This window comes from Leguminivora glycinivorella, chromosome 14 (genome assembly GCF_023078275.1).
Source record: "Leguminivora glycinivorella isolate SPB_JAAS2020 chromosome 14, LegGlyc_1.1, whole genome shotgun sequence".
Lineage (NCBI taxonomy): Eukaryota > Metazoa > Arthropoda > Insecta > Lepidoptera > Tortricidae > Leguminivora > Leguminivora glycinivorella.
The window spans coordinates 11897085-11967438 of record NC_062984.1 but is presented as its reverse complement, the minus strand read 5'-3'; the positions used below and the strand labels follow the sequence as shown (position 1 = coordinate 11967438).

General features: G+C 36.8%; 5 protein-coding genes across 5 annotated transcripts; 2 read left to right on the top strand and 3 right to left on the bottom strand.

Annotated features, from left to right (window-relative positions):
* Positions 1–18833: 18833 nt before the first annotated feature.
* LOC125233552 lies at positions 18834–19508 on the bottom strand. Its single transcript, XM_048139607.1, has one exon. The coding sequence runs from the start codon at positions 19506–19508 to the stop codon at positions 18834–18836; it is 675 nt and encodes a 224-aa protein (XP_047995564.1).
* An 11518-nt stretch (positions 19509–31026) lies between these two features.
* LOC125233492 (uncharacterized protein K02A2.6-like) lies at positions 31027–32062 on the bottom strand. The gene has a single exon (XM_048139530.1). It carries the CDS (start codon positions 31780–31782, stop codon positions 31027–31029), a length of 756 nt encoding a protein of 251 aa, XP_047995487.1. The 5' UTR covers positions 31783–32062.
* Positions 31949–32636, bottom strand: LOC125233551. The gene is made up of 2 exons (XM_048139606.1): positions 32039–32636; positions 31949–31953 (listed from the first exon to the last, which is right to left on the bottom strand). Exons 1-2 carry the CDS (start codon positions 32634–32636, stop codon positions 31949–31951), a joined length of 603 nt encoding a protein of 200 aa, XP_047995563.1.
* A 5744-nt stretch (positions 32637–38380) lies between these two features.
* Positions 38381–48538, top strand: LOC125233628 (ecdysone oxidase-like). The gene is made up of 4 exons (XM_048139689.1): positions 38381–38397; positions 42632–42747; positions 43068–43201; positions 46675–48538. Exons 2-4 carry the CDS (start codon positions 42639–42641, stop codon positions 48253–48255), a joined length of 1824 nt encoding a protein of 607 aa, XP_047995646.1. The 5' UTR covers positions 38381–38397; positions 42632–42638; the 3' UTR covers positions 48256–48538.
* A 10952-nt stretch (positions 48539–59490) lies between these two features.
* On the top strand, positions 59491–62184 carry LOC125233550 (ecdysone oxidase-like). Its single transcript, XM_048139605.1, has 3 exons — positions 59491–59515; positions 60222–60355; positions 60595–62184. Exons 1-3 carry the CDS (start codon positions 59491–59493, stop codon positions 62182–62184), a joined length of 1749 nt encoding a protein of 582 aa, XP_047995562.1.
* The last annotated feature ends 8170 nt before the right edge of the window (positions 62185–70354 follow it).

Genomic DNA, 70354 nt, shown 5'->3' with positions numbered 1-70354 from the left:
TATATGTATTTGTGAGAAGGGACAAATAATAGCAGGGCTAGCACATGATTGGCATGAGTATCTTGCCTAGAAATATTTCCATTTTTTTTTTCTTTTATTTTATAATGGGATAGGAGGCAAACGAGCAGAGAGGTTATTTAGGTATAATGTGCACAAGCAGTCTGCAAGTCGTTTTAATTTAACAAAACTCCTAATTTATATAAAAAAATAACACTAGTAACCTGTCACTGCGATATCACAATTTCTCTCAACCTTTTAATTGCCAAGAGTGACTCTGAAACTTGATCGGGTGCACGAGCTCTGCCTACCCTGTTTGGGAATACAGACACAGTATGTTTAGTCTTTTTCTTATTATTGAAATTTTGCTAATATATTTGTATGTTATCTTTGCAGAATGGACTAAAATACTTCATGACCAGCGTGAGCAGCTGTGCGAATGAAAATAGACACAGTTCTTGCTCCTTTTGGAAGAACTTGGACGCGACGTTATTTACTTGTTTTATTTATACTTGGAAATAGACTTAAAGCTTGTTGCTTTGGTAATATAGGCAATGTTTATAAGTATATGTACACAGTACAGTTGAACTAAAGAAACGATAATTATTTCAATATAATCCATTAAACCCATCATCATCATATCATCATACTGTCCTGGCCGATTTCGACCACGGCGACTGTTTAATTTTAATGAGGTAGTTCTAATTTGTTTAGCAGGCAAGGTCACTAACCACTACTAGGCTAGAGTGGGTATCAAAAAATTAACAAACGTCAAAAAAAGTGCTAAACTTTTATGGTTTTTAGGGTTCCGTAGTCAACTAGGAACCCTTATAGTTTCGCCATGTCTGTCTGTCCGTCCGTCCGTCCGTCCGTCCGTCCGTCCGTCCGTCCGTCCGTCCGTCCGTCCGTCCGTCCGTCCGTCCGTCCGTCCGCGGATAATCTCAGTAACTGTAAGCACTAGAAAGCTGAAATTTGGTACCAATATGTATATCAATCACGCCAACAAAGTACAATAATAAAAAATGGAAAAAAAATGTTTTATTAGGGTACCCCCCCTACATGTAAAGTGGGGGCGGATATTTTTTTTCATTCCAACCCCAACGTGTGATATATTGTTGGATAGGTATTTAAAAATGAAGAAGGGTTTACTAAGATCGTTTTTTGATAATATCAATATTTTCGGAAATAATCGCTTCTAAAGGAAAAAAAAGTGCGTCCCCCCCCTCTAACTTTTGAACCCTATGTTCAAAAAATATGAAAAAAATCACAATAGTAGATCTTTATAAAAAAATTCTAGGAAAATTGTTTCGAACTTGATAGGTTCAGTAGTTTTTGAGAAAAATAAGGAAAACTACGGAACCCTACACTGAGCGTGGCCCGACACGCTCTTGGCCGGTTTTTTTATGAGTTATAATAATGAACTCCATGGGCTTTCGAGGTGGAAAACAAACGTGGCAACATTAATAGTTATTTGTTTTACAAGGGGGCAAAGTTGTTGTTTAACCGCACGTGCCAGTATTGAAGCCCGAGCAAGCGAAACATTCCAATATTGAAAAAGATCCAAAAAGTGGAATCTTGACCGTTTCGAGGGTTTCAAGGCACGAAGGTTAAACAAACTTTGCCGTCGAGTGAAACACAAAATTTTTCACCACGCCAACATGAACAAAATACTGAATATAAAACATCTAACTAAATCAAATCTATCAATTTGTTCTTATTTATATTTCAAAAACATCATTTATAGGTAATTTCTACCAGCCAGCTCAAGATATCAAGTTACAATTTGTATGAAATTACTTTGCACTCTTGTGGATAAAATGCAATGTTGCTATCTGTTTTCAAATAGCAAAGTAAGCCTTTATCAGTTGGTGTGGTGAAAATGTATTTACTTGAACATATTTACATCATTATATAGAAACTAAAACTAAACTTAAAAGCTAGCTTATATCTAAAATAGGCCCTTAAGGCATTACTATTTAATACCCGACAATATGTAATACATGAGGTAGTTTTACAATTAAAGCTACCTTATCTGATGCAAGGCTGAATGTACGATTTTAATAAGTGCCTACAACTATTTTTTACACCGCACTGTGTTTCATCTATGACAACTGTTCGTTGATTGGACTAAACATTATGCAATGGACTAAACATTACATGGAAAGTACTTATAATAAAATTAATGTTTTTAATACAGTTGGGCGGTCGAAATTCAAATATAAACAGAGTGGTTTTCATGTTTTGCACAACGTTACCAAAAATATTTGATTACTAAGTGCTAATAATGGGGAATTGTTGTATTCCCTAAATATCACTACATTATTTAAAACAAAATACCAGCAGTTTCAAATGTGCCTTTGAATAATTATAACGAAATTTGTGCTAGTATAAATTTAACAGGCGCTTTTTGTTTTCTGTGTATAGTATAGGATTTGAATGAGCAGATTCAATTTCATGTACATTTATATGAAATTATTTATTTCATTTATATGACAATTTTTTTAAGACTTTTTTGCAACTTTTATTTGACCCACTTCGCATATGTCATTTGTATGACAATGCACTGTTAATCATATTATCATGACATGGAGCAGAGCTGATCTGATGATGAAGACTCGCTGCTGGCCTTATGAACTCTGTCTACGGAAAGCAAGTACCTACAGTCAAAAACTTGCACAAATATAAATACAGGACATTCTTACGTGCATTGGATGATGACATTGATGACGAGATTGAGGAGGATGATTTAAAAAAGTTAGTTAAAGTCGTACCATGTTTCCCATATGTGATTAATAAATTAATAATGCATGCGTTCCGAAACGTATCACAATAAAACTTCTACCGTGAGTATATTTGACGACATTGTGTTGTGTCCCTTTGTATAACTTAGGCAAATAATCTAAATCGTCCCGAAACCCTTCCTGTAACAAATACGGCAGTAAACGGCCCTTCGTCCTTCTGTGTAATTCACGAGACATTTGTGTCGTCATCATATACACAAAATATATAGACAGAAGGTTTTAACCTTATGTCATCCTGTACGCTCTCAGGAAGCATAGTATATACTGAAAGAGACAGATGTAGCTACTGTATTTTCAATCAGTACCGTGTTACCGCTTTTACATTACAGTGAGGTCAATATGGATAAGTGTGTCATAAGGAGAAGTGTGTCTGGTCTTCACATTTGGCCTATTTAAACCAATTATCAGTGTTTATTGAGAGTTCGTACGTCTATCCTCAATTATGAGTAGCAAGTGGCAAAAGTATGAACTCACAAAAACTGAACACCTGTGACAATGAGTAAAAAGGTCAAAACGTGAAAGTCAGACAACACACACAGTCAACACACAGTCAGTGAAGTTTGTTAAAATTGCATCATGTTCCGCTTCATTATCAGCACATATTAGTAAATCATCACAATAAATTATTACTCCAGGAATGTCTCCAAATGCCCTTTCATTGTATTTCTGAAAGATTTCAGGCGCTACAGAGAGTCCAAAGGGTAGCCGATTGAATTTGTAGCAGCCAAAGGGGCTATTAAAAGTACACAGGTCACTGGATTTTTCATCTAGTTTTATGTTATAAAATCCTTCAGATAGATCAAGCACTGAGAAGTATTTTTTATTTGACAATCTGGGAACAATTTCCTCAAGAGTAGGTATTAAGTAATAATCCCTGACTAGCACATTGTTAAGATCCTTAGGATCTAGACATATTCTTAGTGATTTGTCTTTCTTTTCAATTATTACAAGATTACTCACAAAATTCTTAGGATGTTCGACCTTGGTGATGATCTGTCGCTCTTCCAACGATTTTAGTTTCTCCGCAAGCCGGGGTTTGATTGCGTTAGGCACCCGACGTGGCGGACGCACCACAGGCTCTGCATCCGGTTGAGTGTGTAGCGTCAGAGGTTCTTTAAACTCCCCGACACCCTGAAACAGTTCACCATATTTTTTAAAAATTGAGCTTTTATCCCATTGAGTCTTATCAATTGTGTTTATATTTTTATTGGGAATGAAGTTTAATTTGAACAAGGAACACAGACCTAGAATGGCTTTTACATTTTGTTTTACTATTATAAACTGTGTATTGTACTGAACATCATTAAGTGTCAGTGTTAATGTTATTTTTCCTTCAGGAACAATGCGTGCTCCTCCAAAAGCCACTAAAATACTTCTTGTCTCAGATAATTTTATATTATTTTCATCATCGACAACTTTTTTAAGATCATCTAATGACAAAATGTTTGCCTGGGCCCCTGTGTCACATTTGAAGTTTATTACAGACTTATTATTTACGTTTAAAGACTCTGTCCACTCACAGTTGCATTCACTGCTTGAGTGACAAACCCGTACTAGTCAAATCATCTCCTCATTTTCCTGCTCAATACATTCAATTTGATTAATAAATTTACACCCAACCTTAAAATGGTTGTACCTTTTACAATTTTCACATCTTTGGCCATAGGCCGGACACGCCCGTGGGCCATGTTCAGTGTTACATTTTTTACATTTGTATTTTTTATTACTCAGTGAATTTTGGTTATACTTAGCTTGATTTTTTGAAGGCGGCTGAGATGACCTGGTGTTCTGCGCTGGTGTGTGGCTCCGCACTGCATCTACCTCCGCCAGGGTCTGCTTGGCTAGGACTCGCGCGTGCTCCCGAGACAGCTCCGCTGATCTGCAGACATCCACTGCCTTTTCAAGTGTTAAATCCTTTATTTCTAACAGCTTTTGTTGAACTCGCTGTTCCCTGATTCCCACTACAATTCTGTTCCTAAGCATCCGGTCTAATTGCTTGTCGAAATTGCAGTTTTTTGCTATTCGTCGGAGCTCTGTGTAGTAGGAATCAAAGCTTTCTCCTTCTTCTTGTGTCCTCTTGTTAAACTGCCACGTGTTGATGACTTCGCTCGTTTTCGGCTTAAAGTACTCGTCAAAGAGTGTTATCACTTCTTGTAATTTGGGAGTATCTTCATTATTTTCACTCCTTAACGTATTGAAATATAGCTCTTGTGCCGGTTGACCGATGCAATTAAGTAAAACCGATGCTTTTCTGGCCTCCGTCATATTCTCCAAACCCGCCGCTGACACAAAAATTCTGAATGCTTGTTTAAATCTTAGCCATTGAGGGTATAAATCTTCGATTACCTCGAGATTCAGCGGCGTCGGCATGCGGTATTCAATGCCCGACATCTTGATTGTCTATCTTCTTTTCTTATTATGTTCTTACAGCAAAATGGAGCTTAGCTCTTCCACGACTGCGCCATGTAGTATTAAATAAAAGGTCTCTTGAATGGAGGAACACAGTATTTATTCTTCAAGTCTTATAATTATTATTACAAGTAAAATGCGTGCTGATCCATGCTTAGCTTGGCAGCGAAGAGGGTGTGGTCACCCGGTGACATTTACATCAAACTTTTTTAAAACGGGTGCGTTCAGAAACTAACAACTAAATAATTATATTTAGGCACAGATAATACAACTTATAACACACTTGCCCATAATGACCATAAATAATTCAATATTCTTATGGACATTAAATATAATGACTGTTTGTTAGATGGCTTCAGAATCTTCAGATCAGTCATATTATATACTGACGGAGCGGAATGTCACATACCCGTCATCTTGAAGTTTATACTGTCGTCATAGCTAAAAGGGACTTAAAGCGAACTAATTGTGTTTGTATTTGAACAGTAGTAAAAATAAGTGCGTAATGTATTTTTCAGTACAGATGGTCGTTTTCTTACGCACTAGTTCGAGAAGTGGTTCATTATATGCCAGGTCGAAACTTCGGAGGCTCATCTGTACTGAAAAACGTCGTACGATACACGCGCGAAAAGGAAACTTTTTTACGCACTTGTATCGTAATGTACTATAAAATACCTGTTTTGGTACATCGATATATTCCGTCACAACCTTAGTATGTGTTTGTGTACTTAAACCAAAGCGTGATATTTCAATCGAGTATTATAATATGTATAATGTTTTCTTTTGACATTTTTTAAATTTGAAATCCTCCGTTACCTTTAAATATAACAAATAAAAGAAGAGAAGGCCCAGTCTGGCAAATATCGTAATTGCATTGAATGAGCTAATGTTGTTACTAACATGTGGAATAAAACTATGGAAATGGTTAATTAACTGTAGGTACATAATGTGGTGTCCTTCTGTTTCCATATTTTTATTTCATAAATTTGTGAAAGAATATTATTCCCACTATGTCACTCTCCACCCCTTCAACTATCTCCACTTAAAGAATCACGTTAACTCATTCGCTCCGTTTTTCTGTGAAAGACGGACAAACAAACAGGCACACAACTTATTGGTCACAGTCTCACGTCAAAGACATACGGATTGAAAAGGGTTATCATATTACTTCTTTACTGTACGACGATAAGTTTTTTAGAAAGGTTGTGAGAAATAATAAAGATTTCAAAATAAAAAATTAAATAATAACAATACTGCTCAATTGGGCTAAGGTGTATGCTGTACTTGTGTATTATATTGATATTTCATAGCCTAGTATAACACGAGTATCATTTTAATTTTGTGTTAACTATAACTAGTACGCGCGTGGACAAAAACTAAAAAATATGTGGATGGAAACAAAAACAATGATGACCCTTTATTTGAAACCAAATTACTTATTAACGTCTATAGGCAACAATTGGAATCTTCTGATTAAACGAAGATGTTTGCGCCTTTGGTGTCCCAAATCCCGTTGATGGCATCCCTTTCTTGGACATATAGGGCGTGTAAGGAAAACACAGCCACAGATCGTGGCGAAAACTTTAATCAGATGCGTGTGAAAAATGGGACGATTTGTAAATGTCGCTGCGCCATGCGTGCCCGCCGAGGAAGTTTTTACGCTTATCCATTGGAACATACGGCGTCAGATTGTAGCAAATATTTTTTTTTTTTTTTTCAAAATGTATCATTATTAATGTAATGAAGGATGTTTATGTTTGTAAAAAAGTTGATTTGTCCTTACCTTGGAATAAGAAAAGGGAAAAATATGTAATCGTTTTACTTATACACATACCGGTGAACCATCCGTTAACGTTTAGTAACCTTCAAACCTTCAAGAAAAGAGCGTCCATCCATCTTATAGGCCGGCAACGCACCTCCAACACTTCTGTGTTTCAGGTGTCCATGGGCGGCAGTGATCGCTTACCATCAGGCGACCTGTCTGCTCATTTGCCTCCAATCCTATAAAAAAAGAGTTGTGCTTAAAAAAAGTGTTTAGGCTTAGTTTTTCTTACGTCTTATGAACCATTCCGTGTATATTTTTTACCTATAAATTTGAAAATGCCGTGAATAACAATTAAGGTTACCTAAAACAAAATAAATACCTACTTGTAACCAAAATCACGTAGGGAGACCGAGGTCAGTTGTGACAGAGTTGTGACAACGTCGATTTTTGGGAACTTATTAACTATCAGCAAGCTCGAAACAGCGCTGATTTTTTAACCGCCGCGCCCAAACCTCGAGGAAGGTGGTTCTCAATTCGTCTGTATTTTTTTTATGTTGTTCCACGATATCTCCGTCGTTACTACACCGATTTTGAAAAAAATTTTTTTGATCGAATGTAAATATGGATACAGATTGGTCCCATTTTTATCAGAACTCCTCAAATCTAAAAGGCATACATATGGTGATTTTTGTGTTTTTATAAGAACAGCATGCATTTACGTACGTAACAGTGACATTTGGTGCAGTGGAACTGCTGATGATGGTTAGAACGGAACTTCTCAAATCTGAACGGCACACTTATAGTGACTTTGGTATTTTTATAAGAACAGCATGCACTTACGTCCAGAACAGTGACATTTAGTGCAGTGGAACTGCTGATGAAGATCAGAACGGAACTCCTCAAATCTGAACGAATCTATGTTATGCCTACATATTGAGTTTTCAAGTCAAAATCTGTCAAGCCCGATTTCTTATATGTAATCGGATTTCATTCGGATTTATGAGGAATTGAGGAAACTTCTCAAACCTTAACGGTATACGTATATTCATTGAATTTGTGTTTCCATCAAATAATGAAAGATTTATATTAAAAGCAGTTTTTAAAATTACCTACACATTTCTACATAATCCAATATTCGCAAGTACCTTTCACCAGAACGCGGCGGTTTTTTTTTCTTAAAAATTATTACTTTAGGTTTTGACCTAGCAAACGCGCGCTATTGCGAACTTGTTGATGATAGTTAATAAATTCCCAGAAACTGACTTTGTCACAACTACTGATGTGCCGACGGAAAGTTTCCAAAATTCTGAAATTTTCACATAGGAAAACTTCGCAAACTTTCAATACTTTGTATGAACAATTGTATGGATGGAAACTTTCTATTTCATAAATTTATGTATATGTCGCAGGGAAATGGCCAAAACAGAGATTTCATCAAATCACTAAGGGATATGATCAAATCACGCAGGATGTCAAAATGGCGAATCCATTTTATCATTTCTCTAGAAAATTTCAGTCATTTGACTAAATCCCTTACTCTGTTTAGTGAAATCACAAAATCGACCAACAGACACGCCACGTTTTGTCATTTCACTAGATTTGTTTAGGGATTTGATAAAATCCCTGAACCACGTCAGTAAGTTGACGAAACGAGCTTATAAAGTCAACTAGTTTTATCATTTCGCTAAACAAGTTCAGTGAAAAGACAAAATGTTTTAATAAATATGAAAATAATTTAAAATGAAACATTTTTAGCTTTGTTTCTTCACTTATTCTATTTTTTTCTTATTTATAGAAAACCAAAAACTCTTAAAAACGGATTCAATTTTACCATTTCACTAATCTAGTTAAGGATTCAATCAAATCAAGTGACAAAGGCAAGAGTCTAATAAATCTAATTGGATATATTAGATTCTTGGCTTTGTCATTTCACGAAACCAGTTCAGACATTTGATCAAATCACCAGTTGAGACTTTATCATTTCCCTAAATTTGTTTAGGGAAATGTTAAAACTAGTTGACTTTTTGAGTTCGTTTCGTCAACTCACTGTCGTGGTTCAGGGATTTTATCAAATCCCTAAACAAATCTAGTGAAATGACAAAACGTGGCGTGTCTATTGGCCGATTTTGTGATCTCACTAAACAGAGTCAGGGATTTAGTCAAATGACTGAAATTTTCTAGAGAAATGATGAAATGGATTCGCCATTTTGACATCCTGCGTGATTTGATCAAATCCCTTAGAGATTTGATCAAATCTCTGTTTTGGCCATTTCCCTGCGACATATATATAGCAAGATTGAGGCACACTATACAGATATCCAAAGATTTATTGTCATTTTTTGCCTGTTAGAATAAACATAGTACCATTCGTATGGGTTTGAATGGATTTTTGTGATAATGTAGATTTATTTTTCAATATGATGGTAAAAGTGGTGAAAAGACACTGATAAATGCTCTTTTAGAACTCGGTGAGAGCAAGGCAGGATCATTAAATACTAATAAGGTGCATTATTGGCTACGTGCACGACAATTACGCCCACTACCATGTGAACTTGAAGTGGAAAATGTCAAAAAATTACATGTAAACAAACATATATTTTAACGATTTTTCGTTAATTTTAAATAAATCGAATAACAAGAGCTACTTTTTCAAGTGTAATTTATGTAGATAGATTGTAAAGACATGGATATAATACCAAAAAAAACCGGCCAAGTGCGAGTCGGGCTCGCGCACAAAGGGTTCCGTAGCAGCAAATATAATAAACTTATTATGTCAATTTATACACCTGCCAAAATTACAGTTAAATCAACCTATCTCAAAAACTATAAGAGATACTTTGATCAAACCAAAAATCGTTGAAAGAGTTAATTAGCATGCATCACCTCTATTTTTTTTAGAATTTTATACCCCGTAGTTATAAAAATAGAGGGGGGGGGACATACTTTTTACGACTTTGAGAGCTGATATCTCAAAAACCGTTCACTTTAAGAAAAATGTTTTTTAGAAAACTTTATATCATTTTAAAAGACCTTTCCATTGATACCCCACACGGGTATGTACATCGAAAAAAAATTTTCATCCCTCAGTTACATGTATGGGGGGCCCCACCCCCAATTCTTTTTTTTACTATTTAGTGTCATAATTTTGTAGCGGTTCATACAACACATATTCCCATCAAATTTCATCACTGTAGTACTTATAGTTTCCGAGTAAATCGGCTGTGACAGACGGACAGACGGACAGACGGACAGACGGACAGACGGACATGACGAAACTATAAGGGTTCCGTTTTTGCCATTTTGGCTACGGAACCCTAAAAACCAGTTTCCAAAGCATTACTCACGGTATAAACTTCCAACCCCAGACCACAGAAAGAGGCAATAAATTGGTGCTGGCAGGGCATATAAGGAATCTTGAAGAACATAGGAGTAATGGTAGAAGTTCTACGAGCGAGTGATATGGTATTCGCTAAACCTCCGTCCCGTTAATGCCATATAAAACAAGTCTAAACGTAACTACCTAGTCATGTCCGCGGCCGCAGAAATATCCGACACGGGCCTATTCCCAGGCTAGGCCTGAATCTTTAAGCATAATCTTTTACGGTAGGAAAAATACTAAGAGCGTATTGAACAATATTAGGTAAACAAAGCTTAAATATAATTTATTATAATGTTTTGTTTTGATATGTCACTTACGTTTTCTTTTCACGGTAGCTATCCATTTAGTTCTTTGATTCAATTTCCAGTGTGCTCTAAGAAACGCATAGAACGTGCAACGACTATTTATGCCATTATTTTTACAATTAACAACGAAACAACATTGGTGCCCCATATCAAACATTACACATTGTATTATATTTTATGAGTTTTGATAGATGACAACCAAAATCAGTGTCGATTTTGACCACCGCAAGCACTGCGATCGCTTTGCTTACCCCCTCCATGCACTTCGCACGAAGCCAATAATAATAATTTATAAGGTTAATTCCGAATGACAGAAATGCTCGGGTAATTTCGACAGGGGAATCTTGATATGATGGAAATAAATACATACAATCACGCCTGTATCCCATAAAGGGGTAGGCAGAGCACATGAAACTACTAAAGCTTCAGGGCCACTCTTGGCAAATAAGGGGTTAAAAGAAATCGAAACGAACGATGATGGAAATAATGGTGATTTTTATGAGACTTTCGAAATTAGATGACTTTCGGAATTACCCTAATGCACCTTACCTTACCTGGGAGCCTTGACTTAAGAGTAAATAAAAAAAATGTATTTATCTATTGTTTCTTCTACATACCTAATTTCTACTGAAATAGTACATTATCGTACGACGTTTTTCAGTACAGATGGCCCTCCGAAATTTGGACCAGGGTGGCTAGCCGAATGGCACAATCGCTCACGAAACGCTCACGAAACGAAGCGCTAGTAGATATCTATCTCTATCGCGCTTGCGTATTGGCGCGACAGAGCCAGCGGCGTATCGCTTTCGTTTGGCGTCGGAGAAATGCCATTCGGCTACGGGGCCAGAAATAGTTATTTGTTTTACAAGGGGGCAAGGTAGTTGTTTAACCGCACGTGCCAATATTGATACCTGAGCAAGCGAAAGATTCCAATATTGAACCGCGAGCGTAGCGAGAGGTTCAAAAAGTGGAATCTTGAGCGTTGCGAGGGTATCAAGTTAAAACAAACAAACAATGAGGTTAAACAAACTTTGCCACTGAGTGAAACACAAAATTTTTCACCACACCAACACGAACAAAATACCGACTAACAAAATAAATCAAATCCATCAATTTATTCAATATTTATGATTGAATATCATCATTTATAGGTAAAATCTAGCAGCCAGATTAAGACATCGAGTTAAAATTTGTATGAAATTACTTTGCCCTCTTGTGGATAAAATGCAATTTTGCTATCTGTTTTCGAATAGCAAAGAAAGCCTTTACCAGTTGGTGTGGTGAAAAGTAAATTATAGTTCCCTGAATTACATTCTGTTTTCAACAATACTAATTTCTTATTACTAAATCAACTTTTATGATAATAAGTCAATTTTCATGTTTACTTGTCAGTCTTGTCATTTGTCGGACAATAGTACCACCCAATGAAAAATCTGGTGAATCGGGGCATTTTAGGCTTCTTACCTTACATTTTTAAGTTTGTTCCATAATATTTTTTAAAGTATGTTAATGCAGAGTCTCCAATGTGACATGCAGTAAATTAAACTTTCTAGACGCAATATGATGGATACCATATTATGCATTGAAAGGTTAAATACCTACTCTATGTATCTACGAGCATTGTATGTAGAGTCAACCAATTGGAACCCTAGGCCACTCTACAACCGTGTCAAAATGACAAGCAGTAAGAGATTTCTTACAATCTGATTTATAAACGACACTATGATATAGTTCTACAGTGACCTACGGTTCCAGTTGGTTGACTGTACATAGACAAATTCCAAAAACTCTTAAAAAATAACTACCCTCTAAGTAATTTTTTTACAAGTACAAACATCGTAAGTGAGCAATTCCCGAAAAGTTTGTACATTTGGATTACTTCTCCGATTTTGATAAAAATTGGTAGGCTGATAGATTCCATGACGCTGAGCAAGATCCACTAGGTTTCCCGAAATGTCCCACGTAGTTTGTATGAAACCTTCCTTTTTTGTTACCAGATTTCTATACATTTTCGGTATCAAAAATTAAATTTTCATACAATCAACCTAGGACATTTTGGGAAACCTAGTGGATCTTGCTCAGCATCATGGACTCTATCAGCTTACCAATTCTTATCAAAATCGGAGACTTGATCCAAATGCACAGTCGAGTTCATAAATATGTGTACATTTCTTCACCTTAAATTATTGCAATAAGGTGAAAAAATGTACACATATTTATGAAATCGACTGTACAAAGTTCGGGAATTGCAGAAGTATACGTAGTAACGTAGCTTCCGTGTTCCTGCTAAAAACTCAAGTAACGAGCGAATTCTACCACAACTTTTACTTATTAAGAATCGACACCAGCTGTTAACAAACCTATTAGCTGAACAATTAAGTAGAACAAAGGTATGAGGGTTTATCACAACTTCACGGAAAACATGAAAGTTTGTTACAAAAGACTACTTGGTAGGAGTTCGACCTCTTCATGTATCTTGTTGATTGTTTGATCGAATATAGTTCTACCGCGATCCAATACTGTGTGAGCTCTGATCATTGTAATTCTACGTTACGAAAAAAACAAAGGTAGGTAGAAACTATACAAAGTAAACAATGTTTAGTGTTTACAAACTCATGCAAGTTTCTTATTAAGTATTGCTCATAGGTACTTGTATTAAGAGATAACCGCTCCTATACCTAGGTACACCATGTTTATTGAATTCCGTTAACTTTAAGGGAAGATTCTTTAGTTCAAATACAATCAATTTTTCTAAGAAACTAGCCTCTTAACTCTGACGGTTATCGAATTATTAAAAAAAAAAAAAAATAATTACTGTACACGTGTGTGGCATCCCTTACCACTTCCTAATGTTATTTGTTTTGACATGTGCCGTCAAACACTTGACAATGACTTTAATGTTATGTATGATACTAATTAATCCATTTATTATGTATGGAAACAAAAAAACATTTTTTTTCAAATTTAACAAAAATATACAGGGTGGTTCCTGATGATGAACCTAACTGCGTGTAGAATTTAACGGAAAACAAAAAAAACACGGTGTATAGATTAGAAGTCACCAAGAAAATCAGTGAACTATCAGGTTGAAGTCGGTGATAAGTGCAGCGGGCGTAGCACACTAGTTGGATAAACTTTATCGCATCGGTGCGTCCCTATCGCACTTATAAATAGTGCAAAAAGGCCAGCCTGACGTTTTCACGACAACAACTGGTAAATGCTTACTTTGCTATTCGAAAACAGATAGACATAGACATAGACATAGAAAATTTTTATTCAACATCACATGAAAATGTTACAAACAATGAAGTGTTACATTTGGATTTGATAAAGTAAAAAAAACTTAAATCTATGTAGATTAAGCATCTAAGAAAATGAGTTATACAGGTGAGATTAAAATATTCATGTGCGTTAAATAGGAGCTTGCCTCAGCATAATGTTGCAGCATGCTAACTACAACGCTGGTTTTCAGGCAGACCCTTGATACGTGGGTCACTCGAAAAGTTTTGAGATACAAAAAAACTATTGAAGATATTAACACTATTTATTTTACATCTTTTCGAAATACTCTCCGTCATTTTTTATACAAAGTTCCATACGTCTAAACCAACTTTGGAAGCACTTTTGCCAGTCTTCATCGGTTAGGTCAGAAATTGCTACTTCATAGGCAGCCACTGCTTCTTCGGCACTCGAAAAAAACTTTCCTTTTATTTTTTCCTTTACTGTCGGGAATAAAAAGAAATCACAGGGAGCCAAGTCAGGGCTGTAGGGTGGATGAGGCAAGGTTTCAATCCCAGTTTCTTCAATAAACGCCTTTGCTCTGAGGGACGTGTGGGAGGAGGCGTTGTCGTGATGCAGCATGATTCCCCGAAGCCCAGCCTTTGGTCTCCTCTCCCGCACTGCTTGGAAAACTTGTGGCGAACTAACGCCTAGGATTTTCTCGATGTCGGTGTATGTAAATTCGTGGGTCTTCTCGCACTAACATTTCAGTAGTCCATACGTTTTCTGCAATTACTGCTGTTTGCGGGCGACCACTTCTGTGGTCATCTTCGAGGTTAGTTTTACCCCTCTTGAATTCACTAAACCATCTAAAAACAGTTGCTTGGGATGGAGCAGACTCTCCTAATGCTGATTGTAATCGTTGCAAACTCAGTTGTTTGGTTAAACCAAATTTAAAATCATAAAATATCATAGCACGCAAATGCTCGCGGGTCAGCTCCATCGTTTCAAAGAAAAAACGCGGGAACCGTTGTAGTAAAACAAAAGAAACAAATTTATTTTTTAAATTGAACCGAATTGGCTTCTAATTGTGTTCTATTTCCAAATAAATTTGCTTTTTAAAAACATATAATATGGGTGCGTTCCCTTTTAAAATTTCGAGCATCTCACAATTTATCGAGTGACCTACGTATATTGTCACCTTACAGCTGTTAGTCGAAAACCGATTGGCTTGAAAATTGTGCTGAATGTGGAGTTGTGTGTAAATAAAGAAATGGTAGAATGGCATTTTGGAGTAGTGTTCGCAATAATATAATATATATAGTCACAAGATCGGAGTACGTGTAGGAAATAAATATAAAAAAGAGAAATATTTATAAAATGGCAAAAACATATAATAATTTAATATTAATTTTAAGATACAATCAATATAAATATTGTTATAAATATGTTGGTGTGGCTCTAGTACCAGGAGGTAGCATGTTTTGAATACTTAAAAGATGTTTTTTTACCCTTAATTTAAAACTGGTAATTATATTTAAGTTTTTGAGAGGTGGAGGTATATTGTTCCAACATTTAGTTGCAGTATATTTGAAACTACCTCGAAACGCAGCAGTTTGACAACGTGGTAATATCAGATCGTTACATACCGATCTGACGCCATATAAGCTCGATCGGCTTGAACGCCACTTGAACTTATCGTACAGATATTGTGGCTCTGAGGTTTTAAACACCCCAAACAATAACGATGACAGGTGCAGCTCTCTGCGTAGTGCCATTTTCAGAATTCCTGCCGAGTTCAAGTAAGACGTCACATGCTCGCGAGGCGGAATTCCGAAGCAATATCGAGCACATGCATTCTGTACCCTCTGTACTACACGGTCTGTGCGGGCTAACAAGCGAGGACCATAGACCAAGTCAGCGTAATCAAATTTGGAAAGTACTAAAGAATTACAAAGTTTAATACGCAAATCGACACTAAGAAAATTCCGTATTCTATAGAGTATTTTGAGTCTATAAAATGCGTTTTTCGTCACTTCTGCGATATGCCCTTCGAAACGCAATGACTCATCCATTAGTAGTCCTAAATTACGTGCTTCGGATACACGTTCTACTTCATTTCCCGAGATTATAACTGTTGGTTTATGATATTCGATGAGCTTAATCTGGTTTTTGGAGCCGAAATACATAACCTTAGACTTATTTGGATTTAACACCAAGCAGTTAGATTCTGACCAAGCTGTAATATGTTCTAAATCTTCATTTAATTTGGCTATAGCTTGACTCGTATAAGTTGGATTAAAGGAGATGTAGATCTGAATGTCGTCCGCGTATAGGTGATAATTACAATATTTTATGACGTCACGGACATCCGCTGTATAAAGTATAAAAAGCAGTGGACCTAAGATAGAGCCTTGCGGTACCCCTCTGGAGACAGCGGAAGGCTTTGACTTTGCACTTACACCTCTGTCATTTTGAAGTTTAACAACCTGCGTACGACCACTAAGATAACTGGCAAACCATGCAACTGTATGTGACCCAAAACCGTAATACTCCATTTTAGACAACAACAACTGAGGGTTAATGGCATCAAATGCACGAGAAAAGTCATTATCGTCCCTTGGCCCACGTTTTGTGCAGATAAGATGTTGTCGATCACATCCAGTAATGCCGTTGTGGTGCTACGGGCCTTGCGGAAACCTGATTGCAGGGAGGGAAGCATTTTATGTTTTTCAAGAAAAGCTGATAGTTGCATGTATACCACTCGTTCGAGTATTTTAGATAAACACGGTAAAATACTAATAGGTCTTAAATCCTTAAGGTTAGAGACATTACTTTTTTTAGGAAGTGGCGTTATTAATGCCACTTTCCAAGCATCAGGAAAAACAGAGGACATAATGGACTTGTTTATTATGGATGTTATCGCGCCTAGAGAATGTGGAAGAGTAAGAAGCAACATGTCCAAAGAGATGCCGTCATAACCCAAAGCAGCAGACTTCAGTGACTTGATTACTTTAAGCACTATGTTTTCACTCACTGGCTCTAGTGTGAAGGTCGCGGCGTGGAACCGATTAGTTACGAATTTAGTGACGTATGATTTTGGTGCGACTGTGTTGCCCCCAACTTCTAAAAAATGAGCGTTAATAGTATCCGGATCACATAAATTGTCAGGTATTTCTGATTTGTGCGAGCTATCGGTTATTCGGACGTTACGTTTAAGATTGTTCCAGAGAGCTCGAGGGTTGTTGGCATTGCAATTAATATTTTGGTTAAAATAGGCCCGAGTTTCGTTAAACAGTGCTTTATTTACGCAGCCTTTTAGGTCAAGATAATATCTTTTATGTTCGTCTAAGCCAGTTGCTTTATACTTATTATATGCTTCATCGCGTAAGCGCATCATTTCTTTAATCGTATTAGTTATCCATGGATAGCCTTTATCTCTAATCACGATTTTTTTAAGAGGTGCATACGCATTGAACAAATTTAACACTATGAAATTAAAGGCATTAACCATGTCGTTAACAGTCATCAAGGAAGATATGTTTTCCCATTGAATGGTCTCTAGTGACTGGCCAAATAGAACTAGGTCAATATCCTTAAGTGGTCTAAAAGTTATCTTATGTGGTATAGGTTTGCATTTTTTTACATTTAATTCGCAGGATAAAAACGCATGATGACTCAAGGTAGGAATATGATCTACAAGAACATTTGTCGCGGAAGTGTTATTACTGCATATCACATCTATCAATGTACTACTGGTGTTAGTAAAATGCGTAGGCTCGTCAACATGCTGTATCAAGTTAAAATAGGTTAAAAATTGTAAGAGTTTCGAAGAGTTACTATCCCTTATCAATAAATTTATATTGAAGTCGCCCATCAACAAAATATGATCATATTTAGAAAACGAGGAAATAGTGTCTGTCATTGCGTCTATAAAAGTATCAATACTTAGCCAAGGCGGCCGGTACGCCGTTCCAATTAATAAAGTCAACCCGTTAACTGATAACTTGAGCCACATCTGCTCGACTCCCAGGTCGGGGGGGTGGGGGTGGCGCCGAGCGGTGACGCCGCTCCTCACGTAGAAGCCGACGCCGCCGCCGCGCGCGCACGGCCCGCGGCCGCGGGACGTGGCGCAGGCGGTAGCCGGGCACCACCGGCGCCCTCCCCTCCTCCCCTCATGGAGCCAGGATTCATTGATAGCCATTATGTCAATATTACGTTGTTGTACACCAATTATAAATTCATTATGACCAGTTCCGAGAGAACCTGCATTTAAGAATCCTAATTTCAATTTTCTTTGCTTAACCGCGCCCTTGAAACCGTAAGAAATAGTCATAATGAAAGTGCAAAAATGTAAAATGAAAAATAACAAGTACTCTCAAAGAAACCGGTTTATTCATATATAGATTCATGCGGCGTACAAAACCTGATACATATATATATGTTATGATAATCTTTACAATGTAAAATAATAAACCAATAAATAATATACTTATACGATAAGATATGAAACATAATATGCTGAAATATAGTATAGTAGATAATATATAGTGTGACATTTATTATGTTGAGACCGGGACAGAATTGTAGAAATATAAGCGATATAACATCATACTCATCATATTTCTCCACATATAATTTAAAATAATAGGTTATTCCGAGTAAATGTAAGAATGTATACAAAGTTAACGCCATTATATGTTTAAGATCGTCGTAACTACTTTTTATGATTGATATCAGAATAGAATTATACAACACTGCAAACGTTACTATAGAACGACTACTTGCATTATTAATTTTGCACATTGTAAGCCAACAATTACTATACAAAATTTCCCCCATAATACTTATTATGTAGCAAAAACTAAATAGTACGGTTATTACTAGGGTTAAATTATACAATACTGTTAATATGACAGTGCCTAAGAAACGACCTACTACATAACATAACCAACATATTACGAGCCAACAGAAGCAACACCAAAAATTTTTACTAGGTCGTCTTCCGAGCGCACCCTGTGAGATTGAGTGTTAGACTGGCGCCTGGCGTATACCCGACCGTCGCGAGTCCAGATGTATCTCCAGTTAAGGCGCGCGCCCTCGCGGCGCGCCTTGTAGAAGAGCTGCCGATTGTTGCGCGTAAGTCGTTCATTCACATAGAACCTACGAGGCGCGCCAGGAAGTTCGAAGCCGGAGGTGTCTGCGCCACGAGCCCGGCGGGCCGCGCGCAGCAGGTTGTCCCGGTGGACCCGGCGCGTCAGCCGCACCACCAGCGCCCGCGGCCGCCCGGCTGAGCCGTCGCCGCCGCCGCTGCCGTCGCCGTCATTCGGGGCGCGCTTCACGCCCACGCGCTCAGCACTAACCACATCTGTTGAATCCATTTCCACGCCCAACTTCTGCGCCACAAGAACTGCCAAATGGACCGGATTTTCATTATTTGTTTCCTCAATTCCCGTTATTTCGACTTCGGTTGATAGGAGCTCTTGATCCCGATCGTTAAGCTCGAGCTTTAGGCGATCTACGGTATTCATCAAATCCTGGATATCATGCGGCACGCCAGCTGGCTGCACGGGCTGATCTTCCAACGCCTGTACCCTTTGTTCGAGACTAGTGAGTCGGTCGTCTATCCCCATTGACGGTGTTTGTGAGTTTTTCTAGATTGATGTTCATCGAACTAAGTTCTTGACGCATGCCCGCTAACTCTAGTCGAAACAGTTGTAATTCACGGGCAAGGCTACTTTCACTATCGCCCGTCACGGCCGTCACATCACACGATTGGGTTTTGGGTTCCAAAGTCGAAAGGGATTGCGGTCCCAGAGGTTCCACGGACTTTTGTATTGCCTTTTTTCGCAACGTAACGTTATCGACGACATGATTACGAATCGGAGAGTTGGAATTATCACCGCCCTTCTTCGATGCCGCTTTGCAAGTCCAATTCACTTTTTCTGCTGTTGACACATTGTTTGAAGTGATACACAGTCTGTGAAACACCCTTTGGCACGTATCGTATTTACACCGTAAAACATCTTTCAGGTCCGTTATACTGTCTTTGCACCCAGCGGCACATACTAGGGGTTTTTTGTTCGGCATAATTGCTGATTGATAGTTCTTAACACCCTGTACCAAGAGACCAATCGCGCGGCGATAATCGTTTGAGACAGTACGGCGAGCGATAACGCACTGATATTCGCGGCGTTATCGTGGTACGGGGGCACACAGCGAGATCTACCGCACACTGCACTTAATTATGAACGTTGACCGAACCAACTTTATACACTAAATTTTTCTTCAAACACGTTATGTATTGATTAAACTTCAATAATTCGGGTTGATCACGTAAGTGTGTGTTGAGTCATGTAGGAACTGTACTAATTCTGATAACTTAATAAGTATAATATACTATTTTTTAGAATTTAATTTACGGGAAGCCGATGTTAACGACAACAGCGCGGTGTTGCCATTCCGTGGAACACATAGCAAAATTGCATTTTATTCACAAGAGTGCAAAGAAATTTCATACAAATTTTAATTTGATGTTTTGGTAGAATTTACCTATAAATGATAATTTTGAATCATAAATATATGATAAATTGATGGATTTGATTTAATTTGATATTGTATAGTTAGTATCTTGTTTGTGTTGGTGTGGTGAAATATCGTTTTCCCCTCACCAGCTCGGAAACACGTGTTTTGTCCTTTAATACCAGTGAGTAAAGTAATTTGACCTTGAATAAAGTCAAATTAACTGCTTTAAAATTAATAAAAGTAGTTGAATATAGTAATAAAGATGATTTACCACCTGTGAAACTACTGGAAGTAGTGATAAACGCAGTTTTTGCGTTGTAGTTTCCTCGCTATATTGAGGGGAAAAGTTTTGTGTTACACTCGGGTGCAAATGTATTTTAGTTCTCTGAATGTTTGAAATGTTTTTCAATTCCACACTCTGTGTTAAAATACAACTTTGCCCCCTTGTATAACAAATAACTATTATCACGCGGCCGTGCTTGCCTGACAGGGAGCTAGGCCATTAACTGATAAAGCCTAGCCGAACACTTACACTTACTTGGTGTGAGTTAATTGTAAAGCCCGTTTCTCAATCAGCAATTGAAGTAACATCTATCGCAGGTGTATGGTTTATTTAGAAAAAACAATGTTTTTAAGAAAACTATAAACTATGCCATTCTGTTTCCTATAATGGACCTATATGCCGAAGCGAAGTTAACGGAATTCAATAAAAACACAGTGTATTATTCTGATTATAATACTAAGATTGAGGTTATCTACAGTGTGAAAGCCTTATACGAGCGATAGATTAAACCAGGCTATATCTTTTTGTTATCTAAAATACGCACGCTAAAAACACGTAACACAAATTATTCTCAGGGTCAAGTCGACTGTCAGAACCAGAACTCTGCAAATTACTGGGTTAATTAACTAATTAATTATCGTGCCATGCATTATGCCCATTTAAATTTGTACGCAGTAGCACAGTTTCATCTGTTTTAGTGTTAAAATTGCACACCGAAATTTTTCATCAATAGGCTAGACTCATATCGAATTTGGCACAATAAATGATTGCCGTCTGTAGTATTTGACATAAAAAAAAAACAAGATTTATAGATTTTGGGTATTAAAAGTGTATGATGACTACGTATTTTCGATTTAAAATGTGTGTATTTTTTTATTTATTTTGGCCTCCGAAAACGCTGTCAGCGATGTAGTGACGTCATCGAATTCGAACCTTACAGCATGTCAAAACAATCACTGACATATTTATTGAACTTTATGCCTTCATACTTAAAAAGTCAGAAAATGTTGTTTTCGAATGGAATGACCTGATGCATAGATAATCTATAGATAAACATGACTATGTTGTTTTCGCCTGATTACATAAAAGTATACTTTAAAAATATTTTTCAGTACAGATGGTCGTTTTTTTACGCACTAGTTCGAGAAGTGGTTCACACAGGTCGAAACTTCAGAGGCTCATCTGTACTGAAAAACATCGTACGATACACGTGCGAAAAGGAAATTCGTAACTCGTGTCGATATAAAACACTCCTTTCGGTCGTGTTTTAATTAATGTATCGCCACTCGTTTCGAATTTCCTCTTTTACGCACTTGTATCGTAATGTACTATATTGCTGTTTTTAAGTCGTAATAAAATATGGTAATAACTTAAAAAAAGGGTCAAGTACCTTTTTGCTGTGTACTTAGGATAGCAAAAGTGAGTGTACCTACAAGTTTCTAATTGGGTGGCAACGCGCATGTGACACTGTTTGAGTTGCAGGCGTCCATAGGTTACGGTGACCGCTTTACATCAGGCGGGCCGTATGCTTCTTTGCCACCGACGTAGTATAAAAAAAAAACCGGCCAAGAGCGTGTCGGGCCACGCTCAGTGTAGGGTTCCGTAGTTTTCCGTATTTTTCTCAAAAACTACTGAATCTATCAAGTTCAAAACAATTTTCCTAGAAAGTCTTTATAAAGTTCTACCTTTGTGATTTTTTTCATATTTTTTAAACATATGGTTCAAAAGTTGAGGGGGGGGACGCACTTTTTTTTCCTTTAGAAGCGATTATTTCCGATAATATTAATATTATCAAAAAAGAAAAACCGGCCAAGTGCGAGTCGGGCTCGCGCACAAAGGGTTCCGTAGCAGCAAATATAATAAACTTATTATGTCAATTTATACACCTGCCAAAATTACAGTTAAATCAACCTATCTCAAAAACTATAAGAGATACTTTGATCAAACCAAAAATCGTTGAAAGAGTTAATTAGCATGCATCACCTCTATTTTTTTTAGAATTTTATACCCCGTAGTTATAAAAATAGAGGGGGGGGGGACATACTTTTTACGACTTTGAGAGCTGATATCTCAAAAACCGTTCACTTTAAGAAAAATGTTTTTAGAAAACTTTATATCATTTTAAAAGACCTTTCCATTGATACCCCACACGGGTATGTACATCGAAAAAAAATTTTCATCCCTCAGTTACATGTATGGGGGCCCCACCCCCAATTCTTTTTTTTACTATTTAGTGTCATAATTTTGTAGCGGTTCATACAACACATATTCCCATCAAATTTCATCACTGTAGTACTTATAGTTTCCGAGTAAATCGGCTGTGACAGACGGACAGACGGACAGACGGACAGACGGACAGACGGACATGACGAAACTATAAGGGTTCCGTTTTTGCCATTTTGGCTACGGAACCCTAAAAACGATCTTAGTAAACCCTTATTCATTTTTAAATACCTATTCAACAATATATCACGCGTTGGGGTTGGAATGAAAAAAAAAATCAGCCCCCACTTCACTTGTAGGGGGGGTACCCTAATAAAACATTTTTTTCCATTTTTTATTTTTGCACTTTGTTGGCGTGATTGATATACATATTGATACCAAATTTCAGCTTTCTAGTGCTAACGGTTACTGAGATTATCCGCGGACGGACGGACCGACCGGCTGACGGACGGACGGACGGACGGACGGACGGACGGACAGACAGACATGGCGAAACTATAAGGGTTCCTAGTTGACTACGGAACGCACCACGATACTGATTGAAGATCTAATAGAGTAGCTGTCTGTTTATCGGAAGGCCGTAGTCATCTGCGTTAATAATCAGAAATGTGGGCAACGTTTGCGTTTAGTCTGGGTAGATTAGATTTTTAAAATTAAATGGCCTCAGTCCCATTGGTGGGACTGTTTTGCCAGTGTCAAGGTGATATTTAAGCTAATTGTTTTAGATTGTGGTACGGTAAGTACGACAGTGTTCGGTAGTTGGCACTTGTAAATTGATAGCTAGATTTTACAAGGGCACGTGGACTATCGGCCGTTGACGACAAAAAAGGGGCTAAACGCGTTTCGAGATTAATTTTTCATCAGCTTCTTACTATAACATTAGTGTACTGCATAATAAGCTACCGATATTACACTTTAAACAACATTAATGAGCAAAAGAAGGAGAAATTATTCACGACACGATACCGCTAAGATGGCGCCCGTACCGGAAGTCTAGTCTGGGTGGATACCTTACTTATTATATCTGTCAATAAAGATCAAACTAGGATTTGTTTGATCTTTATTGACAGATATAATAAGTACTCGTAACTGTGACAAGTAGCAATTGGCATTAATAAATAAATATTTTAGAACATTCTTACACAGATTGACTAAGTCCCACGGTAAGTTCAATAAGGCTTTTATTTTAGGTACCCAGAACGATATAATAATATACACCTTTCCGTTAAATTCGACACGTAGTCAGTTTTAGTTAAATTCGCAAAAAAATCATCATTTTCATACATAATAAACGAATTTATTAGTTTGAGAGACCCATAAGAATAACATTCAAATTAGTGTCAAGTGATTGACGGCACATGTCAAAACAAATAACATTAGGAATTGGTAAAGGCTGTCACACACGTGTTCAGTAGATATCTTTATTTTTAGGGTTCCGTAGTCAACTAGGAACCCTTATAGTTTCGCCATGTCTGTCTGTCTGTCCGTCCGTCCGTCCGTCCGTCCGTCCGTCCGTCCGTCCGTCCGTCCGTCCGTCCGCGGATAATCTCAGTAACCGTTAGCACTAGACAGTTTAAATTTGGTACCAATATGTATATCAATCACGCCAACAAAGTGCAAAAATAAAAAATGGAAAAAAAATGTTTTATTAGGGTACCCCCTCTACATGTAAAGTGGGGGCTGATATTTTTTTTCATTCCAATCCCAACGTGTAATATATTGTTGGATAGGTAATTAAAAATGAATACGGGTTTACTAAGATCGTTTTTTGATAATATTAATATTTTCGGAAATAATCGCTCCTAAAGGAAAAAAAGTGCGTCCCCCCCCCCTCTAACTTTTGAACCATAAGTTTAAAAAATATGAAAAAAATCACTAAAGTAGAACTTTATAAAGACTTTCTAGGAAAATTGGTTTGAACTTGATAGGTTCAGTAGTTTTTGAGAAAAATACGGAAAACTACGGAACCCTACACTGAGCGTGGCCCGACACGCTCTTGGCCGGTTTTTTTAATAACTCGATAACCGTAAGAGTTAAGACGCTAGTTTCTAAGAGAAATTAATTGCATTTGATCTAAAGAACCTTCCCTTAAAGTTAACGGAATTCAATAAAAACAGGGTGTATATACATATAATATGGTGACGCCGGGCCGTGCTCGTTGACATCACCATCCCCTCATGATGAGAATCTCGTGAAAACCGAGAAGGACAAGTTCAGTAAGGACCTAGACTTAGCTCACGAGGTAACCACCATGTGAGATGTTGATTCGACGATCATTGTTCCGATAGTCGTTTCAACCAACGGTCTCATAGCAAAGAGTCTCGGTCTTAAGAGATTCTCGCTAGATGACTGGATCAAAGGCCAGATGCAGAAGCCGGTGATCTTAGACACGGCGCGGATAGTCCGACGGTTCCTCTCTCTGAAGAATTAACCACCGGCAGCTTGGGCCCTGCCCCGCTGCTGGCTGCACCCTAGGTTAGGTATTTTATAATGTGTTTATATATTTTGTATTTTTTTGTAAGTGGTTTTGTATTTTACTTTTGTAATTAATGGACAGTGAATCTGTGAGGACACACAAATAATAGCCTTTACTGGGCTTCGAACCAAGAACCGGTCGTCAAAAGAAAATTACAGCATGTACTTATGTAATACGAGAGCGTTCACATGTGATGATTCTTGCTCTTGTTTTATATTTTTAGGTATATTTCCCATTTCTGACCGAATTTTATCTTAACTTATTTACCGCCTGCAAGCAAAAAGAGCATTGTTTGCATTAAACAAAGCTGCTTTCACGTTGAACTGCCAGTTCTTTCTCCCAGTCTCGAGACTCGCAACATTCAGTACTGCGATTCAAGTATTTTATTCTATCTGAGTGTAAAAGAATTCTTACACAACTGGTTTTAAACTTTGCTTTGCTTAGCAACTTCACTTTTAAATCGACGGTTTATCTCCAGTCTTAGAATAAGATATCGTGCAGCACAGTTCGTACTAAACAAACATATTAACTCACGTATTTTATGTTTATGTCTTATACACGGTGTAGCATGTGGAAGCCGAAATATTACTATTTGTTACGTATCCGATAACTTACCGTAAAATACTGGTAAATATTTGTGTTTAAAACTTATACATATTTAAGATTAAAATAAAATAAACCTTAAAATGGCCGCTGAAAGTAATTATTTGTTATTTAACTTAAACAAAACTTAGAAATTCACAATACAGATGCGTATTTATAGATATTCATGTTTTAAGACAAATATCTGAATGTATAAAATATACATTTGATATGACTGTCAAATGTGTAGAATAAAATAAATAACAGTGTTCTCGTATGTAGTCATCAGCCTCTGCGAGAGACATTAAACTTCAAACAATTTTGTCAAAGAAAAGCAAACATTAACTGGGGCGCTCGTTCACCTAAGCCAATGGTGGAATTGGTTGATCTACATATATGTAAATAAATTCCCCAATCGACCCCTCTCCCTAGCAGGCAACTTTGGTCACAGTTCAAAATCGTGTTTCACTGTTACGAAGGCAAAATAAACTGAGTTACTAAGCTTACAACGTCGCTTGAATTTCAACCTTTGAGAAACAGTTCACAGTTTTCAACAGTCCGTCATAATTTTTTTTCATGTTTATACAAGTATATATTTCATATACATAAATCCTGTAAAACACTGTGTATGTGTATAAGTAAATTGTACATTACGTCAGACGCTTGGAAAGAAGGACTTACAGGGTGAGTAGGTATATAGTGATACGAAGCCTGTAAGCCATTTTCACGGCGAGGAATGCATAGTGCTTTTCTCAAACTTGCAATGAAATAGGCTAAAACTGACCATGTAAACCTCGATGATGGCGTTGTCGTAAGTATTATTTATGCTGTGGCGTTGTGTCATAATTTGACGTTTAGAAACAAATGACTCGAGCATTGCAGGCTTAGGTGGGGAAATTACTATGAAATTCCATTACATACCATCCTCACTCAGCGCACCAGATACGTAGTACTTCCCGACCTAATTTGAAGTACGTTAATGACAACATTTCATTGCAAGTTTGAGAAAAATTAACTATCAAAAATTGGCAACGTGCGTAACAGAATGGTTGTCATGAATTTAATGGGCATGTCCAATTGTCCATGTCAAACATGTTTAGAAGTTATTTGTCCGCACTTCTATATTATAAGAGGTGATATATTGGTGTGGAATAATAAGCACTTTATAATTAACTCCGTATATTAAAATAACCAGTTAACGTTACAATGGTCGGAGTGAGACTGGCGTCTCGTTCTCACATTGAAAGGATATTGCTTTTGGCTAGTCAGCTCATATCGCGGTGCGCACGTACTTGAATATGAGCTGACATAGCTATACTGTTCCTACATTACTTCCCCCTTAGGGAAGAAAAAAAAAATTACATAAAAAATTACATACAATTGAATAGTATCTGATATTTGTTACACCCTGTATGTTTCGTATGTTGTGGCTATTCAGCTATCGGACAGGTGCGCGTTTCGCTGACATAGCGTGACGCGCAGCTGTGCGATATGAGTACAATGTTACACAATGGAGGTTGTATTATATGATTACGTTACACAACTATAATTAGATATTAGAACTAAGTTTATTACAAAAATGTTTGATTTTTTTTTTTTTTTAACAAACATGTTCATTTATATACTGAATACACTTGATCATTTTGATAGCACTGAATTATTTGTTTTATTTATAACACTTCACTTAGTAAATCACAGGTTGTTGTTTCGGTTGGGGTTGGGCTGGTTCCCTGTGCACTACGACTGCTGTTGGCTGAACTCTAGCTACTGCTTTTAGTAACCAACTTCTTATACATTGTCTGCATTTGGACTGTATGAAATACAAGAGAAACAGTGCCAATATTACTGAGATAATTATGAGGATTATTCCAAAATAATTCAATTTCGTGTCTACTTGTCCAGTAACACTATGGACTTCAGCAATTGCAATACTGTTATGTGAACCATCCTTTTTGCTCTGTGCATAGCCCATTTTAATTATATTCAAAATTTACTTTTATTACACGGTAAATATATGACACACGTTGTGTGTTGTTAGTACCAATATTTTACGACAATTGCTTATAGTTGACACAAATACATATTTATAAGACAATATATTAGTAACACATACATTGCAAAATTCATTTAAATTAGTACAAAAATAATTCTGTGATCAAAGTTCATACTTTCACAATACAATCTCTTCAGCATTTTATGCTGTTATACATAACGTAAACACTTACGACATCATGACTAACGCTACCCAGCCAGTACTGTAACCGCTATGCTTTGCTATAAAACAACATCACATCATTGCCTTACTATGATAAATAAGACGGATAATGTCTGTTTTGACCGTTCGTATGTAATATAAGTCCCGTTACTGACGTAAAGTTCAACTTAAAACTTAAAGTATCTGATTTCCTAACTAGGGTGCGGAACATCATGTTGCAGAGTCCGACTTGAAACTGATTATACCGGTGTAATGAGTTTGAACGTAGTCTTCCCTCTCGAGAGATAAACTACCGATGCTACTTTTCGGAAAACAGGAAAAAACTTCCTGCTCCCGGGGTCCAGGCTCCATCCAGGAGATGCTAAATTAAACACAGTAGCGGACCCGAATGTCACGTTCTCTTATTCATCGATTAAAAACCTTACGGGTTTATTTATAACCCTACCACTTTTAGTGGTCCGCGGTTTCGAGTTAGCTTCGCTTTCGCTCTGCGTTGTAGTGGAGTCGCTTACCTTACGTAGGTTCACGCTATCGTTGACGTCATCATTCCAAACGTGAGCTGGCTTCAACCTATCAATTGAAATGCGAGCTTGCCTATTTTGAAATTGGATGAGAAATACTTTATCGTCTCTTTCTAAAACTTTAAATGGTCCCATATACGGTGGTTGTAAAGATTTCCTCACGGTATCGTCTCGTACGAAAACATATTCACAAGTTTGCAACTCTTTGTGAACAAATAGAGTACGGTTATTGCGAGAACCAATAGTTATCGGTTTGTATTGAGCTATTGTATCGCGAATGTTGTCAACTAAACTACAAGGATCGCTAGGTTCGTTTGACTGTGTGCTGAAAAAGTCTCCGGGCAACCGTAGTGCCCGTCCGAACATCATTTCTGCGGCGCTTACGCCGTTATCGCTACGTCCTGCGGCACGCAGGCCAAGCATCACAGTAGACAATTCGTTTTCCCAAGAGCCGTTGTCCATTCTAGCCATAAGGGCTGCTTTAAGGGTGCGATGGAATCTTTCCACCTTAGCATTGCTCTGGGGATGGAACGGTGTGGTCCTAATTCTATCTATGCCTAACAGTTTCATAAGCTCGCGGAACAAGTTACTTTCAAACTGGCGTCCTTGGTCTGTCGTAAGTCTGGTCGGACAACCGTAACGTGCGATCCAACCGTCGAATATAGTTTTGGCTACAACCTCTGCTGTCATATCCTGTATGGGAAATGCTTCCGGCCAACATGTACGCCTATCTATTATTGTAACTAGGTAACGGTTTCCATGTGGAGATGTCGGAAGGGGTCCGACTAGGTCTACATGGATATGTGTCATACGGTCGGCATCTTCAAACGTTCCTAATTTAGACATCGTGTGACGATTAATTTTTGATTTCTGACAAGCGATGCAACATCTTGCCCAATTAACTACGTCTTTGTTCATGCTAGGCCAAAAGAATTTCTTTGTAACTAGCTTACGAGTAACACGCGTTCCAGGATGACTTAAGTTGTGCACACTTTCGAATGCTGTACGTCTAAACTTTTGTGGTAAATACGGTCTTGCTTCTTCTAAAGAAATTTCACAATAGACAGATTTACTACATGTAGGTATCGCTATTAGTTTTAATTTTATATTGCTATTTCCGTCGTGCTGATCCGATTGCGTCATGTTTTTTAACCATTCATCTTTTGCTTGCTCGTCGGCGAGTTCTGCGTAGTCAAGTGATGTGGGGCAAACAATGGTCTCTATGCGAGAGAGTGTGTCAGCAACAACGTTCTCTTTCCCACTTATGTGCCGGATGTCAGTGCTGAATTCGCTAATGAACAATAGTTGCCTTGTTCGTCTTGGTGTTTCGTTATTATTCTTGCCTATATTTTCGAATGCTCTACATAAGGGTTTATGGTCCGTGTAAATTATCAGCGGCCTACCTTCGAATGATTTACGAAAATGTTTCAGTGACATGTAAATAGCTGATAGTTCGAGATCATATGCAGAATAACTTTTTTGAGCTTTAGTCAATTTTTTTGAAAAGAAACCTAAGGGTTCCCATTTTCCGTCAACCAATTGATTCAAAGCTGATCCTACTGACGTAGTTGACGCGTCAGACATTAAGGCTAAGACTGCGTCGGACCGAGGGTGGGACAACGTAACGGCTTTTTTAAGGCCCATTTTACATTGCTCGAACGCCTCTTCGGTCTCGCTCGTCCAAATTATAGGGGTCTTGTCTCGCTTTTTCGCGTTAACTAAATATCGGTCGAGTTTAGCCTGCATGTTCGCTGCTCCAGGGACGTGAGAGCGATAAAAGTTTAGCATTCCTAAAAATCTACGTAATTGTTCTACGTTCTGTGGTTTTGGGTAGTCGACTATGGCTTGCACTTTCTCCTCTAACGGCCTAATGCCCGTGGTAGTTACCTCATGTCCTAGGAACTCCAGCTTCGATTGTCCAAAGCTACACTTGGCTAAATTGATCGTTATGCCGTACTTGTCGAAACGCTCGAAAACCAGTCTAAGATGGTCCCTATGCTGCGCCTCATTATCGCTCGCGATAAGAACATCATCTAAGTAATTGAACAAGAAGTCGAGACCTTCCAGAACTGAACTGTTCATGAAACGCTGAAACGTTTGAGCAGCACATCGAAGCCCAAATGACATTACTGGAAATTCAAATAACCCAAAAGGGGTAATTATGGCGGTTTTTTCAACATCCTGTTTAGCTACTGGAATGCAATGATACGCCCTATTTATGTCTAACTTGGAAAATATCTTTTTACCTGCCAATATGAACGTAAAATCATGTAATCTCGGTATTGGGTATCTATCAGGCTTAGTTTGTGCATTTAAGGCACGATAATCACCGCAAGGGCGAATTTCGCCGTTCTTTTTTTGTTACAACCGTTAAAGGACTGGCCCATTGACTTTTGCTAGGCCTACAAATGCCTAACTCCTGCATACGACGAAATTCCTCCTTAACTTTTTTATACCTGTCAGGTGGTAATGGTCTAGCCCGCGCGAATGTTGGTGCACCCGTCGTTTCGATATGGTGTACCACATTGTGTGTGGGTGTTTCCTTGTATGTCGGTGGCTTTGTTATGCTAGGAAACTGCAATAACAAATCATGATACGGGTGGTTACCATTGACAGTATTAATAGTTGGTTGGTTGCTACGTACGGTCGGTGCGGTTATATTAAGAAAAGTCACCAGATCATGCAATTTGCGATCAGTTAAATTTACTACTAACTTGTGATGACTCAAAAAATCGGCTCCCAGTATTGGCTGTTTAACGTCGGCTATAACAAATTCCCATTTGTACGGTCTACGTAACCTTAAATCTAACGTTAAAACTTTAACACCGTATGTTTTGATTTCTGAGCCATTTGCTGCAAACAGTTTTAGATCAGAGCACTCACCCGCACGTTGTTTGTTCTGCACTGGTAATAAGGAAATGTCAGCACCTGTGTCCACTAAAAAATGCAGTCCAGTGTTTAAGTCTGTTACGCATAAACGACGGCTTGGTTTGATAGTACAGATCTCCGTCCTAGTCGCACTCTGTACTATCTCCGCTAGTTTTCCTGTTGGTTGAGTACCCATGCGCGGGGTTGGCGACATTTGGTGGCGGCAGGACCGAATCGGAAATGGTAGTAACAAAGCCAATCTGGTCTCCTCTCGGCTTGGTTCCGGTGGCGTGACGTACTCCTTGGTCTGGACGCTGAACGACCTCCGCGTCCTCTCCTTCCGTAACTGCGACCTCTTGGCCTTGCCCGTTCCAAGTCCATCATTCTGACGCTTAACTTGGCAATCTCAGCGAGTATCACTGCTGTATCTGCGGTTCCTGAGGTGTTCGCTGCGGCTCTGTGCGCCTGACTCTGTGGTACTGCCGCTGCTGCCACGTTAGGGGTTCTAGTGGCTTCCGATACGTCATCGGCGATGTTGGCCAGTGTGTCAAGATCGCTCTCCCTGGATGCTACCAAAACTGCGCGCACTGCCGTAGGTAGGTGATTCTGCCACATTATTCTCAGTGTGGCATCGGGGAAGCTGTCCTTAGCCAGGTTGCGCATCTTGGCCAATAGCTGGGACGGTTTTTGATCGCCCAGGTCCATTTCCCCGAGGACCTTCTCTACTTGCCTGTTTTTGGAATCTTCCAACATCTTCAAGAGCTTCGCCTTAAGCTCCTGATATCGGTTGGTGGCGGGCGGGTTTGTTAGAAAATCCGCCAGCCGCAGTATTACGTCCTTTGGCAGCTTCGACACCACCATGTCGAATTTGGCGTCGTCCCCTATCCGCTGTGGTGTTAATACTGCTTCCGTCCGGATGAACCAAACTCTGGGCTGGTCCACCCAGAAATCTGGTATCCGGCTCGACACTGAAATGGCTACCACATCGGTCGTTTCTGCTGCTGGTACATTGTCCGCGCCCGGTTGAGTCTCACTGCCCGAAGTTAATTTATTGGGATCCGGACTCATTTTTAATCACTTTAACTGTTTTTATTATTCACTGATCGTCCACTGATTCACGTCGGGAGGTCACCACTTTAGAAGTTATTTGTCCGCACTTCTATATTATAAGAGGTGATATATTGGTGTGGAATAATAAGCACTTTATAATTAACTCCGTATATTAAAATAACCAGTTAACGTTACAATGGTCGGAGTGAGACTGGCGTCTCGTTCTCACATTGAAAGGATATTGCTTTTGGCTAGTCAGCTCATATCGCGGTGCGCACGTACTTGAATATGAGCTGACATAGCTATACTGTTCCTACACATGAATGCTAGCGGGTGCCGTTAACTAAGTAGGTAACCCCTGACGCAAAAACATGGGGGTGTTATAAGTTTGACGTGTCTGTCTGTCTGTCTGTCTGTCTGTGTGTGTGTGTCTGTCTGTAGCATCGTATCTCCATAACGAATGAACCGATTTAGATTTTTTTTTGTTTGAAAGCTGAGTTAGCTGAGTGTTCTTAGCCATGTTTCATGTAAATCGGTCTACTATGTCGAGGGTTTTTTTCCAAAAAAAAAATTGTCACTATACAATTTATTACGGAAAAGCCGACAACATGAAGGCAGTACCAGACGTGAACATAGCGAATAGGTAAGTAATTATTCGTGTGATGACTTAAATATATTTCTTATAATATACAATATCTGGGCAACCGAGCTTCGCTCGGTTCTGTTTCGTATCCTTGACATGTGTCGCCATCTAGTTCAAAACTGAATAGTACCTACATCGAGCGAAAGAATTCTCAGCCTTAACAACACAACTACTCCACACGAGATGGCGCGCATTTCGCCACAAAAACTCAAATAGTGTATTTTCTATACGTTTTAGCCTTGACCTGTGTCGCCATCTAGTGTTTGCAATAAATAGTACTTACATCGACCGAAAGAATTCTGTCTTAACAGTACAACTACTGCACACGAGATGGCGCGCGAAGAAAAACGCATGAAAACTCGAAAATTCGCGTTTTCCGGGACCTAAGGATAAGTTAGACCGATTTTTCACCCCAAAAACCCCCACATAACAAATTTCTGCGAAATCGTTAGAGCGGTTTCCGAGATCGTCAGTGTAAATAAATATATATATAAATAAATAAATAAATATACAAGAATTGCTCGTTTAAAAGTATAAGATACATAGTAAATATATTTACATACATAGTATACCTACATACATAGCTTGTAGATAATAATGGGGTTTAGTAAACTAAATTAATTTGATGTCCTCTTTTTATAACGTATATTTAATAAAATAAACACATCTTCTTAACCAATGCTCTGGTGTACTGTTTTTAATATTTGCTCCGTGACAACAACGGCAAACTTTTTAATTCGTTATTGAAAATATATTTTGCGAATAGAAAAAGTTACCATGATAATTAAAAAACATAACTTGGTATACCTTATTTTGAAACATTTTTATGTTGACGTAATATGAGAAATGATTTTCTTAAATTTAACTAAGTTTTACTGTAAAGATTTTTTTTATCCGCTACAATAGTAGATTACGATACAAGTGCGAAAAAAAGGAAGTTCGAAACGAGTGGCGATAAATTAAAACACGACCGAAGGGAGTGTATTAAATTGACACGAGTTACGAATTTCCGTTTCGCACGTGTATCGTACGACGGTTTTCAGTACAGATGACCCTCCAATGTTTCGACCTGGCATATAATGAACCACTTCTCGCACTAGTGCGTAAAAAAAACACCATCTGTACTGAAAAGGATGTTTATTTACTCTTGTTTGTTACCAACGTATATTTTCTACCGAACATTTTTTTATTTTTACACGTTCTACGTTGAAATAATGATTGTTTTAATATGGCAAAAATATAACATCAATAACTCGTGCATATTTAAATGACCGAGGGCAAACATTTGTTTGTTTTAAAATATTTACTTAGTTCTTGCTTTTGAGCGTTAATAAACGACTATATTGAGCTAGCATTATCTTCTAGGCACCTATCGTCACTACTTTTAAAAAATCTCGTATCTCACGCTGTTCCTCAAAGTTAAAACGCAGTAAGTCTATATGCATTCCATACATACTTACCCCTTTCCGACCGGTTTGATATAATCCTGCAAATTATTTAAAAAACCTGTCTTTGCAATGCCACAGTTTCGTTTTCTTTCAACCCCTTATTTGCCAAGAGTGGCACTGAAGCTTTAGTAGTTTCATGTGCTCTGCCTACCCCTTTATGGGATACAGGCGTGACTGTATGTATGTATGTATGTATGTATGTATTTAAAAAAAATCTTGACAGAAAGTAAATTGTATTTTCGGGCTCAAACCTATACCGATCGAATCTGCAGACACTAGCAACACGTAATAATTAGTAAATACCTTAGGTTGGCCGGGTCAGTCGATCGCAGGACATGTTTGAAGATGGCACGGTATTTTGGTGAGAGTAGTGATAGTGACCCACGTAAGTTCATAATTTCGTATATTTTTGGTGACAAACCTTTTATTTAATGCATGATTTTTACTGTTAAAGAGCTAGTGGTTTTATTAATTATGAATTAAGACTAAAATTACTTAAGTGATTTCGTGTTATTAATAAGATCGTAAAAAAGAAGTGCACGAATTTATAGGTTCGGTCGTAGCCCGTAATCCGTTTGCCATAAATATCTGCACGTTTATGTGTATTCGGCCTTTGGGCGTAAAATGAATTTCGAACAAATAATCAAATATTTTCGCGGTTTATTACAAATTTCGGTTTGTAATTCAATATTTATATTCTATAGGGCGTCCATTAAGTGATGAACAAATCCTTGAAATTTTGTGCAATGGTGAAATATCAGACACTGAAAATTTTGACGAGGGCCTGGAAGAATCAACTTATTACCTTTTTGAATGGCGTGACAACGAAAGTTTGGAGGTTGACCAGCTGTTTTTTGAACCTTCGTCTTCAAATACTTTAACTGATTTAAAAATACACGATCCGTCAATTGTTTCTGAGACGCAATGATAATGATTTAGCTTTGGTGAATGCATGGAGGGCATACGTACAAAATTGTTTGCGACGCCATGGGCCTCCCTAGACGCAAAGTACTTATACTAGATTTCCGCTTGGAAATCTTTGCAATGCTCATTAAAGCACCAAGAAAACGGCGTAATGAATAGAGAAGCATGTTCGAATGACGTTTCACATGGTATAAACACCTGTGAGGCCCAGAAAGAGTCAGAGCTCGCCAGCCCCTTGCATCTATCATATTTGATAGTTATTAAACATTTGCCTAAATTTGACGATATGAAATCCTCCAAAACCTCCATTCCCCATTCGAATCCTGATCCAGTCGATTAACACGTTGCATCAACGTTGCAACAACGTGTACCTTTGCATTACACGCAAAAAGAAATGTTTGAAAGATTTACATACGAATTAAGTGATAGTTGGAATGAGATTTTTTTCGTCAATTGTTTTTTTTTTATAGTTTTTTTAATCGTTGTATAATGTAAAAACGAATAATAGATGATTATAAAAAAAAGTTTTATTATCTAAAATAAGATATTTAGTCACTTTTTACGTGTCCTTCCGAATTTGCACTTTTGTGCATTTACATATAGGTCCTGAACGTCACTTTCCTGCATGCGATTTTTTTATTGATTAAAGGCAATAAAATTTTTTATATTATTTTTTACGAGTATTTGACGACCAGTTAAAACTGTTCACATGCATTTTTTATGAGATTTTAGAAAATAATTTTCTCGGTCGTAAAGGGTTACTACAATTTTCTTTTCATTGACAGACGAAGATACAAGTTTTTTTAAAAGTAGTGACGCTATATCTCTAGCTGTCAACTCAGTTTTTCTATTCGACACAAGGTAGTCTTACTTATAAGGCAAGGTTCATTGTGATAGGTATCGAGGTGATAGGTGGGTAATCTGTCATTTGATGAAATAAATATTTGTCAATGTGTATAATTCTTTAAAGAAGATAGTTTTGGAATTTATTTTTTAAAAATTCCAACAATGGATAATTTTTGACTCTGTAGTGTCACCAGGGGCGGCTCACTCCGCGATTCTATCGCCGCGCTACAAGTACATGCCAGCGGCCGCGAGTTCGCGGCCTAATCAGGGGTGGCGCGTGCTCTCACGGAACGCACGTTCGCACTTTCTAATGTTACTTTACGTCGCGAGTTTTTTTTAAGGTTCATATGCTATGTCCGCGTGTGGAATGGCTAATAATGCTTAGTTAAATAGATATCATGAATAAAATAAATACCATAGGACATGTTTACACAGATCTACTATTGATTAAGTCCCCCAAAAAGATTCAATAAGGCTTGTGATGTTGGAACTTAAACAAAAATATATAAATACCATATACCTAGAAATACCTAGAAAGTACCCAAGACTTGAATATAATAGTATAACATTTTATCTGAGTATTAAATCGTTTTAATCCGTAGGCAACCCTATCGCCGGGCGCCGCGCACGTGCGGCTCGTTTCTTTGTTAGAATTTTGTAGGTATTTAAAAAGTCGGCATGTCGTAAACATCAAAGCAGTGGGCCTTCTGTACTTGTACTATTATATATTCTGTGGTGTCACTTGAATATGATAAAACGTCTTTTTTCCAAATTCACCTTAGTGGTCATATTTATATTTTTTTTTTTTTCAAAACATAAAATGTCTCGTTTTCGCTATTCTAATGGGTTTCTAATGGGCTGGCAACGCGCACGTGACACTCCTTGAGTTGTAGGTGTCTATAGGTGACGGTGATCGCTTTCCGCGATCGCGGCCCATATGCTTGTTTGCCACCGACGTAGTATACAAAAAATCATGTATACGTTACTCACACCACGACCGTAAGGCGCTCTACGTCACTCGTCTGTCTCCTCTGCATTACTCCGCCGTGGCCACAACGAAGTGGTGGATTAATTTCCCCGGAAGACTAGCTTCGCACTGAGGGTGCAGCAGCTGAAGTTGCGTCACTACGTGCGTGCACTTCAGTTCATTCGTTGTGCGCGTGCCGCGGCCGCTGCAGGACACCATCGCATTCGGAAGCGCAGACTTCTGGCCGAAGGGCCTAGTCTTTCGGCGGCTCCGGGGCAACCTGCCGAATTCTATGTCGGGACAGACGACGAAGCCTCGACGTTACGTCGTCACCTAAATTTAGTTAATTTCTTGTTTTGTTGTGTTTCGTTTTTTTTCGTACTTTTGTGTTTTTATTCCGTACTAGCCTTTGCCCGCGGCTTCGCTCGCGTTAGAAAGAGATAAAAAGTAGCCTATGTCACTCTCCATCCCTTCAACTATATTTACTTCAAAAATCACGTAAATTCGTGGCTCCGTTTTGCCGTGAAAGACAGACAAACAAACATACATATTTATTTATTTAATCGTTATTGCACAAAGAAAATACAATTGTATACAAGGCGGACTTAATGCTATAAGACATACACACTTTCCTATTTATAATATTAGTACGGATGTTTAGTTCACATTGTTTTGGTTTTTACATTTAAAATAAATAAATACAATATTATCCTGCGACTTCGCTCTGCGATGAGACTTTATTATAATTAACGTAGTACACTAATTGGATAAATTTTATCGCACCGTTGCGTCCCTATCGCACTTACGTATATTTCGAGAAAAGGACAGCCTGACGTATTGTAGTTTATCACGCGACCATGCTTGCCTGCCTAAATTATAAAAGTAATCGTATTATCAGATGTCTTAGTCAGTAATTAAATGATAAAACCATCATACGCCGGCTGGCTTTCAGTAAGTAAACGACGTGTATCTACATTTTAATCTAATGTTACAATAATTAAGTAAATAAGTACCTATATTATATTAGTGTTTAATATATTATTTTCAAAATGGCGCGTACTCGGAGATATTTTTAATACATTTCTTATATAATATTTTATAAAATTTATCATTACCTGTTTGTAAATGTGATAAAATTCAGTAAACATATCAATTTTGAAAAGTTATTCACACTCATTTTAATCAATGTATTGCTTTGTAAATATGAATTTTATTTATTTTTAAAATATTTCACATAAAAGTTCAATTCAAAACTCTAGAATGGACAAATTCAGAACAGGGTGGAAAAAAAAATACAGATACTTAACAAGCTCTCAAATATTAATAAAAAAGGGTACCTACATTGCCAATAAAAAAAGGTTCAGTACCGACTTTCGTGAAGCGCTCAAGTAAACACAGGCCGGCGAAATTAAGTACTTTATTCGATACAATGTTTGCTAAAAATCCCTATTAATAAAATTTTCCCCTTAAAAAAAGGTTTAACAGCCCTGTACTTTTAAAAATTATACGAAGCTTGATAACCGTAATTACCGTAATCGCCAAAAAAGTTTGATTAGTATAATGTTAAATCACCAAACATTACGCTTTTGCGTAAGTGCTATGTGACAATAGCGGGTACGAATATTATTTACATTGTTAGTACGTCTGGTAATCCTGTTATAAGTACCTAACTAATTATATTATGTCGAAAAAAATACAATTGACTTTAATAGTATATTAAGATACTAGTGCTAGAAGAGGTTAATTTCTTGTCAGGTCGAAACTTCGGAGCGCCATCTATACTGAAAAACGTCGTATGATACACGTGCGAAAAGGAAATTCGTAACTCGTGTGGATTCACTCCCTTCGGTCGTGTTTTAATTTTTCGCCACTCGTTTCGAACTTCCTCCTTTCCGCACTTCTATCTTAATGTATTACTTATGACTCATACAAACCGTTCTCCCACTATGATTTTTTTTTATCGTTTTCATTTTTTTGTTTAAAGTGAAATTAAAAATTATTGTAAGAACTAACTCTCATTTGCAATATTCAACTTCCGCCCCACGTTTCGCAATGTATTATTTTTCACTCTTAGTAGTACCTAATCATCAGCTAAATGTAAATTCTATAGTAGTAAAGAAAAAAAATCCAAATCTTATACTTTTAAACGAGCAATTCTTGTATATTTATTTATTTATTTATATATACCGACGATCTCCGAAACCGCTCTAACGGGTTTTCGGGGGTGAAAAATCGATCTAGCGTAGCCTTAGATCTCGGAAAACGCGAATTTTCGAGTTTTCATGAGTTTTTCTTTCGCGTTAGTAAATGTAAAATATGGTCGTTAATTTCGCCGCGCGCGCATCGATTCCGCTTAGCTCAGTCGTACGAGGTCGGTCTAATGTACGCAGATAGATCGTAGGTGTCAGGGTTTCGAATCCCGGCCAGAAATAAAGTTTTTTTTTTGTTTTTGTATTTATAAGAGTTTTTTTTTATCTAAAGACGTGATATATTAAAATAGAACCAGGTCGCCCAGATATTTATAATAGTAGGTACAAGTACAGAAGGCACTCCTTTGATGTTCAGAAATTGCCGCCATTCTAAATTCTTACCTACATTAACAATCGGACCGCACGCGAGCAGCCGACATTCAATTTTATTGCGCCGCGCGAAGGTCGACACCACTGAATGGGCCGCGAACTCGCGGCCGCCGACATGTACTTGTAGCGCGGCGATAGAATCCCGGAGTTAACCGCCCGCCCCTGCTATTGCGCAATACACGTGCATCATTTCTATGACTGTGTGCGTGCCAAGGACGCTGATCGTGTCATCACGCACGCACACAACGACAACTACAGTTAGAAGCACAACTGAGTCAATATTAAAATTAATGATTCTCGTCAAATTATGTACATTTTACCAAGGGACCAATATTGACTCAGTTGTGCTTCTAACTGTAGTTGTCGTTGTGTGCGGAGAAGACTCCGAGACCACGGGGACAACGCCGTCCTTGAAACGTTGGAGATCAGTTTAATATGTAGTTATACGCGATTAAGTCCCGATTTAAAAATAATTATGAGAATCATTAAATTCTAAACACATGCAGTATATTAGTACTTGAGCGCTGCTACAAAACTGCTTTACAAATGATGTTATTTCATTTATACATTTTTCATTGTTGCGCATAATATATGGGTACGTAGCTATACCGAGACGAACATAATTCTTAATTAATTTATCTCCTAATAATTTTCATTATTTCTGTAACTAAAACTATATTATAGTTTACTGATGATTAATTTTCCGACATATTATGCCGGTGCAAAAGTGATTCAGTACAAAATATTATCTAATGGATACAATGATTATATTTATCTGCAATAACATAATGGGACAGTTAGTTCTGAAGTGTGTTTAGAATTTAATAATAAAACAGAAACGAAATGATTAGCCTTTTTGAAAAACAATAGAGAAACGTGTCAAGATTGTGCATGTTGGTTCAGTAGTATAATAATATTCTCAATAAGCTAACAATAGCGACACGCCCGCCGGCGGCTTGTCCGCTCCCTAATAGTACACCTATTATATTCTCTGAGGTCATGGTCATTGAAACATGCGCGTACCTAAGGTTAATACGCGATGCTAACCTACCACACACTCAAAATGCATATGCATTATATCCAATATGCTAAATCCGGGTAACCTTAAACTTTAATCACTTGGCATTGGCGTAGGCCTCTAACAAATATTACATTTATATTTTATATTTTAACTCTCAAGAGAATAATTAGTAGTGACTTGTTTTAGGAATAGGACGTTTATCGAGTTACATTTTGTGAAATTAAGTTTGTGTTTCCGCGGTTAGTTGTTGTTTAAATCAATATAGTTTAATGTGTGTGTTTATGTTTATTTTTTTAATAATTGCGAGAATTCTACGGTGAGTCAAAGTTCAAAAACATAAGTAATATAATATAATTTATATTCGTATGTAGGTAATAATAAATTACTTTAATAAAATAAATTTCTAGAGCGCGCGTAAACATTATTTGAACTATTAAATAGTTGTAAATGTAATAAATATAGCAGTTGCGTAACCGGGTCGGGCCTGTAAGAAAAGCAAAAAATCTAACTAGTCTATACTCCTTACACTGACCAATATTTTGTTCAGCTACTTTATATCATCCTTAAAAGTTTTTCCTAAGAGGTTATGACTGTATCGCGAATTCTGTTACGTCAAAAGTATGGCCGACAACCGTTAATGACAACAATAATGGCGTACATTGAAGCTTATATTTATTTTGTATGAAAAATTACAAAATTAAAGATTTAATTTTTTTTAAAGTTATTTTTTTGCTTTTGTTACAGGCCCCATCCTGTATTTAAGTTCTCATTAGTAGGTATTTATTATTATTCAATTATAGGCAAGCAGCTATTCAGCTGATGAGCCTATATTATAAGTACCTATGACATACACGTATTTAATGCAATCAGTGTTTAAAAGAGGTAAAAAGGCGAGGGGTGCAGTGCAGGTACACCACAAGTGTGTTTTGACTCAGTTAAACACCGTTGCATACAATAATTTTAAGTACGGCTGGTGTTATTTTACCCACTAGTGCTAGAAGTGGTTCATTATTTTCCAGGTCGCAACTTCGGTTGGCCATCTGTACTGAAAAACCTCGTATGATACACGTGCGAAAAGGAAATTCGTAACTCGTGTCGATTTAAAACTCGCCCTTCAGTCATGTTTTAATTTATTGCCACTCGTTTCGGACTTCCTTATTTCCGCACTTGTATCGTAAAGTAGGTACTATTTTCTACAAACGTGCACTTATTTTATTAATAGTTTCCTAGATTACTTTTGGTGAAAAACACATTGTTTCCTGGATTTTCTGACATAAAAATTGACAGCTTGAAAAACATCTATTATGGTCACATGTTTTTTTTCTGTGTTTTTATGTTGGTGGTGGTAATATTGTGTTTTACACGCAGTACGCTAAAAGGTTAAAAAAAATGCGTTTTTGGAAAATCAATTATTTGAAAATGTAATAAGGTGCAGTGGGGTAATTTCTAATTACAGAAATGCACGGGTCATTTCAAAAGGGGAATCTTGACATGATCGAAATAATGGTAATTTTTCGTGACTTTCTAAATTACCCCACTGCCTTAGACTATTAATTTAACCATCTACTTAAGTTTTTTGTTTTAGCGATAACATGCAATACAACATGGCAGTCGTTGTAAGAATATTAGTATTTGCTGCTATTTTTGGTGCTGCCAACTGCGAGATCACGGAAGAATGGCCACCAAATGCAGAAGTTCATGGTAAATAATGCATTTTATCTTTTTCTTCAGTCGTTTTAGTGACTTTGTGTATTTTTGCTGAAAATCAGGAGATAAGGTTCCATGATTATAAATACCATGGATGCAATAAATTTATGAAGAAGAATAAGAATAAGTATGTCCTAAGCTAAGATTCATCGCTAAGTGCATGGCCTTGTGCAGTTTTATTTGCATAGCAACACACCACAAGCGCGCAAATTTAATTCACTCTTGTCAATCGGACCTCTAAAATGTTCATTTACCATTTATCATCAAACATAATGCGATAAACACATGAAATCTGACTGCCACGTTTTTTCTAGATTTCGAGGAGTTCGACTTCATTATAATCGGCGCTGGTTCAGCCGGTAGTGTGGTCGCGAACCGACTCAGTGAGGTGGACCAATGGAAAGTATTGCTCATTGAAGCTGGAAGTGATCCACCGGTAGAGAGCATTGTAAGCAATTTTCATTACCGAAGATTAATTAATGAATTTTACAGGACATTCTTACACAGATTGACTAAGCTCGACAGGGCCACAACACAGCCTTCTTGAGCTTACTGTGGAGCTTAGTCAATCTGTTTTTCAGGCAAAGAGCTCTAGATCATTTTTTGATTGCGTAAATGTTACTTTATGACATGTACATATATGTATATGCAGAAAAGGGCCTTACCAATTATTGTCAGAATACCGCAGTGGGAATCGTACAAGCCGCATTTTAAAAAACTTAAAATATTGACTGTGCCTCGCCTACACATCTTGGTTCTCCTATCAGGGCTTGTCAAAAATTTGGAGGAAACTGAAAGTGATTATGACAGAGCATTGAGATTTGCAACGAGAAGAAAAGACCTTAAAAATAGTTTAGTGCCTAAATTAAAAATTGTGCAACGTTCAGCAAGCTACCAGGCAGTTCATTTTTTTAACAAACTACCAATTGAGTTTAAGCAGATCTCTGATTGTAAATTGTTCAAGCGCAAGTTAAAGACTTTTCTAGTAGAAAAATGTTATAACTCAATTATGATTTTTCTAAATAACATGTTTTAATTGGTATGTGATAATTACTTATTTATTTTATTTATGTTTTCTTTGGTAATTGTATACAATGTAAATAACTTATAGATTGTATTGATATCTTATGATTTGTAAATAGGTTATAGATTGTTAATTCTGTTTTATTTTTACTTTATTGCTATAGTTATGGACATTAATGTAGTAAATACTAGTAGGATGAATATTTTTGTAGTAGTTTTAGTATTGTGTTGTATGTAATTATTATATGCATGAATGAATATTCGACACAATGTTTATTGTTAAGAATAAATAAATAATAATTATATATATATATATATATATATATATATATATATATATATAATACTAGCTTTTGCCCGCGGCTTCGCTCGCGTTAGAAAGAGACAAAAAGTAGCCTATGTCACTCTCCGTCCCCTCAACTATCTCCACTTAAAAAATCACATCAATTCGTCGCTCCGTTTTGCCTTAAAGGACGGACAAACAAACAGACACACACACATTTTCCTATTTATAATATTAGTACGGATTATGGATGGATATGGATTATGAATTATGGATAGTCCTCCTCATCGGTTTCGATGACGGCGACCTCAGCAGATTATGAATTATTTTGCTTGTTATGGGTTTTTTATGACATGTATGTAGAACTTGATGCACTACAAGTATTTTCGACAATAATGTATGTTGCGTGAACCAATATTTCTATATTAGTAAATATAGAAATATTGGTTTCAATTACGGTCATCGTACAGACTTAAAATACAACGTACGATTGATTAATCGGGAAATAAGTATATTGTTTTTGAAAAATGAAAATGAAAATGAAATATTTATTTTTCAAGTAGGCATATTACAATGCGCATATGAACGTCAAATAAAGCTACGCCGGCTCTAACCCTACGCCTCAGCCTCGAGAAGATTTCAGTCCCCCTCAGTTGGGAGGGGGTATCCACTATGGGACCGGCAAGAAACTCGGCGGGCAACTTCTTTTCAAAACATTACATCTTATAATTAACATGCATTAAATAACAACATACAATTTAACATGCAAAAGTATTCATCAAAGAATATGAACAGACTAGGTACTCTATGGAAATCAATTTCAATAAATTATATTATTGCTTAATAATACGTCGTTCTTCTTCAGAGAAAACATATCAAATTGTCATAGAAGAAAAAGATAATATGAATCTCAATATCATTAAATATGTAATTTACCTACACAACATAAAATATAAAATATTTGATGTGCTTTCTTATCTGAACTGTGTCCTCTATACATAATACAATTATTTTAATTGCTATTCGTTTTTTGTAGTTTCTGGTTCGGGCCATGCATGTTTGTCTGTCAAATAGTCCTCGACTCTGTAATAAGCCTTTAACATCAATGATTTTTTTAAGTAGTTCTTAAGAGCTGGGAGGGTAATCTCAAAGCAGTGTCAGGTAACTTATTATAAAAATGAATGCATTGCCCAACAAATGACTTCTGTACTTTACGGACACGAAACTTCTTTATGGCAAGCTTATTTTTGTTTCTAGTGTTATAATTATGGATATCAGAATTCTTAGTGAAACAGTCTAAATTCTTAACAACATAAATTATACTATCATAAATGTATTGGGAAGCTACAGTTAAGATATTAATTTCTTTGAAGAGTTCTCTTACTGATTCACGTGTTCCTAAGTTGTAAATAGAACGAATGGCTCTCTTTTGTAATACAAAGATAGTCTGTATGTCAGCTGCTTTGCCCCAAACCAGAATACCGTATGACATTACACTGTGAAAATAACTATGATACACTAGGCGAGCTGTCTCAACATTAGTCAGTTGCCTGATTCTCCTAACGGCGTATGCGGCTGAACTTAATTTGCTTGCTAGTTTCTTTATATGAGGACTCCATTGTAGATTTTTGTCCAATGTTAAACCAAGAAACAGTGTTGTATCTACCATCTCTAAGCATTCATCATTCAAAAGTATTTTTGTATCGATTGGTTTAACATTCGGCAGAGAAAATCGAATACATTTGGTTTTCTTAGAATTAAGAAGTAAATTGTTGACAGTAAACCACTGCAGTACATCAGCTAACGTGCTATTAATTACATTGTAATCCGTAGATTTTCGGTCAACATTAAAAAGCAGTGATGTATCATCAGCAAAAAGTACTATTTCACAAAAGTTTTTCACTATACATGGCAAATCATTTATATAAACTAAAAACAGGAATGGACCTAAAATTGAGCCTTGTGGCACTCCTAATTGGACTACAGTCCCGCTAGAGCGAGTTTTGTTAACAACTACTGTTTGTGTTCTATTGCTAAGGTAAGAAGACATAAAGTTTAGGGCATTTATAGACAAACCATAGTGTTCTAATTTCAAAATGAGCGTTCCATGATCCACACAATCAAAGGCTTTTGAAAGATCACAAAATATGCCAATTGCATCACAAGAATTATATATGATTATTGATAAGCACTTTCAAAACATTAAAGAAAGCATGTGTATTTGTAAAGATGTAAAAGAAGCAAACTACTTTTCAGAACGGCTCTCGTAACTAAAGCAAACTATGAACCGTGTAGTAGTTAGGTTCTTATTTCGTATTTTCATTTAATGAACCAGTCTTTTCTTTGAACACGTTTACAGCAGACATGCATAAAGAACTATTCAGGCACTTCATAAAAAAAGGACGCCTTGCATCTCAAATGGACAAATTGGACTTTAAAAAGCGAGTTTCTTTGCAGTGGTTGTTTGTTAGACGAGTGATAATGTTCGGTAAAATTTGCTTTGGCAATTGAAAGAGTAATACCTCTTTTCCAACTGATTGAGGTGTTTCGAGTTTATTATACTTACGTGTACATTATATGTATAGGTATAGTTCTAATTTTTTTTTTCATTACAGATCCCTGGATTATATTCCCGGTTAGAAAAATCGGAATATGATTGGAATTACACTACAGTCAATACCGGAATAACTAATCAAGCTAATGTCAATGAGGCTGTGCATTGGCCGCGAGGAAAAATGTTAGGAGGGTGTAGCAGCATGAACGTGATGATATATGTAAAAGGCAATGACGCTGACTTCCAACGGTGGTATGACCAAGGAAATAAGGAGTGGCATCCTAAAATTGTTCGTGAATACCAAAAAAAAGCTGAATCTTTCCAGAACCTAAATGGACTAAAAAATGTTGCAGTGAAAAACGCGTATGGCCAAAATGGACCTTTAGGTATCAATTATTTTAACAGCACATCCGAAGAGCTCACACAAGCATTACTAGGTGCATGGAATGAAATTGGTTTCAACACTGTTGCCGATATTAATGAACGAAATGTATTAGGAGCCGGCCTTTACGGAGCAACAGCCGTAAACGGGCGCAGAGAGAGCACAGCAAAAGCCTACTTGAACCCAATACAGAACCGAGAGAATTTCAAATTATTAAAAAATGCTTTGGTTACTAAAATCATAATTGACGAAATAAGTTTGGAAGCTAAGGGAGTGAAAGTGGAAATGAACGAAACAAAATTTATTTTTTACGCTAAACGTGAAGTTATTTTAAGTGCTGGAGCAATCAATACTCCCCAATTACTAATGTTATCTGGTGTTGGTCCTAAACATCACTTAAAATCCAAAGGAATTGCAAGTTTAGTAAACTCGCCGGCCGTAGGTCAAAATCTTTTGGATCATATTTACATACCAGTTACAATCTTCGGAAACCAACCTGAAGAATTAGCCGCGAATTATAACGAACTTCAGTATGAAATTTACCTCAAAAATAGCACAGGCTATTTTGCTACAAATACCATACAAAATGTACTTTCACTTTATGGTCGATCTAAAGATTCAAAATTTCCACAGTTTCAAAACCTTGTAGGTATATTTCCCAAAAATGCAGACCAAGTAGAGACTTATTTTAGAAGTCTGTACAAATCTGAAGTAGCTGATTCCATCATCGAAAATAGTAAACATAACGCTCTTTACTTGTATCTTTTTCATAATTTGCATCCTTATTCGAAAGGAAATATATCCCTTAGTACAAGTGATCCGAAAGATGCCCCTCTTATATACGCTAACTATTTCGACGATCCAAGAGATTTGCAGGCTGCATCAGATGGGATTCGAATGTTGACCAAAATAGTCAATACTACATTTTATAGATCCATCAACGGATTCTTGGGCAGGCTAAATTGGCCAGCCTGTAACAGTTTCGATCATGACAGTGATGAGTATTGGAAGTGTGTAGCGATTAATATGGTGTTGACTATTTATCATCCCGTTGGCACTGCCCGCATGGGTATTTCACGTAAGACTGCAGTAGTGGATAGTCGTCTTAAAGTGTATGGTGTTCATAAACTTCGAGTAATAGACGCTAGCGTTATGCCAACGTTAACAAGTGGTAACACAAATGGACCAACAATAATGATAGCAGAACGTGCAAGTGATTTCATAAAAGCAGATAATTTGCCTAATTTCAATGAATCTTAGAATTAAAGGGAACCTAATAATATTTTTTCCAACACCTTCATTTTTATGAATATCACTGAAATTTTAGCAGATTCATATATTATGCTCCACTTTTTCAATTGAGAAGACTGGCGCTTCTTACGTTATTCCGGCATTTTCTACGGGTCATGGGAGTTAGTTTATGTACGTTAAGTATTAAAATAATTCAAAAGTTATGGACGGATAAATTATCCATGAATATTGTAGTATATTTTAGCACGATTAGATTTCGTTTTGTAAATAACTAATAAATTAATTTATTTAAGAATGACGTTGCTGATTTCAACACCCAAGTTCAGTAAATATCGCAGTCGAAATCATGCAGACGTGTGGAAAATTCCGATCTGTCCACACCCTCGATCCCAGTCTAAATTCGATTGCGATAAAAAATATCGGAATTCAATACGGGCCCTATGCCCGCAACCGTTTACAGAGCCACACGTCACCGCACCCGATGTAAATACAGGAAATACGCCGTCAGTGCTGCCATCTATATTCATGAGTTCCACTTTTTATTAGATTTAGGGCAATTAATTAAAAGACACATGGCGATTTATAAGAGTTGAAATATATTATCGCAATATAGTAAGGCAAGGTGTGCTCCTATGAATAGCTACCAAGGGACTAAAGTACAAACGAAGTCCTTAAGATTAGGAACTATGGGCTGTTGTTTTTTATTCAATAGTTTACATGTATGAGAGAGAAAGTATAACAATATACTTGTTAGAATAAGATAGATTTAGTTTTGTTAATTCCAACACGCCCCCTCAAAAATAAATCTATGATGAAAATCATTATACAAAACAATAACAGCATCACCCGCCTTTTTCTGGGAAACATTATGGCCAACATTTGTTCAAAGGTAAGGGAAACCCAGTAAAACCTTACCAGCCATGTCATCGACTTATTTCTAAAATACAATCCAACTTATTTGACATGTCCTATCTATATGGTACCATATTTTACAATTATATTCAACACATATGCATATGTAGTTTAACACACCAGAATCGATTGATCAGATCGATTCAAGTTAATTATAAGTCAACACATAGTCGTACAAATACAAAACATTTATAACCACATAAAAACACACATAAATATAAATTACACCGACATAACCTTTAAGTCTTAATATTAACGCTGACATTTTATACGCTTACATTTATGTCAACAGGTATATGACATGTATTCATATTGTAATGTTTCATAGGTATAACATTCATACAAACTGTACGTCATGAACAAATTGAAAGTACAAACTCAGTTGTTCTAAGGTTAGTTGGAAGAGAGCTCGCCTTTGTACATAACCATTAAAATTATTTACTGTACTTCACATAAGACGGACCGTATACCTGTTCGCCACCGACGTGGTATAAAAAAATGTTCTGTACAATAATTTACTACTACTACTACTACACAGTTTCTTATATTTAACTGTACCTCATGAAACATATTACTTTCACAATAAATCAATCATACATTTATCATAACATAATGATTAAGTATTAGTTAAATACGTATCAATTATAATACGTAGTTTCAGCTTACACTATTTTCAATTGATTATAGGTATATAAACCACAAGCTGTATATTATTTTCATAACCATTCAGTAAAATTCTACTGGAATACATATTAAGGTTCACTTTTCTATACATTTCTCATATACCATTATCTCTGACAGGTTCATAGATATATTTTAGAACTAACCTGTCTGTGCTTGTACATGCACATTGTATTAATGACCACCAATTATATAATAGAATTAGAAACAATCTTATTGATCCTTTATCAATGAACTTAAAAGTTCAGCTTTATCAATGCCACTTTGCTGTTGGACAATTACCGAAAACCACTTCATAGAAGTTTGTCACCCCTATAGAGTGTCCACTGTTCGGCTCACTTATGATTTCCTTATCCGTGAGAATCAACTTGACACTCTTTAGCATAACGAAACGTATCGCCTTGTTTACGTTAGCTTAATTTGGCTAAGAACACCCCACACTTCATTTCTACAAAGTCCTTTGTTCTTCAATTGGAACTCTTTGCATTATTCTACTTCACATTCCAAATGCAAAGATTTGTTTAGCTAAGTATAGTTATTTAAAATGCTACAGCAATACGAGTATTGCTTTATTTTACTTATTATTGTGTGTTGTTATTTATGATTAATAATTTTTAATGTATCTACATCATTTAAAATGAAATTTATTTAATATATCACTGTCTGTACCTACTAGATAATGGTTAAAATAGAATTAGGTTTTTTTATATTTATTTATAACCAAATGTTAGGTATTAGTTGTGTTCTGAGAGGAGGTCATATTTAGCTAACCAAATAAAATAAAATTGAAAGACTTATACGACTCTTTCATTTGCAATTTTCGAGTATAAAATTTGTAGGTAAGTCATTATCTTTCAATCATTATAATAAGTAAAACATCATTTTCAATTTAAATGAGTATTAGACAGAGTTGTAAATTTTTAAGATAAATAATATTATGTATTGTTGCCTAGTTGAACTAATAAAAAAAAATAAGAGAGCGGCTACAAGAATTATATACCTGCGTCTGTAATAAAACAATGCAACATTATGATATTTTCTTACAATCTTTGTGTGAATGACTAGATATTAAAAGAAAATTAGAGTTATGATTTTTATCAACAAAGATACCGATTTATACAATTTAGGTCTAGGTACTCGTATAATTTTATGTGTTCTGAAAATATTTTTGCTTTGGAAACAAATAACTTTAACTAGTAATATAACTGCACATGTATTTCACAAAGAAATATAATTTGTTTATATAACTACATGTACTACAATGAATAATGTACTTATTATTTTTGCTCTAAACTGTTTTGTTTTTATTAAATAGGTATTTAAGTTTCGTTGATCTATCTCCTCTCAAACACCTATAATTATAAATATTTTAATTAAAAACGGGGCTTGAATATTTTATCTCAAATCTTGCATAAAAGCAGTCGGTCAAACAAACATTCCGGATCGTTTCCGATGCGACGCAAAGGTACCCATCACACTGGCTGCGTTTCCACGCTGAACCACGATGGACAAATACAAACACACACAAGTGTTTAACCATAAAACAAAAAAAAATCCTGAAGACATTATTCAAATTTCCATTGCCCTCAAACTCGTGTGGCCCAAAATCAGACTTCTCGGAAAAATCCCGAATGTCAGTTACATTTTCATTTCCATCAAACTCATGTGGCTCAAAATCAGACTTTTCGGAAAACTCCCGAATGTCAGTTACATTTTAATTTCCCTCAAACTCATGTGGCTCAAAATCAGACTTTTCGGAAAACTCCCGAATGTCAGTTACATTTTAATTTCCCTCAAACTCATGTGGCTCAAAATCAGACTTTTCGGAAAACTCCCGAATGTCATTTACTTTTCATTTCCCTCAAGCTCATATGGCCGATAAATCAGACTTTTCAGAAAAACTGAATGTCCATGTTGAAATTTCCAACTCCCTCAAGCTCATATGGCCGATTAATCAGACTTTTCAGAAAAAACTGAATGCCCATATTGAAATCTCCAATTCCCTCAAGCTCATATGGCCGATAAATCAGACTTTTCAGAAAAACTGAATGTCCATATTGAAATCTCCAATTCCCTCAAGCTCATACGGCCGATTAATCAGACTTTTCAGAAAAACTGAATGTCCACATTGAAATTTCCAATTCCCTCAAGCTCAGATGGCCGATAAATCAGACTTTTCAGAAAAACTCTGAATGTCCATTTTGGAATTTCCTCCTAGCTCACATGGTCGATAATCAGACTTTTCAGAAAAACTCTGAATGTCATTTTGGAATTTCCTCCTAGCTCACATGCAATTTTATTATGTGGCCAAATTTCTCATGAGTCATAACATACTGCACTATCATTTTTCTCACACCTTGGTCATATGGCTCAAAACATAACTAAATTATGTTTATAAACACAGAACCAAATACCTCGAGGATTTTTATATGACCACAAAGATGTATTACAATTATTATACCAGTGCCAATCTAATTATTCATGAAGTAACACAACATTAAAGTGTTATTTCGTTCTTACATCATCAACAATCATATGTATAGGTATATATAATGCTATTTAAGACAACATCACTGTCAAATAATATACTTTTTAATATATATAAATATGCATACATACATACAATCACGCCTGTATCCCATAATGGGGTAGGCAGAGCACATGAAACTGTAAATGTGCCACTTTAAATACGTATCTCATCATTCGCAGACACATACTTTCTTTAGACAATCTGACAAATATAAAAAAAAACTGAGCTCCTTTAGCAATAAAACAAAAAACTAATTTATGAGCTTTCAAGTATCTTTCGGGCGCACCAGTGGGCCAATTTAACAAAAACATGTGTTTTGTTTTGCCCTTACAAGTCAAATGAAGCGTCACTATTCACAACACGTCAAAAATGGAACTTCAACAATAACAAATTTCAACGGAAATAAAATATTTGACGTGCGTATTTTAACTCCACTGTTGTACTTAATGCTAGTGTATTTAAATTTTATAGCATTAGATGTTTCGTACTTGTGTAGTGACCCAAAAATAAAGTACAAATACTAATTAATGGCTACTTTCTGTTCAAAAGTCACAATTCTATAATATTAATTGTATTGTTAATTAAAGTGACGACAAGTATTCCAAAACATGACTCAGGGAATGTAAAACAATAATAAATATAATTATACCATACGTACCACACCTTACACTTACTAATGTGTAAGTCAATGCCATGATACCATCATTGGATATTACGCTAACAAGTGTCAGCATAGGAAGGTGCTGTAAATTCAGATTTGCTGATTACTTCGACTGTCAGGAAACATGTGATAGACGTAGCCCACGTAGCACTCACGTCGATCAACGATCAATATTACAGTTGTCTCTCGTCGTTACCATTTTAGCGCATTAACTTTGAGCGCTGCGCTGCATAGTTAACTCTCTTTCCTGGTCACAAAAATATTCCTTACTCCTTCTCAGATAATGGAACAACTTTCATGTCGTTGTAGTTACTAAGTATATCAAATTGCTCGTACTCTGATAATATGCCCCTTTTTATGAGATAAGAGGCAAACGAGCGGACGGATCAGTAAGCAGTCACTGATGTTAAGCAATTAATATCACAGACAGATATATCCGTAATATCACAAATGTTGTAAATGCGTTGCTGGCAGTGAAAAGAGGAGTACGCGTTATTACTGAAGGTTCGAAGCTTTGGTCCTTAAATACGGCAAACGTCAGTTGAGTCAGAATGTATTATGTTTCATTTAACAATAGGTATCATATTGCATCCGTTTTTGTCAGTTCGCACACGTTCGTTGAAAACTTGAAGATGTAGGTACAGTTATCCCACCTCTTCAAATACTGTTATTTACATAAAAACCAGCAACAACAAAAATCATTTTTCTTTTTCTAATTTGCTTCTCGTATGTAGGACTGTAGATAGGTATGTTTTTTCAAATTGTAAATCAAATACTAAACAATGGCTGCCTCAGCTTTCCTGACTTTCAAATCCACCATTAAACGTATATAGATTTTGTCCATTAGGTAACTATTGAACTTGTAAGTTCCGCTTAACTTCTCTTATTACCAATTCACCACTGAAGGGTTAATGTTCCATTTAATATTTAAATGTTCACAATCACATAAATTTCACTTCCATTGTTCACAAACAAATCTCACAACACTATTTACAAAAATCTAATTAAATGTGTCTGGGCCCATAACCTATTAGATTTAGGGCAATTAATTAAAAGACACATGGCGATTTATAAGAGTTGAAATATATTATCGCAATATAGTAAGGCAAGGTGTGCTCCTATGAATAGCTACCAAGGGACTAAAGTACAAACGAAGTCCTTAAGATTAGGAACTATGGGCTATTGTTTTTTATTCAATAGTTTACATGTATGAGAGAGAAAGTATAACAATATACTTGTTAGAATAAGATAGATTTAGTTTTGTTAATTCCAACACTAATTTATATAGTTAAAAGATTTAGGTATTTTGTTATATTTTGAAATTGAAATTTCTTTATTGCCACAGAAACGAATTAACAATTTTCTAGCATACTCGTACAGCCTGGCAAAAAAGAGTGCGAAAGAAAAGAGTCGTGGAATATATTTTATGGGAACTAATAATATTGCACAACTTTCCTCCTACAGACAGATTCCACGCTACTTTAGCAGTCTCGATTAGTTATGACTAATCGAGACAGCCAATTGGGTGTTTTTACACATAGATCCAGTGACATTTTAATGAAAAGAATCTAGAGTTGTCAATCCTCATCAACTTTTTTAAATTTCAGAGCCAAAACCGTTTCATGCCTGAATTGTAACGGCGCCAACATTATTGATTTATAGGATGTCTACTGCCAAGCCTCTTTACTTAAACTTTTAGAGACTTTGTTTGCTGACATCTAGGATCAGAAATGGATTAAGATTATTCTCAATTGCAATTAAGCAAAATAATCTTTAAAACATAAAAGAACCATAATGTGGCTGTTCAGTTCATGGGTGGCGATAACTAGTCAACTTTAATTAACACTATGGTATTATGGAAATATTATAACGTAATACAAGATTTCCGGAAAGTTATGATAAAAATAGTAAGCTACAGCGGGGCAAATCTTGACTGGGGGCAAATGTAACTGGTCTATTTTTTCCATGTTTTACAATGTTTGCATTATTAAATAGAGTGTCCACCGGTTATATATGATAGGCGTGTCCAGTGGATACATGTAGAACTCAACATCATAGTGTAATAATGGAAAAAATGGACTAGTTACTATTGCCCCCCAGTCGAGATTTGCCCCGCTGTACCTTGGACGTTAAACTTTCGTGTCATCGTACATGGAATCTAGCCGCCTCAAACACTCGTGCCTGAGGACGGGTCTCCTAATTCCTAAATTACTCGAAACATGTCGCAACAGTCGCGAATGTCGCGATATAATATCGTGAGTAAGTACAACTTTTTATTGATTAAATAATTGAATAATAGTTAATAGATTGAACTGTTTGAACTTTACTAAAAACTCATCTTTACTAGGTTGATATAAAAAACAGATTTTAAAGGTAACAAAATACATTTTAGATATCATGTCCGCTACTTACTATTCCACAGATAGCTTTCACAGAATGTACCTACATCTTGAAATGCTGCCAAGACGTAGTGACATCTAGTATAAGCTTAAAAAACTACTTTGTAAGAATACCCAACCAAGCTATCAAAAACGTGTACAAATCGAGAAGTCACTCGAACTCCAGTCTTGGCACGTTCCTCACCACCTTTGACTAGACCATAGATTAAATATAAGAAGATCATACCATCCCATACATTAAAATGAACGCCTAAGAACGCGCATACACTACACCACACATAGATGGCGCCACAGAAAAATGTCCTGTAGCTTTTGATTATACTTGTAGATAGCGTTAAGTGTCACTTTTGACATAGATTTATGGCTCGAAAATGACACTTAAGGCCAATCATTTCTTTCTCAATAAAATAAAATAATTAATGTACGGGATGGTATGATCTTCTTCTATTTAATTTATGCCTAGACTCAAAATTTGAGCGTTTTTTGCCAAATCAAACACTTATTTACAATTAATTTTGGAATGATCCGGCATAAGGCGCAAAAGACGACAACTTACGCGTTTTAATACATAAAACATTGCATTCCACCTCTACATTACCTTTTTAAGCAAATTTTAATAAATATGCACGAGAATCGAAACCGAAATCCGGCTAGGCGATTACGACTGCAGGATACCAAGCAAACGAAATTGCACCAAATGGACATTAGAATCCAAAGTTATGGCCACTTAAGGCGCAAAAACGTAGGTATTTTTCTACACTTTCTAGGGAATAAAAGTTAATAGGGTTGTTCCTGTTGATTAGAACTAAGAAATGCTTTGCAAATCATTTGCTTTTTAACTACGCAACAAGGAGTTTTCCTCTAAATATATGTAAGGTAATACGGAACTCTCAGTGGGAGAGTCCATTAACATGGCCGGTTTTTTTATGAATAGTAAAAGTACTTATAAATAGCTTACGCCGTGATTTTAGTCTCCCTAGCTATTTATGACAAATACTTACGGTTAATATAATTTTCATCATCAGAACATAATATTCACGAACAGTATTACCTTTTAAAGATACGGGTACGAGTAACTAAGTACAGCCATTGAGTATTAAAAATTCGCTTACCTACCGAGAAAGAATATTATTATACATATACACGGCCAAGTATATATTTTCAGAAGAACCTTGGTCGGTATTTATGTTACGCGAATGGCATTACAATGTAAAACAAACATACATTGTACAGCGTGTTCGTATCCCCGAGGCTTGAGAAGTTGTATAACGAGTATGTCATTTCTAGTGAAATCCTAGGAGGATATCGGGTGTCTGTCCGGTGCACACGGTTTGTTCTAGCGTAAAAGCCTGGCTATGGCTATACGTTTAGCACTATAACATTACTAAATGTGAAATAAAACTATGGAAACGGATTAAATCGCGTATAATGAATTTAAAATACATCCCGTCGTTTCGAACTCTTTACAGCGTTCGTGGTCAACGGGTGACTGAGGAAAAATTACAATGTGCAAAAGCTACCCACATAGAAGAAATATTAAGTACGAACCATGACCACAAATAATATAGATTTCTAAGGCAGGTTCACACACTATTAATAAAGCTAGTTATACAATATTCAAAAAAAATACCATTCTACACGAAATTGACAAAGAACAAACTGCAAATGTCCAACACCATACAACACAGATGCCTCACAGCCTTCGTCGTGCTTGTTCCATTATCAGATGTACTACTGGATCCCAAGCCGGTGGTAAAGTAAAGCCATCTTCTCTATTAAAGTTTGGATATTTCTTGATCTCAATGGCCTCTCGCAACATTCTGGGAATATATCGCTTCTCCTTAGCCAGAACCAGAGCCTTGTCAAACTTTATAGCATGATTGACTTTATCCATGACATGTTCAGAGACTGCAGACCTTTGCCGACGGTGCTTGACATCCGCTATGTGTTCCTTCATCCGTGTGGAAATACTTCGTTTCGTCTGTCCCACATATGACAGGCCGCACTCACAGTCTAGCCTGTACACTCCCGCATTTTGTAGAGGAGTTTGACATTTCACAAGGCCTCAGGAATTGGGACATCTTCTTCATAGGCCATTTCCATAGTTTTATTTCATGAGTAACTATCGCGGTAACCGAAGACACTATTATATTACTAAATGTGTTGAATTACTTTCATTCACAAAAAAGAACTCAAAAGAAATATCATTTTTCATGGTTGGTTGAGATATTTTTATGATATAGACAGCAAACGAGCATTCGAGCCGCCTGATGGGATGGGACTTGGGAGGCAGTCATCGCCGCCCATGGAAATAAGAAACATCAGGGGAGCCACTTATACGTTGACGACCTTTGAAAACCCTAAATACCTGCTTCTTGAAGAACCCCATGTCATAGCACACGGGAATCAACTTAGAAGCTAGAAGGTAGCTATTCCACAACTTCTGGGCAATAACGAGCAAAAGTCGCGTTTGTTCTTGGCTTCTTGGTTTGCCACGTGTAGATGTTAAGTTTTTAGTAACAAGTAAACACAGATTTCCCAGTGGATAAACTTTGTTGGAATATGTATACTTAGGTACGGTCGTATACCAATAACTTATTGTATCATACAACTAGGGAACAAATCAAATTATTTTATTGAATATTTTTGATTTGTTCTTTTTTTCAAGTAGTCACACTACTATATATAAATTATAAATTGAAATAGATATCATACACGAAAGAAAAAACGGCAAGGCCCACTGGTGGCCGAGCCGGGAATTGAACCCGGGTCTTCAGCTTACGCGGCTAACGTCTTTACCACTAGACGGCGGCGGGTTATTAGGCGGGCGGGCGTGTGGTCTAGTGGTAAAGACGTTAGCCGCGTAAACTGAAGACCCGGGTTCGATTCCCGGCTCGGCCACCAGTGGGCCTTGCCGTTTTTTCTTTCGTGTATGATATCTATTTCTATTTATTATTGTATCATTTCGTGTTTTTAAAAGTTTATTTTCTCTATAGCACGTCTATTTGTCAAATACACATTTAAATCAATTTGGGTGTGAATGATGTTGTGATATCATAAAGAAATAAATAATCTGATTTCTTACGAAAATTCTTTTAGCGAACAGGCTGTGTTCCAGTACTTCATTAGGCCCACTTGCACCAACCACTTAACTCAGGGTTAGTGGGCTGTCATCTGTCAAATCCCATATAAAATTGTGGGTTAACCCTTCATTTTCGTTAAACCCTTCGTCCCTTAGATAAACTGCATCTTGACCCTACGAGCAGATGTCAATGTCCTGACTGACCGATTCATACCGTACAAATCGCTTTTATTGACATCAATTGTTCTCAATGTTCTCAACCGTGTCGTAACAAGCCTAATAAAAAACATTCGACCGGTATTGTATGAGATGCCTAATCCATATAATATTATTATTGACTTATACCCTGCAGCCGCTCGCGAGATACCTATGCAAGCAACAGTTTGAGGCTTGCACCCATGGTGACCGCTGCACGCTGCCTTAAAACAAATGCCTATTATATGATGTGTCTAGTTGTCTCTACCGCCACTTATTTCTACATTAGTTAGTGATTTAATATGAAGTCTTATTACTTGCGAAAACAATTCTTGTGAGTGTCCATAATACACGTAAGTTTTAATAATATAAATATCCAGGGAGGACTTCGTTTTGTATACAGTGTGTAAATCAAAAAATATGGGTGAATCTCATAATGGTGGTTAGAATTGAAATTAAAATGTTAGCCACACAAGTACCTACCTAAACATTTGTAATTATGGAGACATTGCTGCTCAGATGCCGTAGCTGAATGGCATTTTTACGACGCGAAAGATAGTCTGGCTCTGCCGCGTCAATACGCAAGTGCGATAGAGATAGATATCTACGAGCGTTTCGTTTCGTGAGCGTTTACTGTGACATTCGGCTACGTACCCAGAAAGTTTTAAAAAAAATATTGGGGGGTGAAAATTAACATTCAAACTAACGCATTCTATGTCTGCTGTAATTTATAGTTCGTATAAGGTTTACTATAGATGCCCCTTACTCTTGAGGTGAAGTCCGGATGTCAACATTACAGCTGCGGCAGGGTGAGTGCTGCCTGCGCTAATTCTTGCCGCGGCCGCTGCAGCGCTGGTTAATGTCCGAATGTGGCCTTCAGTGCTAGTAATACTTTAAAGGCCCATTTAGGCGAGTTTCATTTACAAGAAACGAGAATAATTGCATACAGTCCTTGCCTTTCAAGAATTGTAAGTAGGTATACAACAATAAAATTTAACCAGTGTTTACACGTGCGCAATGATCAAAAACATAGTTACTTACACACTTACAAAAAAATAAGCAGTTTTTTTTTTATTACGATTGATCGGCGATTGACCCTAGTCACACCTGATGGGAAGTGAAGACAGAGTCTAACGCCGTGGCTTGCGTGGGCGATGGTCGCGCGATGGTTGCGCGACGGCGATGCGACGCATACGAAATCAAACCTTTTCGATATGGAAGTATGAGACGCGACAGCGATGGTCGGTCGCGCGATGGTCACACGACCGTCGCCCACGCAAGACACGGCGTAAGATGGAGCTATTTCTTTATTTCAGCATCAACATACAATATATGATGGACGCAGCTTTTAAAATATTACTACTTGATGCTATTATTGTTGCTGCCAACATAAGGATCATAAAACATTATTGGCCACCAAATGCAAAATTTCATGGTAACCTCTAATGTAATGTTTTGTCAAATATGTAGTGAATTCGGCGAAACGAAAGCGATTAGTGATCCTTAATTTTCTAGATTTAGAGGAGTTTGATTTCATTATAATCGGCGCTGGATCAGCCGGCAGTGTAGTGGCGAATCGACTCAGTGAAATAGATCAATGGTCAATATTGCTCATTGAAGCTGGAGGTGATCCACCGGTGCTTAGCCATGTAAGTAGATCGTCTGCATCCCTTCGGTTCACCAGTACCATAGATTAAATATAAGAAGAACATTATTCTTGTATATGGGTAGCTTTTGCACATTGTGTTTTTCCTCAGTCACCCGTTGACCACGAATGCTGTAAAGTGTTCGAAACGTCGGCGTCGGTATGAATTGTAAATTCATTATACGCGATATAATCCGTTTCTAGAGTTTTATTTTATGTTATTCTATTTTATTTTTATTCCAGATCCCTGCGTTATACCCCTTTCTAGAAAATACGGAATACAATTGGAACTACACTACAGTAAAAACCAGAAAAACTAATCAAGCCAATATCCATGAGACAGTGCACTGGCCGCGAGGAAAAATGTTAGGAGGGTGTAGCAGCATGAACATGATGATATATGTTAAAGGCAATGACGCTGACTTCCAACAATGGTATGACCAAGGAAATAAGGAGTGGCATCCTAAAACTGTTCGCGAATACTATAGAAAAGCTGAATCTTTCCAGAATATAAATGGACTGAATAATCCTGCAGTTAAATACGCGTATGGACAAAATGGACCTTTAGGTATCAATTATTTTAACAGCACATCCCAAGATCTCACACAAGAATTATTAGGTGCGTGGAATGAAATTGGTATTAAGACGGTTGCCGATATTAATGAACGAAATGTATTAGGAGCCGGCCCATACGGAGCAACAGCCGTAAACGGGCGCAGAGAGAGCACAGCTAAGGCCTATTTGAAGCCACTAAGGAACCGAAAAAATTTTAAATTATTAAAGAATGCATTGGTTACCAAAATCATAATAGACGAAGCAAGTTTAGAAGCTATGGGAGTGGAGGTGGAAATTAACGAAACAGAATTTATTTTTTATGCTACACGTGAAGTTATATTAAGCGCTGGGGCAATTAACACTCCCCAATTACTAATGTTGTCTGGTGTTGGTCCTAGAAACCACTTAATATCCAAAGGAATTGAATGTTTAGTAGACTCACCGCTTGTAGGTCAAAACCTCCAAGATCATATTTACGTACCTGTTACAATCTTTGGAAGACATCCTGAAGACGAAGTTCCCATCTTTAACGAGATTCAGTATCAAACTTTCGAGTATATTAAAAAAAACAAAGGTATCTTAGCGACAAATATTATACAAAATGTGCTCTCGCTTTATAGTCGTTCGAACGATTCAAAATTTCCAGAATTTCAAAACCTTGTAGCTGTATTTCCCAAAAAAATCGAAATAGCAGAACTTTATTTTAAATATTTATACAAGTCTGTGGTAGTTGACTCCATCATCGAAAATAGTAAAGGTAACGCGCTTTATTTGTATCTTTTTCATAATTTGCATCCATATTCGAAAGGAAATATATCTCTACGTACGAGTAATCCAAAAGATGCCCCTCTTATATACGCCAATTACTTTGACGATCCAAGAGATTTGCAGCATACATCCGATGGTATTCGAATGTTGACCAAAATTGTCAATACTACATTTTATACATACATTGAGGGATTTTTGGGCAGGCTGAATTGGCCTGCCTGTGATATTTTCCACCTTGACACTGATGAGTATTGGAAGTGTATAGCAATGAATATGGTATTGACTATGTATGATCCAGTGGGCACTGCTAGAATGGGTATTTCACCTGAGACTGCAGTAGTGGATGGTCGTCTTAACGTACATGGTGTTTGTAAACTTCGAGTGATAGATGCTAGTGTTATGCCAACGTTAACTAGTGGTAACATAAACGGACCCACAATAATGATAGCAGAACGGGCAAGTGATTTTGTAAAAGAGGACAATTTGCCTAATGTACCTATCAAGATTTGATTTAAGTAATTTGTTCATGAATTAGTCTTACCAGATGATGATATTGCATGTTTCATGACCCAATACCCGATGTATTATAAATGAAAAAAAAATGGAAAAAGAAATGAAAAAAAAAATGAAAAATATCTTTATTTAAATAATAACATATGCTTATACAATTTGCTGGGACTTCTCTTTAGGCTTACAGCGCCTGTGTTGAGACGACCCGCTCATCTAACGCCTGATTACGAAAGTAGTACAGCATGTATTTAATATATATCTAAGGTACACGTATACATTTAGAACCTTTACCTACAGAATAGGAGAATACAAAAGATGTCAGATTTCAGATTACAGTTAAAGGTGTAAGATACCATATATAAGTGTGCGTATCTTCGCACGCGGTGTGTGTGTGTGTGTGTGTGTGTGTGTGTGTGTGTGTGTGTGTGTGTGTGTGTGTGTGTGTGTGTGTGTGTGTGTGTGTGTGTGTGTGTGTGTGTGTGTGTGTGTGTGTGTGTGTGTGTGTGTGTGTGTGTGTGTGTGTGTGTGTGTGTGTGTGTGTGTGTGTGTGTGTGTGTGTGTGTGTGTGTGTGTGTGTGTGTGTGTGTGTGTGTGTGTGTGTGTGTGTGTGTGTGTGTGTGTGTGTGTGTGTGTGTGTGTATTATGCAATAAATTGTGCAGCCAAAACAATAAATGGACATACTTTGATCGACATCAGACTCTCAATCTAAGAGTAAATTAGATAGCGATAGAGATCCATCACCACACATGAGGTAAATACGATCATGAAATCTCTCTCCGTAGACTAATTCAGTATCTATTCTATAAAAATGTCCTGCTAATATTTTACCAGTTCCTTTAACAGAGGGCTAGAACTAGTAAATGTACAATTGTACGTAGATGATCAAGTACCTTCATTGTATGCCTCCTTGTAGTGCTTGTGTTAGAAATGCTCGTTAGTTGTTCATATAATGATGTTCCGTCTAAACTAGAGATGCACCGAATATTCGGTTACTATTCGGTATCCGGCCTATTCGGCCCTTTGTTTAATATTCCGCCGGATACCGGATAGTGACGTACTATCCGGCCGGATACCGAATGTGCTATTTTTTTTTAATGATTTTGGGGTAAACAAATTAAATGTAAAAAAAGAACACCGGATACGTCCGGTATTCGGCCAAACACTATGCGTTGCATCTCTAGTCTAAACATCAAATATTTTGATTCTGATCATGACTTGAAACTGTTCCCATAATAATGACTCATTCAACGGCGACGGACGTTAATATAATGTTCTCCTTATTAACTTAGGATGTAATCTTCCGTAATTTACGCGTCCGTGTAACACATTCACTGCCAAGGGGCCTGATTGATACGTGTAGTTGCTGACAAAAAATTTTGAACGATACCAGTAAACATAGGTAAATAAAACTTATGTTATTAACTATTATTTACTGGTAAAAGAGCAAAATTCAGTGTATTTTGTACTATTTTCTAGCTTACTCTACACCCTAAGCAAAACCGAAGCTAAACCATGGAAACTGCCACAACCACTTAATCAGTAAATGGCTTAAATATTTGGTAGGTACCATAATATTTAGACATTCTTAAATTTATGAAACCCATTTCTCATCATTTAATGATAATGTATTTAGTAAACAGTAGATCATCCTGAATCTCTTATCAATATAAAATGTGTTTTTATTGAATTCCGTTAACTTCGGTATATAGTTAGGTCCATTGTTGGAAACATAATGGCATAGGTAGTTAGTTTTCTAAAATTCGTTTTTTTTTTTCTAAAAAAAACATACACCTGCGATAGATGTTACTTCAATTGCTGATTGAGAAACGGGCTTTACAATTAACTCACACTAAGTAAGTGTCAAAACTATCACATGTCAATCGCATATCGAACACACAAAGCCCGTTTCGTAACAACAATTGATGTAATATCTATCACAGGTGTATGGTGTTTATCAGAAAAAAGTTACGAATTAAAAAAACGAACTATGCTATTCTGTTTCCTATAATGGACCTAACTATATGACGAAGTTAACGGAATTCAGTAAAATCACGGTGTACTCATAATAAAAAGAATAAAGGTTCTTTTATTAATGCTGTGCTTGGTACTTTTATACAAGCGGGCTCCGGAGATTATAACCGGTAGCTCCTAAAAGTGTCTGATCCGGCTGGATTACCGGATCCGTCAGACCGGATTGAAATCCCCAGTGACAAGGCTGACGTATACTCGTAATGTAAGTTCATTACAAGTCACGATTCATCCCATCTTGCCGCGCTAATTAGGGTCTAATCCTTATTGATCGGTACAGTCAGCTGAAACGCGATTCATCTGACTCAATTTATCCCTCTCCATAGAAAACTGGTGGAGCTAATGGAATTTATGAGAGCTGTTTCATGTCAAAAGGAAAATTAATCTATGCAGCCAGTTTTGAGTTGCGAATTATGATTTTCCTTTCAAATTATTAAAATTAGTTTAGAATAAATTAAAATACTTATTTGATATCTGACTTTTCAACTACTCGATTTAGTTGTCCAGTTGAAAACTCAGACGTAATTAAATACTGACTGTTAGGTATTCTAAAAAAAACTTTCGTTTTTTTACCACGTTGTCGCCATGATTGATAATTATGTTTCAAATTATCAATTAGCTTTTTAGTACGACCACGGACAATCGGAGTAACTACTCAGATAAAGAAACAGGCGGGTACGACGAAACTATTAGAGGTTATTTAAAAAAGATCTGCTCAATGAGAGGATTCATTGTAAGTAGACCATTTTCGGTAGGTAGCTGGATAGCTGACGATCCAGAGTTCGAGTTTCACCCAAGACAGATAATTTTCCCATTTTTCAATTCTTCGCGAATTTTATTCGCAGTTGTGTTTTACACAACTGAAAACAAATGCTTTAGGGCCCATTTAGACGGTACGAGAACTCGCATACGAGTTTTATTACATTGCGGTATTTGATGGCTGTGCAAAATTGTATGTGCCCTCAACGGCCCGCAATGTAACTAAAATCGCATACGAGTTCGCACGCCGTCTAAATCAGGTATAATGCTTGCTTCGCACTATAAATAAGATTACTTAAAATATTTATGTAAGAAACTAAGACTAAACTTAAAAGCTAGCTAATGTCTAAAATAGGCCCTTGAGGCATTGTACCAAGGATACTGGCGACATTTCCTCGCTGTATCGCAATGCTGATACGTTGTGCGAGGAAGTCGCCCGCTCTTCGGTCACCAGTTACCTCAACCAGACGCTTCGCGATTTCTGTGAACAACTTGTTCACGCTGGGACATAGAGTTTCTACGAAAATAATTTAGTTAAAATATCACGTTCGTGTTAGTGGACGCTTAAAATGACCTTGTAGTGTGTAAAAGAGGTAACTTTTAAGTTGTTTCCAACATACAAATGAGCCATTTGCATCTATGGGTATTAACTACTTATTCAGTCCCGAACTAGAAACTTCGGCTACGAGCAAAGTTACATGTTCGAACCGAACTGAACTTAAGTATCAGTCTAAGTTCTGTAATTGCCTGTTTTTTTTTATATAATTATATAATATAACAGGCAAACAAGCAGATGGATCATCTAATTAGCAACCAGTAAGCCGCATAGAAACGACCGCATCCCCAGAGTAGTCCAAAGTGCGTAGCCAGCTTTTCAGACTGGAGTACCTTACCTCCAAACCTTGTTGAAAGTTTGATGGCCTTATTTACATAGGTAAGTATACATCATAGCGTGCCGAGTATTCACTTGTAAATATTACTAATGTGGCTAAGATCGGCAGTTTGCAATATATACACAGTCACAGTTTTGCTTTTAATATTTTCAAAAAAATATTACTGTATTCTTATTAGCTACCTTTTGTAAGGGTCACTTGCAGCACCGAAAATGGAGGGTTATCCCGAGGTTAACCCACCAATTTATATGGAATTTGACAGTTTACAGCCCACTAACCTTGAGAAGTGGGTGGTGCAAGTGGCCCTAAGAGGGTTAAAACTAACATAATATATGACGATTTTGCAGGAACTAAATTTTAGACCCATTTTCATGAAGTGTCCGCGTAAGAGGTATAAAACGTTCTATTCTAAGGAATGTTGTTATATATTTTCCATAATAATGAACAAACTTGTCCATATCCTGAAGCCCCACAGTAGGTAACGAAATTGAAAGCAATTAACACTTTATCTAAAGTTTAAAACGGCCGGCAGTGAAAGAGCTGGATATGAAACTTTTAATTAAATTTGTTTGTCAAAGCACCCTGATACTTTACTGTTGTTTTTTTTTTTTTATACTACGTCGGTGGCAAACAAGCATACGGTCCGCCTGATGGAAAGCGGTCACCGTAACCTATGAACGCATGCAATGCAAACAGTGTCACATGCGCGTTGCCACCCCATTTGAAACTTGTACATTCCCTTTTGCTGTGTTAAGTACACAGCAAAAAGGAGTGTACAAGTTCCAAGGAGGGTTCGGGTTGCCGATGACTCTAAAGGACAATATACGGAACAAGTTAGTTCCGTAAGTCCTCCCGCCATCAGCACCGCACCCTCGTTGAGCTCTGGCAGCCTTACTCACCGGCAGGAACACAACACTATGAGTAGGGTCTAGTGCTATTTGGCTGCGGTCTTCTGTAAGGCGGAGGTACTACCCCAGTTGGGCTCTGCTCTAGATTCGAGCGAGACGATATCCGCTGTGCTGTGCCCTACCACACAAAGCGGAATATCATTCGCTGTGCCCTACCTCCTATAATTTATGCACAACAAAATAAACGACTATGCACAATGCTGATAATGGAATTTTATTCGGGACTGTTTTTTAGGGTTCCGTAGTCAACTAGGAACCCTTATAGTTTCGCCATGTCTGTCTGTCAGTCCGTCCGTAACTTTAAAAAAATATGAAAAAAATCATAAAAGTAGAACTTTAAAAAAACTTTCTAGGAAAATTATTTGAACTTCATAGGTTGAACAGTTTCTGAAATAAATACGGAAAACTACGGAACCCTACACTGACGTGGCCCGACACGCACTTGGCCGGTTTTTTATGATATACCTAGAATTTTACTTTTAAATAAAATATTACTCTGTTTTGAAGTCAATTGTGAACCAAATTTTAACAAACACTTACAACAGATATATTATGTAGGTAGGTGAGTTCTTTTCTATACCCAATTAGTCTTCATTGGAGTTAAGAAGTTTAATAGTAATTTAATTTGATAATTTATTTCGAAACCTAATTAAAACTATTTATTACTTGCATCACACGTATTATTAAACCAATCAGCTAGCAGCTTATAAACAAAATCTTTCTAGCTGTTGTTTTAACGGCAAGCCAACTTTTACTTAACATAAGGAAAATATTTTTCCACCTTATTAATAATTTCCTCTTCCTAATGAAAATATTATGAGGAGGGAAACTCCAAAAGGTGAGTAGAATAAATTAAGGAAAAAGACCGAGCCGTCGACCTTTTAGTCAAATGTAGCAAACGCGGCATAAGAGATATTTAATTCGGTCCTAATTTACATTTGACGCAGAACGGATTGTATCACTAGTTTCATATTTAGTTGAGGAATTTTGTGAATAGGGTATTTGACTGTATTTAAAATAAATTATTTCAAACAGAGCATGAAATAAGTACTAAGTAGCATTATTTAATCTATGATAGAATCGAGTTATGCTTTGTGCCTAAGAGGCTACAGTACTGGCTGTAGAAGGTTTACTGTCATATTTTGTATTTGGTATAGCAACCGATTCTTTGACATGTTTATTTACGTTTTGTAAGTCAGTCGGTCAATAACAGTTCTCATGTAAACATTGAATAAATTCCTAGTGTACACTTTCTTGGTTTCCTTGTGCTATAGATCTCTGCTATATAGTGTTAGACCTGTGGGATATCCCCCACGCAGTCATGATTGGTGTCAGATTATCACGTCGCGATATATAATACCCACCTAGATGTCATTATTACAATTAGAAAAAGATGTGTGATCTCTGTCGCGGCGAGATACTGTCGGGTGAGTATCGGGCCCATAAGATTATGTGCTAGCCCTGCAGAATATTAATAGGAACATGTAGGCAGCATTCAGTGTTAGGTACATTTTCTATTTTATAAATCATTTAGAGAACTCGACAGTCACTGACGCGACATCATTGCATAGTATGTATTTCGGTATTTCATATAAATTCCATAGATACAAATCGATTTGAGTTTGACAGTTCGGAAAAAGAAGCTGATGTGAATGGCTAAGCACCCTATTGAAATGATGCGGCATAAATGACGGAAGGTTGACTGAAATCGGTTGATTGAGAGCTACTGAATTGAAAATATCAAGGAAACCTTCCGACACGTGTCGGCACCGTTGTTAGGCGAGATATAGTAGTGTATCCATGGCAACCCATCACAAGACATGTCAAAATATGTCGCACGATTTTACTTTATATAAGTAGGTTAATAATACTCTCACACACGTGTAATACTGTATTTTATGTGTATCATACACTCAGATACGGTCGCAATACGTTTGCTCTAAATCACTCTAACTGGTTTGTTGTTTCTGTGGATTTTTAAAAGAGATTACTTTCTAATATCTTACCACATTATATGTATACGCAGATAAAATATAAATTATCTGTTATATCTATCTGTGTTAGATCATTGAATTACACATAGTACTCGTACTTGGGCGACCCATCAGCTTCGCTTAACGTTATACCTGCGTATTTTTACAAGTAATTAGGGAACATTAATTCCACGTATTCGTTTGTAAAAGTAAATACTCAAATAAAATATAAAAAATCACCACCGATAATATAAAGCTCGACACGTGTTCCGCCTCTCCAAGTGTCGACGTGCGAGTGCGACGTATCAAGGATTAGCTAAGTACCTAATCTTTTTGATTCAAATTAAGGATTATTTATATAGGATTTACATACTTCATAACTAGTTCATACTAAGAATCGTACCTCGATTTTTTAGCGCCACCTATTATATACTATCATAACTACACTGATGATACCTACAATGTTTTTTTTTTTTCAAAATGTGTATTGACGTGATACCATGATTTTAAAATAAAGAAATTGGTATATCATTTGTTCTTATAAAACATCAAAACACGAAAAATATTTGGGGAAAATATGATTTTGACCACTTACAGACTGCGAACAGCGCCATCTAGTTTTAAGTCTAAAAGGCCCATAAATTTCAGGGGTACGCTTTTTTTTGTATGGGCTTTGTCAGTCCAGTATTAAATCGTAGTTCATGTGCTCTGCCTACCCCTTTATGGGATACAGGCGTGATTATATGTATGTATTAAATCGTTCTTGAGTTAGATTAACATGGATTTCCGCCAAGTAGCGCTTGATTCCATCGATCATGATCCGTAATTATGAAACCTTAATTCAGCACGGCTGTTCAATTCCCACTTATCAAAATTGATGTTAATAATGTTAGGTGGACGTCAAACGCACCCAATATCACGCCCAACCAATCATCTAAACACTAATTTGCTGAATGCAGTTGATATTAGCTGTCATCAATAAAACTGCGTGGCAGCTACCGCAGGACAGATAATAATGGATAAGTAGACAGGTATATAATGAAATTCAAGTGGAATTGGGCTAATTAATATTTGGCGAATTTTGGATGACTTGTAGATAGGACGTGCTATGTATAGGATCAAGCGCGAACAAGAATTAGTAACACAACACAACAAGTCCTCAGGTATCCTGGTCAGTCTGGGGACCAATAAAGACCAATACCCCAACGAGAAAAAAATCAGAAGAAAAAATACACATTTGGACGTTTAACGTCCGTACCCTTATGAGGAATCATAGATTACAAGAACTAGAGCTCAGTCTAGAAAATCACAAATGGCATGTAATTGGACTGAGTGAGATAAGAAAAAAAGGAGAAAATTTAATAGAGCTGAAGTCCGGAAACCTATTGTACTACTACGGAATAGACAAAGGAAAACATGGAGTTGGATTCTTAATAAATAAAGAAATAAAATATTATGTGACCAAAATATCCCTCACTTCAGCTAGAGTTATAAGTTTGGATATAAAAGTAAAAAGTAATACCTATACCTTTATACAAGTATATGCTCCTACTATTAACGCATCTGACCTGGAAGTAGAATCATTCAAGCAAGATATAGAATCAACTT

Excerpts from the sequence above, each read along its gene's own strand:
- LOC125233628 (XM_048139689.1), top strand. The coding sequence starts at position 42,639 with ATGCAATACAACATGGCAGTCGTTGTAAGAATATTAGTATTTGCTGCT. Across the intron at positions 42,748-43,067 it reads ACCAAATGCAGAAGTTCATG|ATTTCGAGGAGTTCGACTTC; the intron begins GTAAATAATGCA and ends CGTTTTTTCTAG. Across the intron at positions 43,202-46,674 it reads ATCCACCGGTAGAGAGCATT|ATCCCTGGATTATATTCCCG; the intron begins GTAAGCAATTTT and ends TTTTCATTACAG.
- LOC125233492 (XM_048139530.1), bottom strand. The coding sequence starts at position 31,782 with ATGTCGCCAACCCCGCGCATGGGTACTCAACCAACAGGAAAACTAGCG.
- LOC125233552 (XM_048139607.1), bottom strand. The coding sequence starts at position 19,508 with ATGGGGATAGACGACCGACTCACTAGTCTCGAACAAAGGGTACAGGCG.
- LOC125233551 (XM_048139606.1), bottom strand. The coding sequence starts at position 32,636 with ATGAGTCCGGATCCCAATAAATTAACTTCGGGCAGTGAGACTCAACCG.
- LOC125233550 (XM_048139605.1), top strand. The coding sequence starts at position 59,491 with ATGTCAACATTACAGCTGCGGCAGG. Across the intron at positions 59,516-60,221 it reads AACATTACAGCTGCGGCAGG|ATTTAGAGGAGTTTGATTTC; the intron begins GTGAGTGCTGCC and ends TTAATTTTCTAG. Across the intron at positions 60,356-60,594 it reads ATCCACCGGTGCTTAGCCAT|ATCCCTGCGTTATACCCCTT; the intron begins GTAAGTAGATCG and ends TTTTTATTCCAG.